The sequence below is a fragment of the Chiloscyllium plagiosum genome, unplaced genomic scaffold, assembly GCF_037043375.1.
Source record: "Chiloscyllium plagiosum isolate Xiang-an unplaced genomic scaffold, Cpla_swu_hap1 HiC_scaffold_33, whole genome shotgun sequence".
NCBI classification, from domain to species: Eukaryota; Metazoa; Chordata; class Chondrichthyes; order Orectolobiformes; family Hemiscylliidae; genus Chiloscyllium; species Chiloscyllium plagiosum.
This window is the reverse complement of record NW_028270171.1, coordinates 51,681,932-51,754,020: the sequence shown is the minus strand read 5'-3', so window position 1 is coordinate 51,754,020 and position 72,089 is coordinate 51,681,932.

Genomic DNA, 72,089 nt, shown 5'->3' with positions numbered 1-72,089 from the left:
GTAAAGCTGTTTCTGCACTTCAGCTTTTCTAACTCCCAGACCATGTTCACCGTGGAATTAGATAATGATGAAGTCAACCCCTATCCCGACACTGTCCCTTGCAAATGCACTTAGCATAGTTATATCACTGGCTTATACGCAGAGTACATTTCCCTGTACACTTTCTCCAATTAAACCTCCTTGGGTCCGGGAAAAATAGGGTTACATACAATGAACAGATATGTCTACAAACACTCCCGTGTCAGGAAAGCTCTGTGTTAGATTACAGAGTGAAGCTGCCTCTACAGTGTCTATCACAAACTTGCACATAGCTCATACGCACAGACACACTGTCTTGCATTCACACATGTTCAGTCACACGCACAGTAGAGCAATGCAAACTCCCGATCTCAGAAACTTACACTCGAACACAACGTCTCACTCAACCAATTCAGCCACCAACTTTCAGTCAATCAGTCACAGACACCGCAAAGCCACACTCGCTCATTCACATACACAGTTACTCTTTCACAAATGTATACTAATGATGCACAATCCGAGAGGCTTGCTTAATGGTAAATCAATTTCTTTATTTATAGAGAACACAACATTTGAATGCAAATTACGTCAGGCTGGTCCTTGATAAATGCCTGTTATCTGGATAAAATACATCTTAATCCATGCTAAATCTCTGACAGATTCTGAACAAGACCACGCACCTACTATTCAGTAGCTGACTTGTCATATTACTATCGTAATTTCGTCTTGATGTTTGGAAAGTTAGACGGACTTTTAAAAATCTCAGGGCACTTACTTAAAATTTTGTAACAGAGTTCTCCATATCCTGCTTTTACAGTTTAATTTGTAAGTTAACATTTCTACAATGTAGGAATGTATGAATGGAAAAAAAGCTTTTCACACATTTGCCCCTCACCTGTGCTGACAGAATTCAGACTCAAACAGAAGCTTCTCTGCTCCTGCATCCAGTTTACCATTGTACCATTTAGTTTAGATTATCCCTTCTCTTACATCGAAATTGCATTGATTCACATCTCAGTTTATTTCATCTGCAGGAGGCCGAGAGATGAAAATGTATAAAGTGTACGATATGTTATAATCTGCCAAACCAGGACAAATGATTCCAAAAGTGTCAGTAGCCATTATAGTTTGTTTCAGGTCGCCATTTCATGTCAGCACAGCGCTGACAGCGACTTTATAAACAGGGAAAGGCAAGAACCGGTTGGGGACTTGGGAGTCCATGTGCAAATGAATGCAGCGTAGATTCACAGAACTATAGTTGGACGGCACGGGTTCAATGGCCAGGGAAATGACACATGCCCAGGACTGTATCCCTGGAATTTTGAATAGTCTAAAATGATGAAAGTTTGGGAGTCAATGACAGGAACTGCAGGATTAGATAGGGAGAAAATATCGTTGTTGCTTCTGGAATCTATAAATAGGTTCAGTGTCGAGTAATCTAACAATAGACTGGAACCCTTTGAAATCTCAGGCCACGTTCAGCATGAGGTTAGGTTTTGTTTTAACCACCCAACACTGTCCCCATGAATCTCTAACACAGGCATAGGGTTAAGTACAGATTAAAGCCCAATTACACTGTTCCCATCAACCACTCCCAGGACAGGAACAACACCGAATTAGATAAAGAATAAATCTCCCTTCACATTTTCCACATCAAACCCTCCCAGGACAGGGACAATACTATGCCAGATATTAAACAAAACATCGTCCATATAACCAGAAAATGACTGCATTCCATCTGTTGCTGCCTTGCCTATTGTGGGTCACAGAGTGAGCTCCGAAACACCTCCAGGGCAATCTTATCTTGTACCTGTGGCTGTGGCTCTCTATCTGTGTCTGTAACTCTCTCTCGGTTTCTGAAATTACCTCCCATTCCCTCGACAATGTTGAATAAATTTCAAAACCGTTCAGTTATGTTTAAAACATTTTCGGATACCCTTAAGATTTTTTTGCAGTGTTTATAAATATCCATCCTCACGTTACTTGCGGATATCCAGTGTAATTCCTCTACATTTATATGGTCCGTAATTCACAAAGCAAATTAACATCCAGGGTCCATGAACAATCTGTAAGTTCCATGAAGTGTCTCTCTTTATTGCATGCGATTGGTCATCAACAGTAAGGAAGCGTTCCTATGATTTTTTCACTGAGACCCCATCAGGAGTCCTGAGGACCACTTTGATTCTCAGACTGACTGTTCATCGTCACTGCAAAAAAAAACAAATTTTCAAGATGCAGGAATATCTCAACAAAACAACTGCTGATGTGCTTCCCCAATGTAATCATTGATACTTTTAGGATGAGATTTTGAGGAGGACATTTAGCTGAATGAAACCAGGAGCAGGTCGAAGCCATTCAGCCCCTACAGCCTGCTCTCCATTCAATGTGATCATGCCTGATTCCCAATCTCAACGCTGTATTCCCAATTGCTCTCCAGGGGTCGCGGTAGAGAATGCTACAATTCCAACAGTTGGTTCACGTTTGTTGGAGGAATCGAACAGAAACTGAATGATCACGTTGAAAATGGTGAGAAGTTCTTGAACATTATCGTTCAAGGGGATATATGGTATCAGAATTTTAACTGACAGTGGAGTCAATAATGTGGAGGACAATTGATACAGAAGAGTACAGTGCAGGCCCTTCAGCCCTCGATGATGTGCTGATCGGTTAATCTACTTTAAGATCAAACTAATCTGCATAACCTATCTTCCATATGCCTATCCAAGAGTCGCGTAAACATCCATAATGCATCTGATTGAACTACCACCCCCACAGAGTCTGGTCGGTGCATAGAAAGAACTTACCTCTCATCTCCCCGAAACCTTCCTCCAATCACTTTTAAATTATGCCCCCTAATGAAGACATTTCTGGACTGGGAAGAAGTCTCTGGCTATTCATTCTATCTGTGGCTCTAATCATCATATACACCCTTATCAATTCACCCCGCATCCTTCTTCACTCCAATGAGAAAAGCCCTCAGCCTCTCAATATTACTTCTTAAGAAATGCCCTCCAGTCCAGGAAGCATGGTGGTAAATCTTTTCTGCAGCGTCTCTAAAACTTCTGCCATCAGGATCAATCTAGTCAGATTGCAGATTTAAAAAAAATCTGTGACTGATTCTGAACAAGTTTTACGTGGAATATGCTTTACAAATCACCATCCCTCAGGTAGTTGGAGGGTTCGCCATGTCAGAGTGTGATTTTGATTAAATACAGGAAATGTCTCTCCCCCACGGTCATTGCGTGATAGTTTTACTCTTTATGACAAACAGAAAGCTTTCGCCTCTCTCGTGTCTGTTTCACAGGAATTCTGTGCTTCATATTAATTGGCCACGAACAATAAGGAGGTCTGGCTCTGATTAGTTCATTGTGAGGATATCAGTAATTCTGTGGACCACGTTCATCCTCAGACCGACTAGAAATAACTTCTGCATGTGTCCTCCTAAATTCTGCTACTCTCCTCTTCCCTGTTTCCTGCATTTTCAATTTGTGTCATTTGCAAATTCTGAAGACATGTCCTGTTGTCTGGAGGTTGAAAGTGAGTAAATCTCGATGTCCACAACAAAGACTCCCAAGCCAAGCGTCAGCATGCTGACATCTCTTGATGTTAGTGACCAAGTCCTCATTGACAAAGTGGGAGTTTGAGATTCAGAAACTAAATTACTGTGACACTGTGTTCTGTCCATTGACTCTCCATCCCTCAGTGAAATTCAAATAATCACCTAGTTCCCTGTTAAAAGCGTCAGTTGGAGCCGCCTCCATTAGAACTTCAGCAGGGCCCTCCACATAAACACCAAGCGTTGTGTGAAGAAAAAACATCTCTTACTACACATCTGTTACTTTTGCAGATAATTTCAGCCTGTGTTGTCTCATTCTTGAACCTTATATTCGGGGAACATTTTCTCCCAGAGGTGTCATGATTTTTGAAAATCCCATCAGATTCCCAATCTGAAAAGTTCCATTCTTTCCAATCCATCCCCATGATTGAAGGTGCGGACCCAGAAACAAATGCACACAATATTGCAGTAATCTGTAATGAGTAAGGAAGTGAGCTCACTCTCCACCACCTTCTCGGGAGGAATAAGTGACAGCACAGACAGTGAAGGCCACATTCTTTATGAGGGTCACCCCATCAGAGTTTTCAGGTCCCCAGTTGATTAGAACAGAGTCTATGTCCAGGTTTTTGCTGAGGCCTGACATGACACGTCAGCCTGTGCTTCTCCAACAAATACCTGACCAATGGAATGATTCCTTTATGAATGAGTTAATGCAGAGAAATATTTATACTTTTCAGTGTAATTCTCTGGTTGTACAAGCGACTAGAATCTGCTGTAAATGATATTCTCCATGAGGTGTTCGGAAGTATAACAGGTATTCGTACAGTATATATTCGATCCTTTTGAATCCACTGGATTTAACCTAGTGGAAGAATTCCTGTCCTCAACACACGCAGGTTCAATTCCCAAGCAAAGCCACAGGGCACAGGTGTCACATCGGTTTCCTTGGAACTGGCTGTCCAAGCTCCGTGTGTAATTGTTAGCGTCCCTCTGTGCAGCCTATAGTGAGGCCCGCAGTGACTCCTTCCTGGATGTGCCTTTCCCCTTGGGGAACACTGAGACATGGAGATTCTACAGAGGCTGCGCAGTGGGGCCTGACCCCTGAGTCCCATCAACCTGCGGCTGGGTCTCTGACCTCACAATGGGAGATAACCCTCTCTCAGCTCGAGCTGGAGATTCAACAACAGCCAATAGTATTTCCCCCTGGAGCACGGTCGCTTAAAAGTGAAGGAAAGGAAATCAGAGAAAGTTGCTCGGATAGAGAGAGAGCAGTAGGGAGAGAAACTGAAGTTCTCACGTGTCCAAAATCAGTTTGGAATGCAATGACTTCAGCGACTCGAGCTGTATTTTGCCATTTGAACTGAACTGATTCTGAAATATGAAAATTAAATCGAGGAGCATACTTCGTGTCAATAATACGTTACTTATTATATTGCAAATTAACAAATGCTCACAATCTGATATAGAAACTTACTTTGTCTGAGTTCCATCCGCTTTCGTCAAAAATTAAAAATGCAGCAATTAAAAGGATTTAGTGACAAAGAACAAAGCGGGGAACCGGAGGGAACGAAAGCAAAATGGAAGTGCAGGAATGATGAGATAACAAAATGATCAGGGTGCAAAACAGAACATCTGCATCCCAACTTTCTTGCCCAAAGTTGCTTGGAAGCACAAAGTAATAGGTCGGGAATGGGGTTTGTGGTGGAATTGAGCATAAGTGCCAAAATATTACTGGAAGCTATGAAATGCTGGGACGAGGATTGGAATCAGGAGGTGTGGCCACGTGGGTAGAGGAGGAAAAGTCGAGAATGCAACATTGTCAGAACTGGTCAATTAACGGTCGGTCAGCAGGGGGCGTCGTTCAATCAATGTGGGCAGAGAATGTTCCGGTTCAGAGAATGCAGCAATCATATTTAAAGGCTGTTACCTATACTTTCAAACAACAGCTCTGGAGAGACATTGGCTACTAACAAACATTTAACATCAATTAGATTCAGATTGCTCCCTGATTCATTAAAGTTCCTGCAGGGTGCTTGGGCACAGGAACAGTCCCTGTTCTATCAAGGCTGGAGAAGATCAATAAGTCAACGTGGGCAAGTTCAAGTAGAGATTGCTGAGGTGGTGAGTACGTGTGGGGAGCCTGGTTATGTTGACTAAAAGGGATCAGCGAGCGGACATTTTCTGGAAGGGTTACAAGGTTAAAGTGAATAAGTTACATGTGGCCAGAGATGAAAGTGAAATTGAAAGCAAAACACATCATATCCAGCCATTGCCAAATTCATGGCAGCAGACTGTCCTTCCAAAAGGTCAGGGTAAGGAGGATCCAGTGTGCCCTGACAGGGTAGATCAGCTGCTGACTGCAGTAACTGGATTATGGGGAGTTGTGAGGTTTCGGGGGAGTGGGGGTTGGCGGCCTCACTTCCCGTCACCAACAGCAGCTCCTCATCCCCTCTGAGAATTACACCAGAAACCAGGGAGCAAGCTCCTAGGTTGTCGGCACCTCTCGTCTTCAGGCAATTAGACGAGAACCAGAATGATCAAAACCAACGGAGAAAACAGATAGCAGCTTGACGTTACTTCAGCTGTCAGTGCAGAGGTATAACAACATCATCGCACCCGCATTTGCTAAGAAGGTCACCTTGAAGTCCTTAGATTTCACAAGTATTTACTTTGTTATTACATATCACCGTGGTGTGTCGCTATTTTCAATTAATTCTGGTGGGATGCATGACAAGTCAAAGCCGTCAGTTGCGCACCCCACTGGGAGCAGGGAGTCAGGGAACTGTCTACAGAAAGGGGCATTGACAACAGGGCAAGTAGGGGTCGAGAAGAGCGCAGATAGGTGAATTGGAGCATGACCAAGAGCATCCGGAGCTTACCTGGTCAGAGTGTTCAGGGCGGCCTGAAATTACTACCCGCAGCATGGAATAATGGGCGTCCAGGTTCTCTAATGTGAGATCCTCAGAGGAACAGTAGATACTGGCATTCAATTTACATAAGGTCTGCCGGCGACTGGGCAAACCTTTACAAAATGTCAGGAGGGCGACTGGGCAAGAGTCTGAAATAATAGCAGCATCAGTCGCAGTGGCAGCTTCAATACTGGAGTTAATGGGTTAGGAGAGTGGGTCTGTTATGGGTATTCTCAAAAACCGTCTAGAGCAGAGGGTCTTGCAACTCAGGAAAGTTTCCGAGTCGGAAGCTGCAGACGGTTAGACAGACCCAGTATCCAACACAAAAGAAATGAGCAGCTCCCCACCACCTCCACATCCATCATCGGAATTTCAGACGGGGCGTGTGAGAGACATATTGAGATCGCCTGTGAAAACCCACTCTCACGATAGCCCTAGTTAGTTTCTGGAGCACGGGGGAAGCGATCAGCCACAGTGTAGGCAGCCTGTTGAAGCTGCCTCTGTTGTGTAGTGGACTGCTGTCGTGCCTGAGGGGAGAGGGAGAGGTTAGATGTCCCTGGGTGACATTGCCTGGACCAGCACTGTGTCACTCAGTGTTCCAATTTCACACTGTTCCAGCACTGCCTTCTTTGAATTGCCCTAGTTTGCTGTACTGGCCTGGTGGTGACCCTGTGATTGTCAGGTTGTGCGAGCCAGTCGAATGCCTCGTCGGTTTTGGTGTAGTGAACAGCACATTCCCGTCCAAGTTATTAAGTACAATTAAATTGTCCGTCCTGCTCGTCGTTCGATTGTGCAACGTGAAAATGTGAGCATATGTGAGGTATTCACGGCAAGCTTTTCGTTCTCTACGAATGGAAGGCCCGACGAGGAGTCACAGACCTCTCTGAAGCGGACAATGACATCGAGCAAGTGCTTGGCTGCTCTGCAGACACTGGATAACAGCCCAAAATCCACGTGCCGTCTTGCACTGGCCTTTCTTGCATCCTTCACGGTGCTGTCCAGCCACTTTTTCCCAGTCTGAAGCGGTGCCGCAGGGGGATGTCAATAACAGGGCTAATGGTCACACAGTGGGTCATATGCACAAGCTGTAATACGGTTTGCACATCTTGGGACCGACAGTTGAAAATACAGGAAATTTCGAGTACCCAATTGTCGAACGGGAGCTGTCACTTCAACGGGTCTGGGGCATCTTGTAGCATGGCCCGGACCTCTGCGTGGATCCAGGTCTTATACAGGGGAGTGCACCCAATCATGATGCGGGGAAACTGACAGTTGGTGGCCTGGTAATTTCGGCATGCACTCAGTCTTCTTGTGAGTCTGGAGTTATCGTTTGTGTTGGGCAGCAGTGGTGATTCATACTGCCCGGCGGCTAATGTGTCCCATCGCGGGCTTGCTGTGTAATGCATGGTAAAAAAAATTGAGCCACTTCATTCAAGACCAACGGGTCTGGCTTTGAAGCCAGTATGGGAAATTTCGGGTACAGTGGGGCACAGAGCGATGTGGCTGTATCTGGAATTAATTTGATCACAGTGTCGCTTGTTATTGCAGCAGTCTTTCGCCTTCGCGGCCTGATACTGCAGGGCAACCTGCTGAAACTTTGCAAGAAACTGCAGCATGTATACAGTGTCCCAGGAGGGATCAACGTGCCCTCCCATAATGGCCGTGGTCCAATAATCAAGCTTATCGAATTTAAAGGACATCCCATATGGGCAATTTCCTTGTGGACATGTTTGAAAGTCTCCTGTAAAGTGGGTAAACTAACCGCCATCCCCGGTCTCTTTCGGCACAGTGTCTGCCAGTGAACCAGGTAGAACAAGAGAATCTCCTATCTTTATTGTGATTTTCACATATTTACAGGGCAGCGTGGTTAGCACTGCTACCTCACAGCGCCAGGGTCCTAGGTTCGATTTCAGCCTTGGGCGACTGTCTGTGTGCAGTTTGCACATTCTCTCCATATGTGCGTGGGACTCCTCCGTGTGCTCCGGTTTCCTCACACAATCACAAAGGTGTGCAAGTCAGGTGAAATCCCCGTGCTAAATTGCCCACAGTGTCAGGTGCATTGGTAGGAGGGAAATGGGTCTGCACTGCTTACTCTTCCGAGGGTCGGGGTGGACTGGTTGGGTCGACGGGCCTGTTTCTACACTGTAGGGAATCGAAACTTACATGCCTCCTCAATATCGTCTTGTACAACTTCGGTCCTGGGCCGTTCTCACCACACGGTTGAGGTTGCCCAGCTACCACATCCCAGCAGTGGGTGGAATTCCCTACCCCCATGGCGTACAGGAAGCCCTGCGCTCACTGCTAAGCATTGCACTTCAGTTTTCGAAGAAAGACAAAGGGCGTACTCACAGAACACACAAGCAGTGAGTGATTGACAGGTCAAGCAATAAAGGATTATCGCGTACCGCACTGTAAAGAAACACTTGTCTGATGGATAAACACACTTAGACGAGACACCTGAAACTGACAAGACATGCAGTCAGCAACCGCAAAACAAGCAGACACATCCAAAGCAAATGCTCAGAAACCATAAGACAGAAAAAAAAGTGAACTGGTGGAGCCCCGGTCAATTTCCTTCGAGCTGAGGAATCTCTTAGGATTGATGCGAAAAATTTAATCAGCAGTCTCTCATTCTATTTTGCAGGCTTCCCTTGCCCGTCCGGCTCTCCCCTGGCTGGATCCGGGTTACGGCACAAGCTCTGGACTTGATTGATACAATCTGGAGGAGAAAGTGAGGTCTGCATTCCTGAAGAAGGGCTTATGCCCGAAACGTCGATTCTCCTGTTCCCTGGATGCTGCCTGACCTGCTGCGCTTTTCCAGCAACACATTTCCAGCTCTGATCTCCAGCATCTGCAGACATTCCTGAAGAAGGGCTTATGCCCGAAACGTCGATTCACCTGTTCCCTCGATGCTGCCTGATCTGCTGCGCTTTTCCAGTGATACAATCTGGACTCAGTCAAGCATCCAGCAGCATTTATCAGTTCAAGAATGGGGTCAGGGGATTCCAGCTCTCTTCGTGGGTATGTGAGAATGTCCCTTTCCTTGGCAGTAAGGTGATACCATTGTTGCTCTCCAGAGATGAGCAAAGTATTCTGGTGCATCCTTGGTTGACCTGAGCTTAATGTGGCTTTGATATCACAGGGGTACTAGATTACCCATCGACCTTTGGTTCAGTTGTGTTTATCGTGTCGAGGAAGCTTATTGGTAGATTGTCTTGGGAAGTGTATTGCCTGGTATGTGAATAACTGTGATCATGTATGGTTTCCCTTGTCAGCCTGTTTGGTCAATGATGAGGCATTTTGGGTGTTCCTTGTATGGCTTGGACAGGCTTGATTTTCTGTGTTCTTATTGGCCATGCTGTGTGTAGGCAGATTTGCATGTCATTTTCCATACTGTTGAAAAATATACTTTCTGATCAGCAAAGGTTGTAAATTCAAATTCTTAATTCAACATCAACCTGTTCACATGGGGACAAGCCACACAGCTGTTCCATGAAGGGAAGGTATTCACTCGGGGATCAATCCTAATGGAACGCAAACGACTTCAACAAAGGGAGAGAAGATTTGTCTTCTCTCTTTGGTAAGCGATAATCTTCACAACACCGCCTAATGTCATCCGATCGACATGACACTGGAGAGACACTATTCGTCTGTTCTGTGTATGAGAAGGAATTTATGAAATCAGCAAAGGTTCAAATGAAGTTGAATGAGCACACTGTCGAGAGGCCTGCACTGAGTGTGGAAAGAGATTCGCCTGGTCATCTCTATTCAGTGAGCACGAGTAGATTCACACGAGCGAGAAACATTTACTTGCTCCTTGCCTGGGAAGTGATTAACTCGGGTCTCCAATCTCAGCAGATATGGACTTGTTCCCACAAATGAGAGAAAACTTTAATGGTCTGACTTTGAAAAGAGCTTAAGGAGTAGCAATGATGTGATGGAACATCAGAAAACACATGAGAATGCCTATAGTGCAGCAACAGGCCCTTCGGCCCAACAAGTCCACACAAACCCTCCAAAAAACACTCAAATCCATTGCCCTCCCTTATATTTACCCAAACTATTAACCTACGGTATCATGGCCAATTCACCTAACCGGCGCACCATTTTGTCTTGTGGGATGAAATTTGAGGACCTGGAGGAAACTCACGCAGACACGTGGAGAACGTGCAAACGCCACACAGACAGGCCTCCGAGTCTGGAATCGAAGCCAGCCCCTCATGGTAATAGTGCAAACAATCCAGTGAGGTCGCATGTGAATGCGATATCGAGTTATTGCATCGAGAATTGAACTGTGTTCATTCTGTCAGCCGGGGTTTACTTCATTGGATGTGTTTAATCTCTTCAATTGATCTGGCGTTTAATTGTTCAGTTTTCAATCACATCAAAGATTCTTTTCCCCGGATTTCTGTACAATTAGAGGAGACGACTAGATATCCATTGACTGCCCTGTTCTTGATCCTCTTCTTCATTGTTAAGTGTGGATTTGTACTAAAAAATATTTCGATGCATTCGGCATTTCTGAATGCTCTTCACATCGCAATGAAGACCTTGTGAAGGGTGTTCACTTATATCAGAGAAACAACAATCCTGCAGTGAGAGCATAAGATTGTGCTCTCATCAGCATGAACATGTTTATGGGACCTCAATTACTGGAAACGTATAAAGCAATTCCCACACTGCGTCATTAAAACAAATTATTGTCACAGTGAACCCGTTGGTATATCAGGGGGATGGATGGCTTAAGTGCATCCTTTCCCCAATTCAGTACATATGAATGACCTCTCGCCAATATGAATTCACTCGTCTTTCAGTAAGTTTGAGAAACGTCAGAGTAGGTGAATGGGCTCTTTCCAGTTGAACTCTCTCGTATTTCAGCAGATTGCCAGAATCAATTAATTACTTCAAATCGCAGAGGACGAATGGTCTCATACAAATGGTATGAACTCACTGGTGTGTCAGCAGACTGAATGTCTGACTTAATGCTTTCCCATTCTTAGAACAGGCGAACGGCCTCTGTCACAGGGATCGCAGATGTAAAGTGAGATCAAATGACGGCCTGAACCCACTCCTTCTGTGAGAACACTTGAATGGTTTCTCATCAACGGGAATACATTGATCGTACAGCAGTTCGTGAGAACTTTTAAAGCCTTTTCCATACTCTGGACAATTAAATGGTTTCTTCTCCGTGTGAACCTACTGGTGAGTCAGCAAGTTAGAAAACTGAGTAACTCCCTTTCCACACTCAGAACAGTTGAATGGCTTTTCCCCGGTGTGGTTGCACTGATGAATATTCAGTGCAGACAAGTAATTGAATCGTCACCACATTACCGCAGTTTCTCTCCAGCGCCCCTCCAATTATGTCTCGATAGTTCAGATAGTGGATGATTAGATTTAGATTAGATTACAGTGTGGAAACAGGCCCTTCGGCCCAACAAGTCCACACCGACCCGCCGAAGCGAAACCCACCCATACCCCTACATTTACCCCTTACCTAGCACTACGGGCAATTTAGTATGGCCAATTCACCTGACCCTGCACATCTTTGTGATGTGGGAGGAAACCGGAGCACCCGGAGGAAACCCACGCAGACACAGGGAGAACGTGCAAACTCCACCCAGTCAGTCGCCTGAGGCGGGAATTGAACCCGGGTCTCTGGCGCTGTGAGGCAGCAGTGCTAACCACTGTGCCACCGTGCCGCCCACAGTGGATGCTTTCACTCCACTGTGAATGTAACATTCTGCTTTCATTTTCAAAGGCTGTTAAGGTTCAGACTACATGGAACAAAGCAACTCCATCAAATTCTGATATGATGCTCCGTTTCAGTTTCCCAACAGCAAATCCCCAACTTTGATACCCCTCAAATAAAACCAGATATATCTCAGTAAGAGAGAACTCCTCAAAACACAAAAGCGTATGATTTTCATTCTTCGTTGGGTGTAGGTATTCCAGAACCGGTCAGCATTTATTGTTCATTCCTGATTTGACTGGACATGGTGGTGATGAGTTGCTTTCTTGAACCATCGTTTCCGTGTGCTGTCCATAGACCCAAATTATAGGGGAGTGAAATCCACAGTTTTGACCCGGTGATTCTGGGGGAACCGCAATATCTTTCCAGAGCAGGATGGCCAGTGGGTTGTAGGTATTTCCTACCTATCTACTACCCTTTTCCTTTTAGATAGAAGTAGTTGTGAGTTTGTACAGTACTGTTTAAGGACCCTTGGTGAATATCTGCAGTACATCTTGTGGATGGTGCAGACTGCATGTCTGAGTGTTTGGTTGTGGTGGGAATGTTTGCTTGTCGATGTTTTATTAGTTGTGCGTTGCTGCTCAATTCAGTTGCTCTGTTCTGGACGGTGTTGAGCTTTTCAGTATTGTTGCAACCGCACTAAGGAATCCTCAAGAAGGTTGTGATTTAAATGTCTCTTGCACTCAGATGCTGACTAATCTGCTGTGCTTCTCCTGTGCATTGTTTCTTTAACACTGCAATCATCCAGGCGAACAGGAACTATCCCATCATGTCTCATTCTGTATTGTAAAGGAGTAAACAGTTGGTCGGGAAAGAACAAAGGAAAGAGAAAAACATTTGGTCAATAAGGTGAAAAACGCTGTCGCTCTGAGAGTGAACAGCTGTTAGTGGAGACTGCCGGTGTCAAATCATAGGTGGCGTGTCGTCGCAGGCTATGTGTCAGACAGGCTGTCAGGAGTCACGAAAATTTCTGACTATGACCTGCTCTTGTGGACACAACGCTTTTGGCTGCTAAAGTTAGCTTCTCAAAGACATTGAACCAAAGAAGGACTTTGGACCCATCTTTCAAATGTCCGTCATGAAGCAACGTTCCATTCACATCCCATGTTTTGTCCGAACATGGTCTGGAACCTTAAGCGCTATGGTACTCCAAGTCATCAACGAAATATTTTCCTAATTCCACCACCTCCAACGAAATACTATTACCAAACATATATTCCCCTCCACGCCCTTGTCCGCCTTCCACAGGAACCATTCCCTCCGCGCGACCGTGGTGCACTGTGCCTTCTCTCTCCACACCTTCCCATTTAAGCTTTCCGTAAAATCGCGGAATATGTGACACATCCATTCATAGAACATGAGAACGAGGATCAAGACTATGCCATACGGACCTTAGCAACTGCTTCGCCATTCAATAAGATCATGCCTGATTCTTTCCATGGACATACATCCACTTAACCAAACTCTGAAGGTAATCATTACTTCCTTTTTGTTCAAACATAAATCAGCCCTAGCTTAAAAAAAAACATTTATTGATCTATCATCAATTACTTCGTTGGACAAGGAGTTCCACAGAGTACTGTTCGGGTTGAAGGAATTCCTTCTCAATTCAGTCCTAACTCGGCTCGTCCTAACCTTGAGGCTGTGCCCTCTTGTCCTTGTTTCATCCGCCAATGGAAGCATGCTCTCTACTTCTATCTCATACATGCTCTTCATAATTTTAGATGTTCCCATAAGATCCGGCCTCATGCTTCGGAATTTTTGATATAATCCTATTTCACATAGTCTCCTGTCATCAGCGAACACCTTCGAATCCGGAATTCCATCCGCCAGAATATTTCAATGTTCCTCTGCAAATTTTCACTGTCCTCCGCACACTTTGCTCAGCTACTCACCTTTGTGTCAACTGCAGACCTTGACACGATGTGCATGGCTCCAAAATCCAAATCATCCATATAAGTTGTAAGTAATTGCGGTCCCTGTGCCAATCCCTGAGGCACACCGTTGATGGACAATAGAATATCGCTGATTTATCCCCGCTCTGCGCTTCCTGTTGGACAAATAATCCTGAATACATGCTCATACTTTACCCTTAACAGCATGCATCCGTTTGCTGTCAGCCCTTGAACCGCAAAATTTCGATGGCATTTTGAAAATCTCGGTACACCAATTCACTGGGTCGCGTCATACACCATGCTCGTAATGCCATCATAGAACTCGAAAAGATTTTTCAGGTATGACCTGCCCTTCATTAACCCATACTGCATCTGTCCAATTTATGTCGCGATGCCCTGCTTTTTCTTCCTCGATAATAGACTCAAGAAATTTCTGCACTACAGAGCTTAAACAAAGTTCTATAATGTTGGGGAATGGGTCTGGGTGGCTTGCGCTTCGGCGGTCGATGTGGACTTGTTGGGCCGAAGGGCCTGTTTCGACATTGTAAGTAATCTGATCTAATTCCTCATATTCTGTCTGCCTCCCTTTTTAAACAGTGATGTCATATTTGTGTTTTCCAATCAGCTGGGACTGCCCCAGAGACCAACGAATTTTGGAAACATACCGTCAGCAAACGTCTTTTTAACACATCATCGCTAATAACACCCTGCGATGTTAATTAGCTCCAACAATCCAACACTCGCTCTTTTGTTATAATGACTGTTCCCAAGTCGTCACCAACCATCATCACTTTGTCAATTGCTGGCATGTTATTAATATCCTCCACTGTGAAGAGTGACGCAAATGCCTGTTCAATGTCCGCATATCCCATAAGTAAATGCCCCTTCTTATCCACGAAAGTGTCAACGTTTACTTTTGCCACTCTTTTTCATTTTGTATTTTAATAGAAACTTCTGCTATCGATCTTTATATTCTGTGCTAATTTTAATGCCATGCTCTTTCTCACATTTTCTCTGCATTAAGTTCCATATGCCAACTCTCAGCCCAGCTCTGGAGCATACCTGTGTCCCTATGTAACCTACAATATCTTTCAGCACTATGCACAACTGTACCGAACTTAGTGTCGTCCGCAAATTAACGAACCCTTCCTTCTACGCCCCCATCCAGGTCGTTTATAAATAAATGAGAAAAAGCAATGAACCCAAAACAGATCGTCGCAGTACACCAAAAGCAACTGAATTCCAGGATGACGTTTTCCCATCAAATAACACCCTCTGTCTTTTTTCATCTGGCTAATTTCTGGTCCAAAGCACAAAATCCTCCTCAAGCCCATACCTCAGTATTTTGTGCAGTCATCTACCATGGCGAAATTTATCAAACGGCTAACTGAAATCCAAACATGCATTACATAAAACGGCATTATCCTCATCTATCTGTTTAGTCACCTAGCGAGTTTTAACAAGTGTATAGCTCAGGATTAGCTTCCACATGAAGATTTGCTCGCTGAGCTGGAAGGCTCACTTCCATACATTTCTTTACCCTCCTGGGTAACATCTTCAGTGGGCCTTCGGGCGATGTACTGTTCAGGATTTCTGCTTTCTATTGACATGTTTGGGTTTCTTTGGGTTGGTCATGTAATTTCCTGTAGTGATATCATTTCCTGTTCTTTTTCTCAGGGGGTTGTAGATGGGGTCCACCTCGATGTGCTTTTTAATAGACTTCCGGTTGGAATGCTGTGCTTCTCGGAATTCTTGTGTCTGTCTCTGTTTCACATGTGCTCGGATGGATGTGTTGTCCAAGTCAAAGTGGTGCCTTTCCTTATCTGTATGTAAGGATACCAGTGAGAGAGGGTCACGTCGTTTTGTGGCTAGTTGATGTTCATGTATCCTGGTGGCTCGTCTTTTGCCTATTTGTCCATATGAAAAAACTGATGACATTTACAAAATACCGTGCAAGAACTGGAAACAAACATTACATTCGACAAACACTCCAGTCGACTGAGGCAACACATCCATACTTGGACAAGCCAAACAGATACATACATAAGAATTCCTCGAAGCATGGCATTCCGACCAGAACTCTTCCAACAAACACTTCGAGCTCGACGCCATCGACTACCCGCTGAGGAAAAATAACAGGAAATTACATCACCACCGGAAATTACATCACCAACCCAAAGAACCCCAAACATATAAATTTTAAACAGGAATCATGAACAGTGCTTCGCTTGGAGATCCACTGAAATTGTTACCTCGTCGTGTGATGAAATGTCTGGAAATGAACTTTCCAATTCAGTGAGCAAACCGACATCTAGTTTAATGACCTACTCAAAGAAATCAATAATGTTTGTGAGTCTCGACCTCCCATTCACAAAACCGGCTTGACCTTCCCTCATAAACTTATTCCAATCGAGATTATTACAAATGTTATCTCTTAGAACTTTTTCCAGCACTTTACCCACAACCGATGGAAGGGTCAATGGTCTATAATTTCCAGGGTGTTCTCTACTTCTTGAATGAGGGAACAACTTTTACTATCCTGCAGTGTTCTGGTACTATACCTTTGGACAATAGCAACATAAAGATCAAAGTCGAAGGCTGGGAAATCCGATTCTTGGTTTCCCAGAGTATCCTAGGATAAATCCCATCCGGCCGACGGAATTTATATATTTTTACATTTTCAGAGTTTGTAACACCTGGTCCTTGGGAACTTCAATCCGATCTCGTATAGTAGACTGTTTCTCAGTATTGTCCTCGACAACATTTTGTTTTTCAAGAGCGAATCCTGAGGAAAGATATTGCTTTTGCGCTTCCCCCATCACTTCTGACTCTACACACTACTTACCACGACTGTCCTTCATTGGCCATATTTTATTCCATTCATTCTTTTAGTGCTTACGTAACTATGGAAAGATATAGGATTTTCCCTTATCCTATCTGCCAACAAATTCTCAGCTACCATCCTGGCTCATCTTCAGCCTCTCTTCAGGTCTTTCCTGAACTTCATCAGTAATCATGACTCCTGCACTTGACAATTTCCTCCCTCTCTGACAGGTACATACTTATCAAAGACACACAGAACCTGCTCCTTGAATAAGCTCCTCACTTCTATTCTGCTCATTCCCTGCCGTTTCCTTGCCCAACCTGTGCATGCGTGATCTTATCTAATCGCATTACAATTTTCTTTCCCCCAGCAGTAGCGCTTGCCCTCCGGCGTACACCTATCCCTTCGAAAAGCTCAAGTAAACATAATTGAATTTTGGTAACTATCACCAAAGTGCTCATCTACCGCCAAATCTATCAGCTTGCCGTGTTCATTACCCGGTACCAAATCTAATTTGGCCTCTCCCCTTGTTGGCCTGTTCCATTACACATTAGTTAACGAATCTATCGCAGATACTCAATACTCTCCTGATCAAGGCTACCCTGACTGAGCTGCTTCGACCGATCGACATGTTGATTAAAATCCCGCATGATGATTGCCATACCATTTTTTCAGGTGTTATTTATGTCTTTGTTTCCTACCCTCCACAATGTGGTCTTAAAATTTGGAGCCGGTCGACTCCGACAATCAATGAAATTTTCTTCTTAGAACTTCTAATTTCCTCCCCAATTGATTCAAACTCATTCTCCATAGAACGTATGTCATCTGTCAGCATCGGTCTGAGGTTGTCCTTGAATATTTGAGTTACACCACCTTCCTTACCACCATTTCTGTCCTTCCAAATTGTCTCATGCCCGTGAACAATTCGCTCCCAGTCTTGACTATACGGTCTCCATGTCTCTGCAATGTCTACTAAATTGTATTCGTTCGTGATAATTTATGCCGTTATATTGCCAACCTTCTTCCGAAAAGTACGATCATTCAGGTATAGTGCCTTTATGGTCGCCTTCCTACCCATTTATTAACAACATCTCTAATATCTTCGAAGCTATCCTTTCTTCTTGCGTCTTGCTTCTCCTCACTTGTCCATTTCTGAACTCCCTGCTTAGCACACAAGTGCTCAAATACACCTTCCAGGTGAAGCAACACTTTCCCTACACTTCACACAATCCAGTCTAATAGATTCACTGCTCATATTGTGGTCGCCACTACCTTGGGAAATGAAGTCTGGATTGAATGACCGTTTTGCAGAATACAAAATTCTATCTCCAAAAATGTCCCTGAGCTTCCAGTTGACTGCTCCTTTAGCACAGAACCATGTTTCCTCGCCAACGTCTCTATCTCAGGCTTACTGCAGTGTTCCACCATAGCTCAGCGCATGCTGAAAAAGTAACAGACTATTTTCTGCTTGAGCATCCCGCGACCATCCATATCAATTTCAATTATTTTAGAGGCCTGAAGTCTCCCATGTCCTGGCCCCCGACACACCCACCAGGCCTAGTTATAGCATAGCAGCCATTACACAATACCTATGGTTAGTCATAAACAGTCTCCGTGAACAGTTGTTAATGCTCCAAACAAATTATTATCAATTCCTATGTCCAACTGTTAGTCTCTCTCTTTCGGCTCTATCCCGACATCTCGTTCACTCCTAATTACTGCGCGCCCACATATCTTCTGCATTTGGACCAAACGTTTCCTTGAAACAATCAATGCTAAGGATGGCGTCACTGGACCGAAAATGTTAACTCCGATTTCTCTTTCCAGCATCTTTTTGTCTTGCCCCTGAGGAAGCTTGATACTGTGCTTGTGTAATGACCCCCTGCACATAAGACACAACTGTGTTAATCCTGAAAAGTTCTTTTGTTGATGAATCCCATTACAATGTGAGGCATTGGCATCGACTTCGTAGGTCAATAAATAAAGAAATCATGTGCTTGGATTTGTCCCGCAGTTCTCTTCTGGATATGGTAATTAACAGAGAGCTAAATCTCCGTCATGTCAGATGGGAACAGATAGGAATCTCCACAAGAGGTGGAATTAAGTGAATGTTTTTCAGTTAGAGAAAATTCACACAATTTCTCACTGCAATAGACTGTGGCTGTCAAAGCAAAATATTTTATAACCACAAAGGCTTAATACAGCATTTTCGAGTTAAAATATCTGAATCATCTCCTTCCAGTGTGACAGTACAGTTGTGTCAGCAAATGGGATAACTGAGTGAATCACTTTACTTGTTCAGCAAGCGAACATTCCTCTTGTGCTAAGATATATGGACAGAATGCAGGACGTGTGATGGAAAGGTTCTGAAGAAGTTTGACATAGGGACTGATGAAGTGTTCGTGGTTCTGACCGCCTTGAAGTGGGCACATTCCCAATTCAGGACGGACTTGTTTCTTATGTTCCTCTCTGTCTCAATGGAGGAAATGTTTTACTTTCCTCTTTGGGTTTGTAGTGGACTGGACTAACGCAGTTCCACTTTTCAGCAAGATTGGGAGAGATAAACCAGAGAATCACACAGCAGTGAGTCTCACATCAGTTAAAGGGAACCTTTTCGAGCAAACCCTGTAGGAGAGAGTTAGCTGCCACTTGTCCAGTCAAGGTTTCATCAGGAATAGTCATCACGGCTTTGTTACAGAATGTCATGCCTAACAGATTGGATTAAATATATTTTATTGGCAAGTGATCGGGTTTTTTAACGAGGGTAGTGAAGTTGATGTTGTTTGTGTGGATTTCAACATAGCCTTGAACACGACACCACACTGGAGACTGGTAAGACGATAAAAGTGAAAAGGGATTTAAGGTCCCCTGGCAAGTTGGATCCCAACTTAATTTGGTGGTGGTAGGAGACACAGGATGGTGATAGAAGGCTGTTTGTGTGATTGGAACTGGTATTCAATGGTGTAACACAAGGATGAATGCTGGATCCCATGTCGTTTGTGAATGTGTGTAAAGAATATAGAACAAATTTTGGGGAAATGAGAAGCAGAGTTGTCGATGATGCGAATATTAGCAAAATGGTTAATAGTGACGAAAAAGGTCTTCGGATGGAGGAGGTCAGAGATGGATTTGTCAAATGTCAAATTCAGATAGGGGATATTGAAATTAACCATGAAAAAACATGAGGTGATGCACATTGGAAGTAACACATCAAAGGATGACTCAATGAATTGCAGGACACGAGGAAACCCAGAGTAACAGAGAGATTTTGCATGTTGGACCACATATCCGTGAAGGCAGCACAACATCGTGACATTCACAACTTTATCAGTCAAGGCAAAATTTATAAAAGCAGATAAACTGGTGTCACAAGTAGACAAGATGGTGAAGAAAGTACTTGGCACGCTTTTTGTCATTAGTCAGAAAGTCGATTATCCAAGTTCGAATGTCATGTTGTGGCGATATGGAGCATTGGTGAGATCACATTTAGAATACTGCTTGCAGTGATGGTCAACTTCTACAGGAAGGATTTTGTGAAAATTGAAACTGTGCACAAATGAGTTACAAGGATGTTGTGGGGACCTGAGGGCTTGTGTTAAGCGTGGAGATGGGGTAGGCAGGGGCTTTTTCGCTGGAATGTTCCAGGCAGCGCGTAATGTTCTCACGGTTTATAAAATCATGTGGGGCATGGATAGGTAACTGGACTAAATCGTTTGCGCAGGATGGTGAAGTTCAGAATTGGAGGGCACAGGTTTAAGGTGACAGGCACTGAGACACACTAAATAAGGTATAGAGAGTGAGAGAACGATGGTTGATTTCCAAGAGGCATTGCTTCAGCTCAGTCTTCGATTTTAAAAATCAGCATTTTTTTTCGTGAAAGTAGTTTGGCAGTTAAGTCGTGAATGGACGTTAGGGGTACTAAAATTGAGTGATGTACCAATGAATAAGTGAGTGGGTACAATATTGTCCAATTCACAATGAAATGGAGAATGCCATATTTATAAGGAACAATCAATAAATATCTTTTAAATAAAATGTGATGTTGCAGGACTCTGAAATACACACCGAACTGGCTGTGCTGGGGTTATGAGTCACATTGACTTTTCTGCTGAGCATCAACTGATTCGGAAGGCAAAATGATATTTTTCATCTGTTCAGCAGTGGCGAAGCAAATATATATTCCTCCATTCCTATCAGCACTTGACAAGGTGAGCATGCATTGCCTGATCGAAACATTCCAGTCCCTGAAACTCTTTTTTACTTTTGAGAAACAGAAGGTAGCAGTTATTGAACTGAAGCTTTCTCTTCCCCTTTACCAATTTTAATATCCAAACATTCAGTTGAACTGACAGAATGTGGAATTCTACAACAATTATTACCTTTCTCTCAGATATTTAGCCTCTGCATTTTTCATTTCTTTAGTGATCTGAATGACCTGCTATTTACAGGGAAAAGAATGTTGCAGTTTGTCTCGCATGCGACAGAAGAATCAACTGAGTGGTGACAGGTGCATCTTAATTTTCCTGTGCAGTTGAAATGAGGTGGTGTCGAGTTAAATGTGTGGATCCGGAAAAGTACACCTGGTAAGGCAGCATCTTTGGAGTACGAAAGTCGATGTTTCAAACATTAGTTCTTCGTCAGGAATGTTGGAAACGTTGACACTCCTGGTCCTCCGATGTTGCCTAACCACTTTTTTAACTAGTGGCATCCTTCCTGACTCTCATCTCTCGCATTTGCAATCCTCGCCTTCTCCTCTGGCGGGGTAGTGTTAGATACTTTTCCTAAGATGTAACAACATGTTCATAATGATAGTTTGGATATGCAATTAGAAGCTGATCACTGATGAAATTCATTCTCCCCCTCTCAATCTGCCAAGCACATGCAGGTCCTGCGCCTCCTTCACTGACATTCCCTGACCATCTGACGCCTGAAAGAAGAAGGCCTCATCTTCTCCTTGGGCCCTTGATGCCACATGGGATTACCAGTTTCCTCATTCGCCCTTCCCTCACATTATTCTAGTTTCATGATTCCAACTCAGCATTGCCTTCATGACCAGCACATCACCTTTCCAACCTACCCGCTCCATCTCCTGTCAGAACTTGTATCGGGTTCTCCACCTTTATCTGCTCCTCGCATTCACAGCTATCACGCCCCCAAACCCCCGAACCTCCCATTTATCTATCAGTCCCCACGGCCACAAACCTCATCCCTGATGAATGGTTTATGCCTGAATCATCAACTCTCCCGCTCCTCGTCTGCTGCCTGACCTACTGTGTTTTCAATCACCACTCTGTCGGCTCTGAGTTCTCGCACCTGCAGTTCTTACTGTCTCCAGTATTGTGTAAAAGTCACATTAGTGGAAATGTGCAGTTTCTGTGGCTTTCTAAGTTATTAATTTCATTTGCTCAATCGGCTCTAGCTGGAGTACTGTGTGTCTTTCTGCAATTATCATTATAGCAGGAATGTGATAGCATTGGAAACGGTGCAGAACAGATTTACCAGGATATTGTCTGTTCGAAGAGTTTCACTTATGAAGATAATTTGGACGGACTGGGCTCTCACAAAGATGTTCTCTTTTTTAAAAAGAAACGGAGCTGTACTTTTTCTCAAGGATAATGTCTCTTGATATGTTTTTTATCAAATGCATTTTAAAACAGTTCGGGCTCCGAATCGGATGAAGTGTTACAGAGATGAAAGTATTCACTGTGAGGACTTTCGTTTCTCCATAAAGAGCTGAGGCTCAAGGCCAAAGATTTAATGTTTTAGAAATGAACTGTACAATGGAAAAAGAGTGGTCATTCTGGAAAGTTGAATTCCGGTGTTTTGATACTGCAGCAGTGGTGCACGAACTAATAACCTCTCTCCTTCTGCCCTTCTAATTTTTAACTGTAAGCTTCTGTTTAATTTTTACTGTTTTTAAGGTGCTTTTTTTTAGGATTGTTGTGTATTTTCAGAACAGCATAAGTAAGTCGACTTTGGATCGACTAAGTTCTGTGGGTATTCTATATTCTGTTTTTTGTTTTTCAATCCGTCATTTTGTGAATAATCTTTGTAACGAACGTCCTCTGGTAATTTTCACTGCATGCTTCACGAAAAAAATATAATGTTACGGTCTGGGCTGTCTGCTTAATAAGGTTTCGAATGGTTTAGCCTCGTCCATAACAAATTGGGAGGTAGTTGATGGATTAATAGAGCAACTGATAGGTGCTTGCATCTTTATTTCGGGTGTTGATTTGGATTCTGGTAGGCAATGCTTGGGAAAGCAATGTCTCATTTAGGTACAAAGAATTGTCTTGCTATGGACGATGTCAAGTTGGTAGTTTTACAAAAGATAATTCAGGCCGGGCTTCTGGAATTAGCAGACACACTGGGATTGTATTTGCCTCTTTCTGTGAGGAAAGGAGAGATCATTCCCGCAGTAGCTCAGCATTTAACTGAGCTAAAAAATCCACGAGAATCTGTAGAGATAGTTAAACTTTATTTGAAAATGAAGCAGCTTCAGTTAGACTCGAGAGATAAGGAAAGGACACCAGATTTGAAGCAGTTTGAGATACGATTCGAAGTAGAAAGGGGGAAGAATAGAGAGAGCAGCAGAGCAGAGAGAAAGGGAGACAGGGTTTGAACTTCAGAAGTTGGCAATTATTAAAGGAATTCACCTTAAAAGGCTGGTGATAAAGGCTGAAGATAAGCTTACTCTGGAAGAGCATATTGTTAAAACGACAAGGTTAGTAGCTGAAATGGCTGATTGTTATGAAGTGGTCCATAAAACAAGGATGGGCTTCCAGAATCATTTTAAGTCTGAGGGATAGAAATTTGGGCAAAGAGAAATCTTCACGTGGAAAGGGAAAGTGAAATCTCTGTGAAAATCATTAGGATAACTTATCACAGGGTAAATAGGAAACTCTTGAAGGGAACAAGATCTGAGGTTTTCATTGCAATAAAGTAGGCCACATGAAATCAGTGTTGTAGATCAAGGATAACACTGGAAAGTCACTTGCAGGGAAACGAAACAAGCCTGGATGTTTTGTTGTCATGGCAATAGAAAGCACAGTGGAGGGTGGAAAGCTGCATCAGAGTGCACAGGCCGATCAGAGGTTGGTAAGGGGGAAGTGCCAGATCTTCTGTAATAATATACCTGCAAAGTTAAAGTTTATTTACCTTGGCCGGGGGTAGCAGATAGAGAGGTAACAATATTGAGGGACACACGATCGTGCCTGTCTGTGATTCAGAAGGAGGGAGAAACATGTACTCCTGAAGAACTATGTATACGGGAATTCATCGTGGGATGAAAAATTGCTCAGTTATGTACAATGAGGATAGAGTGGGCTGAAAAAGTGGAGAATTTGTGGTGGGAGGTCTGTTCAAACTCTCAGCTCCAATAATACAATTTGTGCTTGCAAATGATATGGCTCAATCACCGGTAAGCGTGCTGCCTTCTGCAGTTGAAAAGCCAGTCGAGATGCAGGCAAGTGCAGCAATGCAGGACGTTTATCAAGGAATTTTTCCCAGATTGTGTCTTAACGCGATCACAGAGTCACAAGCTGAAGCAGGACAAATCAAAAGGCACGGATAAGGAAGCTGAAATATGATTACAATTTTTTTTTGTCAGGTAAGTGGGACACAGCAGGGGACAAGCGTTAATAATGCAAGTATATTCAGCTCTGCTATGCTACTGAGTTACAGCAGAAAGATGAAAAATTAAAGCAGTTGGATCAGAAGACATGTACTTGGAAGGAGAGTGAAAGCATCCCCGTGTGATCTTTCTTAGCAAATGATATGTTAAGGAGGAAATGGAGAGCAACACATATTCAAGCAAGTGAGAAATGGGCAGAATTTATTTTTCCAATCGGGTACAGAAAAGTGGTGCTGCGAGTGCCGCATGTGCCACAAATTGGAGGGTACGTCGGCGTGATGAAAACGGAGGCTAAAATACAAAGACATTTTTACGGTCTGGATTGCAGGGGAATGCATTTGAATTTTGCCAGACGTGTCATACATTTCAACTAATAGGAAAACCATGGGAAATAATAAAGCCTGCACATTTGATATCTATCCCAGCGTTCGAGGAATCTTTCTTAAGTGTCTTCATTCATTGTGTAGGTTACCTACATCCAATAAAAGATGGGAATAAGTGTTAATTAACAGAAAAAGGATGTATTGACGAGATTTCGAAATGTTATTCAATCGTGCGATTTGACAGCTAAAAGGAGAGTGGACGAATTACGGTTTTTTTAAAAAGACTACCATCAGAGATACAATTAGCTCAAGGGTCAAACTTCACGTCCAAACTTTTCAAGGAGTGTATAGATAGCTTGGAAATAAAACGATTCAAATATACTGTGTACAATCCAGAATCACAGGGTGCACTGGAATGGTGACGTCAATTATTAAAGACTATATTGAGGTTTTATGGTTCGGAGTAGCCAGATTATTTCCAAAAGGGAGTTACGTCAGTGATGTTTGCGATCTGAGATACACCAAAAGAATCCACCAAACTCAGTCCATCTGAAACCAATTTTGGGCATAAAGTAAGAGGACCATTAAAATTTATGAAGGAAAACTTAATAAGTCAGATTACAGAGAGCACACATTTGGATGATATGTCAAATGTTAGAGTTGAACTAAACAATGTTGGGGAGTTGTCGAGACAGTATTTAAAAGTATCGCAGCAAATGGTGAAGGAGGAAGTGTATGAGAAATCAAAAAATCACAATTTTGCCGCTGGGAATAATGCAATTATTTAAAATTCATTAATCGGTGAAACTTTAAAGCAAGGTTTAAAAGACCTTCTCAAATTGAGAGGAAATTGAGTGAGGTTAGCTACTTGATAGGGACTCCAGTCATGAAGGAATCTCACAGAATGTGCGATGGGAATATGCTCTAACGGTATTTTGGCAGAGAACGAACGCAAGAGGAGAATGCGTTATTGACTACGACACACTGGGAAGAATCAATGTCAGGGAATTCTGCATTAGACGTTCCTGAAATAAAATTGGACAATGCAAAAGTTGTCCAAAATTGGTAACGTTATTCTGTTATCTTCCAGAAGAAAATCGAAAGAGTTATTACTCTTGCATGGGGAAATCTGCTGAAATATACTGGGTATTAATAATCTAATTGTAGATGATGTAAATATAGGAGATGCTGTTCTGACTCTGTAACATCCTTGCAGGCATAACCCTTTAAAGTTGTACAAGTTCATAAGGAGATATCACGTATGCACCAAAACGGCATAGCCGAAGTGAGTTTCAATGAATGGAGTTCACCCATCATCATGGTGCCAAAGCCAGATAAGACCCAACAGTTATATGTGGACTATCACAAACTCAATGTTGTTCGAAAGACTGATGCGTATACATATCTGCAGTTGGAGGACTGTGTGGAAAAGATTGGAGGAGCAACTTACATTTCTAAGTTGGACTTCCTCAAAGGTTACTGGTAGTGAACTTTGTCAGAAAGATCAAAGGTAATTTTGTAACGCCAACTGGCCTGCAGAAATTTAAAGTAATGCCGTTTGTACGAAAAACACTTCAGCCACATTTCAGAGTTTAACTGACAGGGTAATTGCCGAATACGCAACTGATTGGTGTATATTGTGGCTGGTGACTTTCAGTCTCTCGTGTATTGAATATTTACAGCATTTATCGGGCTTGTTTGATCGAATTCGGAAGTCAAACTGATTTGTAAACCTAGCTGAAAGTGAATCTGCCAAAGCCAAAGTCACCTTCCTGGGATATGTCATTGAACACGAACAAATAGCCCCACGGGATGCGAAATCGAAAGTTACAGGGGACTTTTACACATTGTTGACGAAAAGGGCAGTACTACGGTTCCCCGCATTGAGTGACTTTTACTGAAAGTTTCTGCTGAATGTTAGCAGTGGGACTACTCCACTCACCGAACTGTTAAAAACAGGCAAGAAATTTCAGTGAACACAATACTTTCAAAATATTGTTTTTCTCAGAGCAGAGCTGATTGTAAGGAGACATGATTGACGTGTACGAAATAATGAGAAGCAAGGAATCACAGTTTGAAGGAACCATTTGCTCTTGATCGATCACCAGGATTTGTAAATTTCAGATAAGATGCAGAAAGCTTTGAATAGACTGGTCGGAAAACTTTATCAGTCAGTGGGTGGTAGACTCTGGAACTCACACTCTATAAAGATCAGTTGGACAGTTAAACCTTCATTCTTCTCTGAATCCACTGGCTAAAGAGTTTCGAAAAATGCTCAAAGCAGAGCATCACCGCGAGCAACAGTTATTCGATCGGTGGCTTTATGAAATGGAAACGTGCCCATGAGCAACATGTACGACTATTCGGCTTCCCTCCTGTTGTGACGCTGGAACATTGACTCTTATGTTCTCGGGGACATTTAAAGAAGGCATTCTCTTTCCTGCAGATGAGGAGGTCATACCTTATTTCGGCTGTAGAAAAATCAGTTTTTAAGCGGGATTAAAGTCTGCGCTGCCTGCAAGCTAGGTAGGATTCGAACCTACAGTATTCTAATCCGTAGTCAGGCGCGTTATCCATTGCACCATTGGCCCAACACACTGGCACTGCCTTAAGAGCCGTGATGTTAATATGGACACGGTTAATAGGAGTCATGTTCACCAGTTGAACAAGAAATAAAGATAATCACTGTCACTGCTTCAGTCTCATCTTCATCACATAAAAAGCAGCGAATTTTCAAAAAAAATAAAACGCGTATGTCCTCATGAAGCTTCCATTCACACTCTGTCTGCTCAGTCATTCAATGGAATCACTGCTGATCTGATGAATTTCGAATCCACTTCTTCAGCATAACTGACGTGAACGTGAGCCTAATCACCACATTGTATATACCAGTTAACTCTCAGAGGTTTTGAGTACAGTAACGACTTTTGCAAGTATGCAGGAAAGTGAATACTGTGAACTGAGCAAAAAAATCCCTTCATGGAAATTAATCCAGTGCATTGTCAACCATATTAGAATGGCAGATGACGTAAACATTCCTCTGCATCACTCTGCACAGATGCTTCTCCAAGAATTGACTCTTTGCAGAATTCTTCTTTGTAATTTAGACTGTCCCAGTTGTAGATATACTTTCAATCCACAAACAAGTATCCTGCTGAAAACTACTGACTTAAGATTAAAATAGTTGACTATCTATTCGACCAGCTGATATCCAAAAGTTCCGTATTCCATGTCAATACAAGTTCTTGCAGTTGAAATTGGAGCTCCCAGCCTGATGTCCCACTGCTTCTTGATGCGTGGGAATTGAAGCCACTGTCGTTAAGGCGGGAGCTTTTAGCCTCGATATTTCACGGAGCTCTGTATCATCAGAGAATGACATTACGCTCACCGATTGCATTTTCGCAGCCACATGCTCGCGCTGAACGCCATTACCATTTCCAATTAGTTTTGGGTGCACTGCAAATCAATTTCTCTGATTCCACGCCCTTGAACTGGGATCATATGACATGCCATTATATGATTACGTGAATAAGTGAGGAAATTGGTGAAGTAACCGATGTTAAAATACAGTGTTATTGTGAAATACATTTCAGCAATACCTTGCAGTATCTCATGACCCCTTGAAGTTTTGTAGATATCTCGCAAACGTAACATCCTACAACCTCAGTGTTGCAAACTCTACAGTCTCTCCGGACATAGAAGCTACATATTCAACCGAATCTGTGTTCCCACATCGCAGACACTGTTTGACAAGTATTCCCTTGTGCGTGTGGTTCTGTTCTTGGCATAACCCCTGCCACGATCCTTATTGCTTTTTGCATCGTGCTTTTCCATGTGGCGCCAGTATCATGAAATGGTTCTTCCTTGGCATTGTCAAGACAGCAAGTTCTGCTCGAATCACTGTCACAGCCATCGGCATTTTTCCCGTTTTACTCCATGTCATGTGTTGTCAGCAAACGCTGGGAAAATCAATCTATGTTTTATATAAAAATACTCTACGTGTTGATAGGTTTCCATCTTCAAACACGCGCTATCTCACATCTTTGCGTTTCATATATCATAACCACCATTTATCGGAGAAATCTCTCCCTCCCACAAGAACTAACTCTCCTAAACGTCCACCCTCCCATTTCACTGAGGTATTGTGCAATATAATACTCACATTTACACTGTTCATTCTGTACTACTGCGGTCACTGTTTTGGGTGAAAGTGCTCAATCCTATGTTCGGCATCTTAAAGCAATTCAATCCATTTAGATGCAGCTGTTCTGTAATTAATCCTCGTGGAGTAGCTTTTACTGACACGGACAAGAGATTACTGGAGCATCGGGCTCAGGATAAGTGCACAGCGCAGGATTGAGCAAAAGATGTTTTTTTGGAAAAGACAAGTTTCTGTGGCTTTCTCCAGTCATTTATTTCATTTGTTCATTCGGTTCCCCCGAAATATTGCGTGCAGTTCTGCAATTCGCATTACTGTAGTCATGTGATCGCACTTGAAACCGTGCAGAAATTGACCAAGTTGAAAGGTTTAGGTTATGAAGACAGATTGTTTTGACTGGGGTTGTTTTCTTAAGGCAGAGGAAACTGTGAGGATACATGTTTCATATGCACTAAGTAATGAGCGACATGGACAATGCAGACTAAAAGAAACGTTTCCTCTTGACCGATCAACAGGGGCGTAGACTGATGTTAAGAGTTGGAAAGGATTGAGGAGATATGCGGAAAAATCTCATCAGCAAGCGGATGGTTGTATCTGGATTCACTGTCTGAAGAGATGCACAGACGCGAACCCAAAAAACCTTCAGAAATACACGGACCTGAACTTGAGTTGTTAATGCATACAAGGCCAAGTGATGAAAATGAATAAGGATAGTCAAGGATTGCATCTGACGAAAGCATGTACAATGACCTTGAGGGCTGTCATTCTACACATACGTGGTATTCGTATAGCCGTCCACGGTGGGCTAGCAGTTCCATTTTTTTCGCTTCCTTCGCTGTGACCCAGCTTTGATTCTCAGTCTGGGTGTTGGGGTTTGTTTCGATCCTGATCGTGACATCAGCAAAAGCAGACCCCCTGTAAGTGGAGTGGTTTTATTACCTCGGATCAATTAATGACGTCGAGAAATGAGAGACGATATCCCAGCCTCTGAAAGAAGTGGGACCGTCACTCGGCAGTCTCTGCTCATTCAGATAGTTCACTCTCCATTCTCCTCTGATTCCGCTTCCTAAAGGTTTTCCCAAAATTGTCAAAACTGAGAATTGGCTCTGTGTCTTTTTTCCTTGACAATCGCAGGTGCCACAGTGAATCTCGGAAAGTTGACAGTTGTAGAGGGCAGCGTGAGCGACGAATTCAGCTTCCCCCCCCCCCCCCCCCCCCCCCCCCCACCCCATGATGACTCTGGGATATTGACTCTGACGTTCGCAGGGGCATTTAGTGAAGGGACTCTTGTCCCTGCAGTTCAAGGTGCAAACCTCATTTCGGCTTCAGAACAGTCAGTTATAAGTGCAATAAAGTCAGCGCTGCCCGCAAGCCAGGTGGGAATCGAAACTCCACATAGCAGATCTGTCATTAGGCACGTTATCCATGTACCACTGGCCCGTTGTATGTGCTACATTGTGCGGGAGATTAGCTTGTATGTGGATTTGAAACCTGCCAGTCTTGCTCTTGAACCAAGTCGAAACCTGAACTAAAATCTCTGGACCGTAACCAAGTGCATGATCCATTGTGACACTGCGCTTGCGCATGCTTGAGGTTGGTACTCTGCAGAGTTGTGATCTAAACACGGACATGACCAATCGTACTCATGTTCACAAGTTGAATAACCAGGAAAGATAATCACCGTTACCGCTTCATTCCAATGATCCACTGTTTGTGCAGCAGGAGATTTTGTGACGAAAAGACATTCATTCTCATGAAGCTTCCATTCACTATGTGTCTACTCAGCCACTCAATGGGATCTCCTCTCATCTGATGAATTTCAAATTCACTTTACTGATTTTGCTCCATCACGTTTGATAAACTAATGTTTAATAATAGCATCGTATCCAAGCTAATTTTCGAAGTCTGTAAGTACTTTAACGACCTGTGCGAGTTTACAAGAAAATGAATAAAATGAAATGAGCAAAAAAAATCCCTTCCTGCCCAGAGCAGAGTTAGCCATATGAGAAAGCTCAGAGAGCGAAAACGTTACCTCCGTTTCTTTCAGTGCAGATGTCAATAGAAGCTGCTCCAGATACAGTTGGAACTTCCAGCTTGACATCCCAATGCTCCCTGCTTCGTGTCAATGGAAGTTGCTGCAGTTGAGCTTGGAGCTCCCAGCCTGAAGCGACGTATACCACGTCAATAGAAGTTGCTCCACGCGATGTTGGAACTCCCAGTCCCCGGCATTTCAATTCACTCTATACTTGCAGTGAAATACTTCACATTCAATGATTTCATTACTGAACCCATATCTGCTGGCTCATCCCCATCCGCATTTCCAGTTTGATCTTCGCTGCTGCACCACACAGTTTATCGTATCCAGCCTGAAACCTGGCAATATATGATATTCCACAGCAGTGGTCACTTGCCTGTATGACGGAATTGACAAAGTAACTGAAGTTAAACTATATTTCTTTTGCAGAAATGCATTCCAGCAATTCCCTGCGCTATTCCCTGACGCTTTCATGTTCTGGAGAACTATATCAATGTTCGCCTCCAACAAACTAAGTGATGAAATATCCATCGGCTCTGGAGATACCGAAGTTAACCATTCAGCCCACAAAGAGTTTGCATGTCTCAGTCACTGTTTGTTAAAGTATTCAGACTGTTCATGTGGTCCTGTTTCTAACATATCCTCTGCCACTATATTGACTGCTTTTTGCATCATGCTATTCCATGCGGTGCCGGTATCGTGTGGTGGTTAGCTCTTTGCGTTGTGGAAGCAGAACGATCATCTCCAATTTGACTTCCAGTATTGTCACTCGTTACCGTTTTATGCAGAGTAAGACATGCTTAACAAAACCAGGAGCGAATCAATCTTTTTTGACATGAAAATATTCGTCGAGGTGATGATTTTGCTCCTTCAAACACTCGCACTTTCACATCTCTGCTGTCTATGTATCAGGATTCAATCCCACCCATTCTCGGAGATTTCTCCCTATCCCACGATCAGTAACCCTGCTTTTGGTTCCTCCTCCAATTTCCCTGAGGCATTTGGCAATCAAGTACTCGCATTGACATTGTTCAGTCTGTGCAGCTGCAGTCAATGTTGTTGGGCGAAGGTGACCCAATCCAACAATTCGGACTTTAAAACCAGTCGATCCATTTACATGCTGCTGTTGTGAGATCAGTTCTCATGTTTCAATTTTTACTGACATGTACCGGAGATTACTGAAACATCAGGATCAGGAAAAGAACACAATGCAGTATTCAGCAAAGTGTGTTTTTTTTTGGAAACGATCAGTTTCTCTGTTCTAATTTCAATGGAGAAGAGTAGATTGTGAGGAAACATGATTGAAATGTGCAAAACATTGAGAGATAAAGGCATGTTCGGCTGAAAGAAATGGTTCCTGTCGGTCAAACGCCAAGTGTTGTAGACTAAATGTAAGAGGCAGAAAGTTTTCAGGAGATAAGCAGTAAAAACTTTATCCACCAGTGGTGGTGCATAAATCTACAACTCATTGTGATGAAATCAACACAACCTTCAGAGGTATTCAATCTGTATTTGTGATGCTAAGGCATACAAGGGAAAGAGATGGAAATTGGAATGAGGATAGTCAAGCTGTTTTTTTCTGCCAAGAACGCGTCCCACACATTTGAGGGCTGTCACTCTACGTGCGTCAAACCGCTGTACTTGTCCCTGGTCGTGTACTGGTCCTGAATTGGCACTTTTACCACTGCGGCCCGGGTTCAATTCACAGTAAGGGCTGTTTTGTTCAGCATCAACAGCATGGGCTTCTGTGATAGGATTCCTTTCAATGCTTCAAATCAATCAATGTCTCCACGAACATCAGAGTCAATGTCCCAGCCTCTCAAAGAAGGAGAAGGTGCCTCGGCACTCCATGAACCAACATGAGACAAAGATATTTATTTAGTTTCCTTGCCATTTCGAGGAGCTGCAGCGATTTGGTCGTTGGCTCTGTGAAATTGAAATGTGCCGATTGGCAGTTGTTGGACGATTTGGTCTTCCTCACTTGTGATGACACTGCGACATTTACTGTGATGTTCTCTGGGACGTGTACTGAAAGAGATTGTCGTGTCTGCATATCAGGAGCTCAAACTTCATCTCGGCTTCAGAACAATGAGGAAAATTAGGTTGTAAGTGTAATATGTACGTGCGTTAATCTCAAGCTAGAGAGGAGTGAAACCTGCAATGTTCTGATCTGGAGTCAGGGACGTTAGACTTTGCGCCACTTGCCCCACATGTTCTTCATACTTTCATGCTTCAGAGTTGTGATGTTTCCATGGACAGGAGAAATAGCAGTCATGTTCAAAATTTTAGCCAGGAAAGAAAATCACCACCACTGCTTCAGTCCAATCCTCCCCACTTTGCGTTTCAGCGCGATTCATAATGAAACATAACTGTCATGATGAAGCTTCCATTCAGCATCTTGTATGTTCAGACATTGAATGGGATCATAGTTGATCCTGTAAATTTCAACATCAGTTTCCTGCTTTTCCTCCATAAATCAAGAAAAACTCGAGCATAATGTCAACATCAAATAGAGTCAGAGAGATGCACGGCATGGAAACAGACACTTTGGTCCTACTTGATCATGCTGACCAGATATCCCAACCCAATCTCGTCCCACCTGCCATCACCCCGTCCATATCCCTCCAAACCCTTTCTATTCGTATATCCATCCAAATTCCTCTTAAATATGGCAATTGTACCAGCCTCCACCACTTTCTCTTGCAGCACATTCCATACACTTATCACTCTCTGTGTGAAAATGTTGCCCAGTCGGTCTCATGTATATCTTTCCCCTTTCACCCTAAAACTATGCCCTCTAATTTTGGACTCACAGACCGCAGGGAAAATACTTTCTCGATTTACCATATCTTTGACCCTCATAATTTTGAAAACCTCTAACAAGTCACGCCTCAGCCTCCGACGCTCCAAGGAAAACAGCCCCAGCCTGTTAAGCCTCTCCCGATATCACAAATCCTCCAACCCTGGGAAAATCCTCATTTTTTTCTGAACCCTTTAAAATTTCATAACTTCTTTCCGATACGAAGGGGACCAGATATGCACGCAATATTCCAACAGTGGCCTAACCATTGTCTTGTACAGCCGCAACATGACCTCCCAACTCATGTACTCAATACTCTGAACAATAAAGGAAAGCATACCAAACGCATTCTTCACTATCCTATCTACCTGCGACTCCACTTTCAAGTTAAATTTCAAATATCAGAATTCTATGAACCTGCACTCCAAGGTCTCTTTGTTCAGCAACACTCCCTCGGACATTACCATTAAGTGTGGAAGTACTATTATGATTTGCTTTCCCAAAATGCAGCACCTCACATTTATCTAAATTAAACTCCATCTGCCACTTGTCAGCCAATTAGTCGAACTGGTCAAGATCCTGTTCTAATCTGTGGTAACTCTCTTCGCTGTCCACTACACCTCCAATTAAATGACAAAAGGTAGAAGACCCAGCACCGATCCTTGGAGCACCCAACTGGTCACGGGACTCCAGTCTGAAAAACAACTGTCCAGCACCACCCTCTGTCATCTCCCTTTGATCTAGTAATATACCGTTAATTTTTGGAAGTTTAGTTTGCTAGAATGACTTGCGTGGGTTTTCAGGAAATTTAATAACATGACACGAGCTGTAAATCGCTTGCTGCAATTTAACCAAATACGCAGTCAGTCTTATGATAAAAGGCAGAAAAAGAAAATATTACCTGCACTTCTTTCTGCACAGATTCTCCTCCACGAGCTGGATTTTGCCACATTTTCCCTTATTTTTGCGAGATTTCCCTGGGACAGATATTCACTCAATCTACAAACATGGGTGCTGCTAAATACTACTTTAATTCAGATTAAAGTAACTGAGTATCATTTCTCCAACCTGATGTCTCATTGCTCCGTGCTCCTTATCAATACAATCTGCTCCAGGTGAGGTTGGAACTTCCAGTCTGCTGCCACAATGCCCCCTGCTTTATGCCAACAGAAGCTGCTCTATTTAAGTTGGAGGTCCCAAACTGATATCACAATGCTCCTTGCTCCATGTCAACAGAATGTACTACGGGTAATTGTGGAGTCCCAGCCCCGGCATTTCATGCACCTTTATACCGTCATAGCGGGCTCATCCTCATGCCCATTTCCAGTTTGATCTTCGCTGCTGCGCCACTCAGTCTCGCTTAGTTCAGCCCTGGGAACACGAGATTATATGATATTCCGCAACACTGGTTACTTATGCGGAATATCACACTTCTCCATTTCATAAATCAGAATTCAAACCCAGGCACTTTCAGAGATTTCCCTCCCTTGCATGGTCACTAACCCTCCTTTACATCGCTCCTGCCATTTCACTGAGGCATTTCATAATCTAACGCACACATCGGCACCATTCTGTCTGTGCTGCTGCTGTCACTCTTGTAGGGTAAACGTGTCCCATCCCATCATCGGGAACTTGAAACCAGTCGATCCATTTCAATCCCGGTGGTTGTGAAATCAATCATCATATCGGAGCCTTTACTGGCATGGACCAGAGATTACCTGTTAACAATTCGTCTTGATTTCCTGCCACGAAGCCAGTATGGCACCTCACTTGCTACGTTTCCATTAATGCCACAGACGTTTATCTTGTAACCAGTGTGCCATTGTAAAATAAACACACACTTTGTCAACCATACTAGCCTAATTCCTGCGCTGGGTGGCTTTCAGTCTGACGTTAAGCTGACTGGTTTGTGATCTCTACTACCAAGATGCTCTCCCGACGCCATTCCTCCTATTATGCTGCTCTTGTTTGTCTTACCATGACTGATCAAATCAGTGATCTTGAAATCACTTCAAAAATCATTTCGCATTACAATGACACACTACATTGTAATTGTGAAAAAACCCAATTATTCCCACCCTTTTATTTGATCATTATGGAGAGATTAACTTCCGTTCGCTCCACTGTAGCACGAGGTTGTTCGGGGCTCTGTGGCACTCTTCCAGCAGTGTCACTGCATTTTTTGTTCCTTCGCTGAATTTTTACAGCCGCGTTTGATGTTCATTTTAAAGCATCATTCCTCAAGAACTACAATTTGTCATTCGACCAAAATCGCCAGACTTTTCATTTACAATCTCCTCCATTGATATAAAAGGGGGGAAAATGAGAGTTTCAGCAGCAGATGAACTGAGATTCGGCCGAGTTATCATTTGTCAGCGTGTGGGGCAGATGTGATCGAGGAAATGATAAGATTCAACAGCGCAACCCAGCAGCTTTCATGCTAACATTTATTTGGTGTTAGCTGCACAAAATTCCAGCGTCATTCCACTTCATTTCACAATCTGTCTTTTTTGTTTTTGGCTTGTCTTTTTCTCCTATCGTTCTCCCTGGATGACAGTAACTTTGTCTGCAGTTCAAAATGCCTGCCTTTCTTATACCCCAAAAACCGGATTATCTCATTGGTTCGATGTTGGTAGAATAATCAATTCGAAATCGATTGGCTTTGAGTTTACTGAAACGTAATTGAAACTCGTTGGTTAAATTTGAATAGTTGTCAAAATAGCAACCATTTCAGGTACCGATTACACAGCCAAATGTAATATATTTTCAATATTCCAGTAAACTCTGACACTGCTCTCAGACGTTCTCAGTGCAGAACAACATTCTACCTCTCTTAAAGGTACAGTATACACTTTCAACTTCATAACAATCTGGAATTCCATATCAGGCTGTCACTGGCCCACCACACACAAAACTAGAAATACAGACGTCAAATAAAGGTCAGTTATAAGTGAATGAGGGAGCAGTTAAATGTTGAGAAAGTGAGGACTGCAGATGCTGGAGATCAGAGATGAAAATGTGTTGCTGGAAAAGCGCAGCAGGTCAGGCAGCATCCAAGGAGCAGGAGAATCGACGGTTCGGGCAGGAGCCATTCCTGAAGAAGGGCCCATGCTCGAAACGTCGATTCTCCTGCTCGTTGGATGCTGCCTGACCTGCTACGCTTTTCCAGCAACACATTTTCAGAGGTAAAATGTGCCTTGTCACAGTTAAAATGAAACAGGGGATAGAGAAAGATACTGTACTAGCCAGCACACAGAAAGTAGTCAAGTATTTTGCAGGAATCTTCATCATAGGCATGTGAATGATTTTTTTTTTCATGACATGGTGATGTGGTAGACCTACATGTTAACGCCAAGAGCAGTAGCCTGTAGTGTTTAGTGAACTACAACCCTGCTTCAGACACTTTCATTCAGTGTAAAATCCATACCTGGCAGTAGCGGATTAAGGAACGTTCGAATACAGAGAGCAGAAGTAGAGGAGTGGGAAGAGCACAGAGGAATGTTGGGCTGGTAGCAGTGGTGGATTAATGGGGTGTAAGACCATGGATGGATTTGACAGCAAATCTGAGAATTACAAAATCAGTGGAGAGGCATCCTGGGATCCAAGGTAGATCAGTGAGTTTTATTTAGCCAGAACAGAAGGAAGTCAAGAAGGAAATGACAGGCAGTTAATGAACATCTGTCACAGGAAAGCTTCTCAATATTCTTTTATTAAAGTTGTTGAGCAAGGCAATTAGAGAAATAAAATCTAGGGTATGATGCAAATTCAAGATACTTTACGAAAGCGTAGTCAGATTTAAACAGATTATTGAAGTTCTTTGTGGAGCTATCGTGTACTATGGATAAACCGCCATGTCCTAATCCATTCGTGAGCCTGTCAAACTTCTCTTGAAGGCTCCCTAAATCCTTAAACAATGCTTAATGAATGCTAGCACGTTTTCAACAATCAAATTGTATTTCGTGATGTTGTGTGGGACCTGATAAAACTCCTCCTGAACAAGCAAAACAGTGGGGTTCCAAGGTGAATTCCACTTCACAGGAGACTTTGCAGAGATCACATAACTTGAAAGATGACTCCCAGCGCATCCACATTCTCTCATTGTCTTCCTCTTTCTTCAAAATTCTGGGACGAAGCCTGTCTGGTCTATTTGACTCAAAGTTTAGTCCAGGTAACTTTTCAAGTAAGACCTCTTTCCTGTTCTTTTTGTGCCCCTTGTTTCATAATTTGGGAAATTTAATATCCTAATGAAGGGCTCATGATTGGATGTTTACTGACGGGCTGTGTTTTTCCCGTACCACATTCTTCGACACTGATTGCAAGCATTTGCAATCCTCACTTTCTCCTTTTCGACAATCCTGACATTTGTAAAGTTTCTCACTGTGCTGATTCGCTTTGCGGTTTGCCAGGCCAGATGATCTTCTGAAGCTTCGCCCACTCACACGTGCTCTGTTTATCCTGACTTTGAACGAAGTTTGTACCTTTCTGTTCAGAATTCCATAATATTCAGGTTAGGATAAATGATGTGACTCTGTCAGACTCTGCTGTGATTTTTGATCCAAATTTGCTGATTGCAAATCAATCCTTCTAATTCCGTGTAAAATTGATTTGAAGCATATAATTGTGAGAGAACCCATTCAAACATGCTCGGTCAAGTGCCGAAACAACTCTTTATTTGGCTCAGTGTCAGGTGTTGCCTTTTCATATTCCTGTGAATCATCTTGTATATTTTGATAGATTGAAGACGGGATAGAATTACAATCAGATGTTGTTGATTTGGATATCCATTGCAATTCCTTCATCATTTCCAGGTGTTTAACCTGTAACTCCTCACCTGCCAATGATCAGGAACCACGTGCACTACTGCACTGCAGAAGCTCAAGAAGATCATTCATCGACTTCTACACTGGCAATTGGAGATTGACAATATCTGCCAGTCTTGCTCAAGAAAGCGCTGGAAAGTGGGGTGAACTAATCTGCTCAGGGAACCAGCATGGGCACGATGCGCCAAATTACATTCTGTTGTAATCATTCGGTAATTGTGACTAAAATTAAAGAAACAAATACTCACACTTTAGTTCATGGATCTGTTTCTGTATCCACCACTCAGTGAGAAAGCAGCTAATCGTTGGTGCATCTGTACTTTCAGACTCAGTGTTGCGAGAAACACCTGCAAGAAAATAATAGCAAAATACTGCAGCAGCTGAACTATTTTTTGAAATAAAAAACAGGATATGCTGGATTACATTAGTTGGGCTGTTTGTATGTGCAGGGAAAGAAGGTAGATGAATGTTTTAACGTGTGCAGACAGACATCAGGAAATAAAAATGAAGCAGACTTTCTGGATCCTTCTGATCTGAGAAGCAGAAGTAAAATGGAGTTGTGTTGTGACAGTCACAGGCTCCAGGGATGGTAATTGGTGGAAAACTCATAAAGACACAGTCGACAAGACTTATGGTAAAATAACAAAAAGGGGTGTATAAAATTCATCACTGTCAATCCAGTTGAGAAATTCAGAAGACTCAAATATACCTTGCTGAAAATGTGTTGCTGGAAAAGCGCAGCAGGTCAGGCAGCATCCAAGGAGCAGGAGAATCGACGTTTCGGAAACGTCGATTCTCCTTCTCCATGGATGCTGCCTGACCTGCTGCGCGTTTCCAGCAACACATTTTCAGCTCTGATCTCCAGCATCTGCAGTCCTCACTTTCTTAACAAATATACCTTGGTTTGAGTTTGGTGTGTGTAAATGCTCTCCTCTGAACTCACTCTAAATGCAGTTTCGTAAACCCATCTCTACCAGTCCAGGAGAGAAACCCACAATCACTGTGTCCTGGTCAAAGTCTTGTTCCATGTACTCTGCTATCCTGTAAAGTTGGCAGACGTTATCCGAAGTCCAAATGGCACTCCGTCAGCGCCTAATAACACCGGATCCAATCCTCACGCCACCGAAACATGCTTAAGAGAGGATAAAGCAAACATGACTGATAAGAGAAGTCAAGGGGAGCACAGAAACAAAAGCAAAAAAAAACCCATCTGATGTAGATTAGTGAAACCTAAAGCATTGGGAAGACTTTATTAACGAGCAAGAACAGCTGAAATGGCAAGATGAGTTATTAAGATTTAGCACATAAGTGAGTGAACTTGAAATATAAAGAATGTTGCAAGAGTTTGTTCACATATTTAAAAGTTTACAGAGAGAATAGTAAGGTAAAAACAATGACTGCAGATGCTGGAAACCAGATACTGGAGTAGTGTGGTGCTGGAAAAGGACAGCAGTTCAGGCAGCATCCAAGAAGTAGGAAAATGCGACGTTTCGGGCAAAAGCCCTTCATCAGGAATACAGGCAGAGCACCTGAAGGGTGGAGAGATAATAGAGAGAAGGGTGCAAATTGGAGCACTGGAGAAGACGTAACGGGGAACAACGAAATGGTGCAGGTGAGCACGTACATTGCATCAGTTTTCACAGTGGAAGACAACAACAAAATACATGAATTAAGAGGCGCGTAGAGAAGAAGTGAATGAAATGCCAACACTAATGAGAAGATGCCGGGAAAGTTGCAAGGTCTGAAGGAATTAAATAACTGAGACCACATGTACTGCATACCCGATTTCTGAAGGAGATTGCTGAGGAGATTGTCGAGGCAATGTTGGTGATCAGTCAGGAGTCACTAGCGTCAGAGTGGGACCCAGATGACTGGAAATTTTTAAATGCAACACCCCTGCTGAAAGAAAGGGGAGAGGCAGACACAGACTACTGTCGGCCATGCGAACGACAGTGTTGCACAGTACTTGGAAATGGATGGTAAAATCGAGCAAAGTCTGCATGTCTTCATCAATTGGACGTCATGTCTGACAGCTATGCCAGATCTCTTTGAGGAAGTACAAAGCAAGTAAGACAAAGCAGAGCCAGTGGACGTGATCTAATTCAATACTCATAAGTCATATGATAAGGTGCCATACAGCATACTGCTAAATAAGAAAAGAGCGTGCTATTAGTGACAAGGAGGGGATTAGCTGATAGGCTGAGTGAGAACAGAGGGGTCCTTTACAGGATGGCAGCCACTGACTTCTAAGACGTGCACAGCGAACGGTGTTGAGAGCATAACTGTTCACGTTATACATTAAACATCTGGACAAAGGAGCAGAGTGCATTGTCGCTGCATTTGCAGTTGACACAAACGAAGTTGGAGAGACAGGTCGTGTCAAGAAAGCTGGGAGACTTCATAAGGATCTGGGCAGACGCAGAGAGTGGTCAAAGAATTGGCAAATGGAATACAATATGGGATGTGTCAGGTTTTGCAATATGAGAGGAAGAAGGCAGGCTTCGACTAATTTCTGTTCATGAAAGCCTTTTGAAATCCCAAGCGCAAAGTGATTTGGGAGCCCGAGATCAGGCAGGTTCAGTTGGAATTAAGGAAGGAAAATTCAATTTTGTAATTTATGTCAAGGGGCCTCGAATGCAAGAACAGAGATGCCCAGTTGGGGATTTATATAGTTGTGGCAGACCGCATTTGGAATATTGCAAGAAGTTAGGCCCGATATCGAAGGGTAGAGTCAGAGTCATACAGCAGTTTAACAGACCATTCACTCCATATATACCATGCTGAACACATTGCCAAATTAAAATAGATCCGCCTGCCTGCATTTGGCCCATATACCTCCAATACATTCCTAATCAGTTACTTATCCAAATGACTTTTAAATAATTTAACTGTACCTGCATCCATCACTTCCTCTAGAGGTTTATTGCACACAGTCACCAAAGTGCGGAAAACATAAGCTGCCCATCATGTCCTTTATAAATCTTCCTTCTCGTACTTTTAAAATATGCCCCTTGATTCGAACTCCCTCACCTTTGATAGTAATCTTACTTATGCTCCTCATGATTTTACAAATCTCTATAAGGCCATACGTCGAAATCCTCTGCTCCAGTGAAAAAAAACGCAGCCTATTTTAATAACAGAAGACTTCCATTCATGACATCATCCTGTTAAATACTTTCTGAACCCTTACCAATTTAATAAAATCCTTCTCATAACGAGGAAACCAGAACTATACACAATACTCCAGAAGATGTGTTGACATTGGAAAGGGTCCGAAGAAGATTTAAAAGAATGATCCTGAGGGGAGGAAATGCTTGTCATAAAATGTTGAAAACTCGGGGGCTGTACTTGATGTAGTTTAGAAGTTTGAGGAGGATCTAATTGAAACTTATACAATACGGAGAAGTGTAATTAAAGTGGCTGTGAAGAAGTTTTTCAACTAGCACGAGAGACCAGGAGCCGACTGCACAGTCTCAGAGAGAAAGGATGACCATTTGAAGTGAGATGCGGAGGAGTATATTCAGCAAGAGGGTAGTCATTCTTTGGAACTCTTTGCCAAGTCATTGCGAATATTCAAGATAGACATAGATAGGCCCCTGATTGATGAGGGGATCAACAGTTACAGGAGATGGTTTAAAGCAGAAGAATGAGGTTGAGAAACATATCAAACATGACCAAATAATGGAGAGGTCTCGATGGGTTGAATGGCCTAATTCTGCTCCTTTATCTGGTGGCCTTCTCGCTTTTGCGTGTGACTTCAATCTGCCCATAGACTGAGCAAGTCAGATGAGTAACAATCCTATGGAGGAGACGTATCTGGTATATATATGAGATGGTTTTCTGAGTCGCTATATTAAGGGCACAAATGGAGAACAGAACACCCTCGGTGGATTAATTTATTTGGCTGGTCGACGAGATTACGATGAAGAATGACAGCAACAGCATGTGCACAGTTCTCGTACTGGCCTCATGAAGTACCCACTTTCTCAATCCTGTGCCTTCCCTGAGACACAACGACTCTCAAGTTAAAGCACCATCAGTCAACTCGTGCGATCTCTCTCTCTCTCTGTCTCTCTGTCTCTAATGAGACAGCAGGCCTGAGAATATGTCAACTTTGATTTCAAAGCTTTATTTGCATATATGACAAGGAATAATTGACAATCTATCTCTATGCTGTCCCTAATGGAAGAGTGAAGTCAGTGAGAGAACTCTTCATGAAGGTGGAGAGCGATAGAGCTGACTGAGATTATGAGCCGAAATCTAAATAGAAGAAATGACACTGATATGAAGCGTGAGCAGGGTTCAACGAATTGGGGAACAGAAATTAAAGGGAGGACAAGCAATTAAAAAGCATTTGCAGGAATTGCAACTGCTACTCATTCCTGCCTGACACAAAGAAAACGGGAAACATGCGATATTAGAGCATTGCACTGCACTCAAGGAAGAGGCTTACAAATCGGCTGAAAATATCAGCAGACATGAAGACTGGGAGTTGTTCAGATATCAGCACAAGATGAAGAAGAATTACTGCAGAGGGAAAATTTCGTTTAACAGTAAGCTTGAGAGAAGCAGATAATGAATTGTTAAAACTCCTGAAGGTATTTGAAGGGAGAAAAAAAACGATTATTGAAAACAAGTCCCTTCCAATGAGAAACAGAGGATGTTATAATGTGGGATAAATATATGGCATACCAAATAAATATGTATATTGATTATGTCAACACAAATGATGACACATGTAATATTCCTAAAATGTTGGGAAGAAAAGGAGAGGGAGGAAATGAAGGAAAACAGTATTATCAGGGAGTTGGTTTGTGGAAATTGATGAGATTAAAAGACAATAAATTCCACCAACTGCGAATCAAACACCAGTGTACTTAAAGCCACCCTAAATGCAGTGAATGCTTTCTGTAACTTGAGTGCAGAGTCTAACTAGAGTAAATTAATTGTCATATTTCAATATTCTATCGAATCTGAAACGATATCTATGGAGTGGAGGTCAGTTAATGTGACCCCAATATTTATAAGAGGAAGTAGCGAGAAAACATGGAATGACAGAAAAGTTAGCCTAACACTAGAAAACAGTAACTGGATTGGGCAGAACCAATATAAATTTACGAAAGTAAACTAGGAAAGGAGATCTCGTCTTCTTGTACACAAATCCCTGAACATAAGCATGCAGGCGCAGCAGCAGGTGAGGAAGGCAAACGGTGTGTTAGCCTTTATACTGAGAGGATTTGAACAAAGGAGCATTCAAGACTTGCTGAAATTGTGCAGGGTCTTGTTGACACCACAACCTAGAGTGTTGTGTGCACTTATCTGAGAAAGAATATTCTCCATGCAGAGAATGCACAACAAAGGTTTACCAGACTGATTCATGGGGTGGCAGGACTGATGTGTGAGGATTCGTTTGGATGAAAATCACTCAAGTTTAGAATGATGAAGTAGGATGTCACGGAAACGAATAAAATTCTAAATGGTACGAATAAGGTAAATGCAGGAAGGATGCTTTCAATGACCAGGGCGTCCAAACCATAAAGGGTGGGGAGGTGGCTTCACTCCTAATAATATGGGGTAGTCCATTTAAGACTGAGATGAGGGTTTTATTTTTTTAATCAAATACTGGTTACTCAGTGAAATTTGCTGCCACAGAAAGTAATTAAAGCCAGAATGTGGAATGTTGACAAGATGAAGATATCTGTAGTTTTGAGTGCAAGAGGGATCAAAAAGTGTAGGCCTAAAGAGTTTGCAGGTTACTGCGCGGAATGATCAGCCAAGATCAGACTGAATTAGGGAGAAGGATCAAACATCACAACAAGCCAGTCGTGTTTAAATTTTTCATCCCTCCATTCTGTTAAAGGTTAGATATAAAAACCAATTGTTTTTAACTGACACAAATATCAGTAACACATTATCTAGATTTTAAAAATAATCCTGTAAATACTTACCAAACAGCAATCGGGGCGTAATTTTAGAATACGAACTTCAGCAGTTCGAGGAGGTGCAAAGTAATTGTTGAGGTTCGTACACTGGCTGTTCTGTATCTCAATTTCATTCCAGTTCTCAAATTACTGAATGTTCTGACAAAAGCGACATAGTATGTATAAAATAAGTAAACGTCTTTAAAATGTTGCTGATACTGGGTGGAAGGAGTCGGAGGAAAGGGTGGGGAAGGGGATCCGTGAGAAAAACAATGGGTCGGGTTTTTGTTGAGCGATTGGCAACGAATGATTCCACATTCCAAAACTCCCGCGAGCCGCTATGGTGCCCAGGAGTCCTGTCCCTCCACTTGCTGCTCCATTCTTTCCGTCTCTGACAAATTTACAGTAAGGTAAGGGACAGAGGTGTTCATGGGGTACACTTTCCCATCAATCCCAGTCACGAAACACACCCAAGCGTCTCCCAACAACACCACATCCTCATGGACCACAGCAATAATTTCAAACAGTATCATTTATTTTCAGCTCTATTAACACTATAGATAGATAAACCAGCAGTGGCCTGATAAATTAAAAAAAAACTGAAACAGGAATAGCGATCGCTGACTGGGGCCTGTTTCTGGGAAGAAGACTCAGGCTCTCTGTGGCTTAATTCGCGGCCCCAGATACACTACGTTTGGGTCTTGAATCGTATAATGACCAAACATGAAACCTCTAACTGGGCTATAGAACCTGGCGCTTTGCTCCCCTTTAGACCTCACTCACCGACTGTCGATTGGAGACGACAAAATTTCGTTCCAATGATCGCTCGCCACAAGCATGCTCACAGTTCATGTTAACCCTACGCATGCTGCAGGACCCATCCCAACTGATGACATATAATGTCCAACAGCGAAGAGGCGGACCTATAGGACCAAACTGGAGACACTGGTCCTCCACCCAATCAGAGAAACCCATGGGCGCGCTGGGGGATCTGATAAATCAGAGAATGTTGTTGGGTTAAACTAATCTATCCAGAACGTCCACACCCCAACACTCAAAATATGCTTGAAAAATTCTTCCAGTTCAAAACACAATTGTTAATGATAACCCTGTTCCCTTTCCCCCAGGCGAAAGTGAGGACTGCACATGCAGGAGATCAGAGTCAGCATGAGAGTGGTTCTCAAAAAGCACAGCAGGTCACGCAGCATCCGAGGAGCATGAAAATCGAAGTTTCAGGCAGGCACCCTTCATCAGTAAACTTTCACGCAGCAAATTTATGATCAATATTGCTACTATCCCTTATATTCCTTCATGCCTAGTTTTCATGCACAGCGGTCTCACAGAACTTTGGTCTTTTGTTTCGCCAATCCACATTTATCTGATCGTTTTGGATTAGCATCATCAAGACTTCTTCTTAACTCAACAAAAACATAGGCAGACAGTTCCCCACAATTTTCTATGAACAGTTCTATTTTAGCTTTCCTGAATAAAACACATATTTCTTCACGTGACACCTCATTTTGTCTGATATGACCGTTTGCAACATGTTGCATACAACTTTAAACGGTTATCCTGTCAGTACTGAATTAATTGACAAAACGTTTATCATGGTAAACTGAAAGCGTGCATACCTTTTAAAGATGAGAAAATGTGTCTGAATGAGTCGTGACTTGGACATTAGTTATCGTGAATTTGAGGGGGTAGGTATAGGACAGATGTTAGGGGTAGGTTCTTTACTCAGCGAGTCGTGAGTTCATGGAATGCCCTGCCAGTCGCAGTGGTGGACTCTCCCTCATTATGGGCATTTAAGCGGGCATTGGATAGGCATATGGACGATAGTGGGCTAGTGTAGGTTAGGTGGGCTTGGATCGGCGCAACATCGAGGGCCGAAGGGCCTGTACTGCGCTGTATTCTTCTATGTTCTATAATACAAAGTAAAGACAATCAGTTTGTGATGGTGTTGATATCTACCACACTTTCAGAAGCTGCCAGACAAGCTGAATACTTCCAGCGTTTTCTTATTTTTAATATATATCAGATTGCCAGTATTTGGCTTCTGCACTTGTTCTTGGGACGAAAGGGATGAAACGTTCTGGGTCGAAAGCAGGAGCAGTCACCTCCTTCAGTCATGCAACTCCCAGCTTTCCGCTGTTTTTTGTTTTGTGAAAACACTATCTGGCTTTAAAATTGGATTTTAATGATAATCTAACTGTTTACATGTCACTCTTACTGCTCAAATATGAAAATAACAAATTACATCAATATATATCACTTTCACAATTTATGTGTGCATGTCCCGGTCAGAATTCTGCTTCGAAGGAGAAGGCAGAATTCCATATTGGTAACAGTAAATGCTAACGATTTGCAGGTCATAGCTGTGAGAGCACGGAATCCAAATTACTCGACTTACAGGGATAGTTTCTGTTTCTTTCACCCTGGACACTGTCTGATGCGGCATGACAGTCTCCCATCCTTCTGCACATGATGCCTTCAGTTCTGTCTTGGTTTTGTTAAGACTGGTTTCTAATACACAGGCTATCCAATCATCTATTATGTTGCAGTTTCTCAAGAGTGAGAATCCTTCTCTCAGAGCACACTGCCTCCGGAGCTCAAAGCTTAGATACGGGAGGAACATGGACAGGGGAATGGCTGAATGCTTTCTTTCTTTGCTGTAACCTGAATCTGGTGTTGAAATCTGAAATGAGACAAAATAAGCCAATTGAGTGAAATCCTACTTTCTGGCTGATCTCTCCTGAGGCCTCAGTCACTTCGCCAGAACATGTCTGTGTGTTTGCCTCTCTAAATGAAATGGGGTTCAGATCACCGAGGGGGTGTGAACACAGGTTGTCCATCTTAAACCTCAGTCGCATACATTGTAAAACGTGACTGGATAATAGCATTGCGACGAGTGCTTGAAACATTTGAAAATACACGGGGCAGGCCAAGTGCTGAAAACTTGGATGATGGGTCTCTTTCCATTCTGCAAACAGTCGATGACTTGCTCAAACTTATGTCCTGATAAATAAAACGCCATATGCTTTGGAATTAAGAAGCAGTCCAACAGCTTGGGAAGCTGCGCTGGGGGTGTAATGGTTAAGAGTCAGTGTTTTCTTCACCGCGGCCAGAGTTGGGTGCCTGGTCAGTGAGGGTGACAACAGCGAGAGTGACAACAGCGAGAGTGGAGCAGCTCTGATGGGAATGCTTTCAACATCTCAGATCAGCTCGTGCCAAGAGAACATCAGAGTTCATGTCCCTGCTCCTTCAAGAAGGGGAAGGTACCTTGACAGTCTCTGCTCAGTCGGTCAGTTCACCCTTCATTCCCCTCCCACAGAGTTTCTAAAGATTCACAGATTTGAAGCGGGGCTCTGTTTAATTGTTTCCTTTGCACTCCCACGGGTTGCAGGTATTGGTTTGGTTTGAAATTGATCATGTGCACAAGAGCAGCGTGCGAGACGATTCTATCTTCCCCTCCTCTGACAGCGCTGTGAGGTTGACTCTGAAGTTCTCGGTTGCATTCATCGATCGGATACATTAATCGGTATATGAAGAAGTGCCACAAATAATTCCAAACAGAATGAAATTCTTTCAAATGTTCTGGCGACAAAGTAGTCAGAAACTGCTCATTTTTGAGAGGTATTTTGGAAAACCAAGGTTAAGAAGATAAACAACTTGCGTTGCAAGATGCTTCTAATGAAGTCTTCAATTCTTTTGTAGGATTTGGTGGAATTGGGTTGATCATTTTTGTACTTTCTATTACCCCACCGAGCTACTCTTTAAAAACGAAACTGATAAACAAAGAATTGTGGTGTAATCGACGATACTTACAAGTGGACAATAGATTGAACGTGGGCATGCTCTCATTTCAATAGTTCATACATCCCAGCATTTCCAAGATTCTTCTTCCTGCAGATAAGGAATTCAAAGCACATCTCGGCTTTGGGACAATGAGTTTGTAAGTGTAATAAAAATCGGCAGCGTTTTTGAGACAGTGAAGAGTCGAACGAACAACCCCTGAATTGCAAACAACCAAATCATTAAGCCACTGATTCAAGTGAGCTTGCTGCAGATCTGTGATGATATCAGCGACAGGAGAAACAATTGTAACCGTTCACAGGGTGAATAACTAGTAAAGATAATCAACTTCACCACTTCACTCCAATAGACCCCACATTGTCAAGTGGACAATTTCGAAAAGAAAACACACTTGTTCTAATGAAGCTTTCATTCCCCATGTGTCTGCGCAGCCATTCAATGGGATTACCACTAATCTGGTAACATTTATCTCTACTTTCGTGCTTTTCCTCGATAGCTCGAGGTAAACTTGAGCTGAATAAAAAAGTCGTGTATTCTCATTAATTAAGGATTTTCGCGGCCGTACCACTCAGTTTCTCTGAATGTTAACTGAGAACATGTGATCGTTGTCAGCAGTGGTTACTTCCACATGTGAGGTAACTGGTGAAGTAAATGATGTTAAACTACATGACTATTGAAACATGCATTTCAACAATATCCCAGACTATCCTCTCACCCGATGATATTCTGTGGAAAACAGTTCACCTCAGTCGTCAACATACTCAATGATGGAAACTACACAGCATCTAGAAATATCGAAGTTAAAGCTTCAGCCCATTCTGAGTTCCTACATCTCGATCCAGACTTCGCCAAGTGGTCTTCTTCTGTTTGTGTTGCTGTTTCTGACTTATCCTCTGCCACTGTAGGTATTTTTAAGTGCATTGGTTTGCGTGATGCCGCGTTAGTATTCAGTGGTCAATACTTTGCTTTATGGCTGCATCAGTACGTTTCGAATTCGAGTCATGGTGCGTAATATATTCCCCATTTTACGCTGGGTGACATGTACTCAATCCACACAGCATGGAATCAGTTGTTTTCACATGCAAACATTCTCCAAGGTGATGATTTTCTTCCTTCAAAACCTGCTCTCTCACATTTCAGCGTGTTTTATATATAAGGATTCGAAACCACCCATTGTCGAATATTTTTGTTTTTTCTCCCGCACTTACTGACCCTCCTATCGATCTCCTCTCCAAGTTGCCTCAGGCACTGCGCAATCTAACACTTACTTTCACATTGACCCCATTCAATCTGTGACTCTGCAGTCATTGTGGCTGAGTGCACGTGCTCCAATTTCAGCATTGGCAACTTCAAACTAATCGATCGTGTTCGATGACGTGGTTGCGTGATCAAAGCTCACGGAGCAACTTTAACTGACACGAACCAGAGATTCTTGGAGCACCCGTATCAGGAATCGAGAAGAGTTCGGTGAATTGGCCATGCTAAATTTCGCGTCGTGTTCAGGGATGTGTAAGTTAGGCGCTTGAGTTAGGGGTAAATACAAAATAAAATGTCAGGAGAATAGGTCGAAGTTGAGTTATTCTTCGTAGGGTCAGTGTGGACTTGTTGAACTGAAAGGCCTATTTCTACACTGGAGGAGTTCCATGGTTCTATGAAAAGAACACAGGATAGCACTTAGCAAAATAGAGTTTGTTGGCAAAGTGTTGTGACTTTTGATCATTTATTTAATTTGCTCATTCGGCTCCAATTAGACTATTGTGCGCAGTCTGCAAATCACTTTACAAAGGAGATGTGATCGCTCTGGAAACGGTTTAGAAGAGATTTTTCAGGATATTGTCTGGGCTGAGGAGTTTCAGTTATAAAGAGAGTTTGGTCTGATATTTTTCTGAAAGCAGAGGGAATTGAAAGGAGACACGATTGAGATGTAAAAGTAACGGGGGATATGGAAAGGGTAAACTATAAGAAACGTTTCTGCTTGCTGAAGAGATCAATCATCATGGAGGCAGAGATTGAAGAGGCAGAAAGGTTTGAGTATGGGTTTTGGAAAAAAAAATACCTTCTCAGCAATCGGTTGTACGGAATATTGAACTCACAGTAAGGGTCAGAAACACTCATCAGATCAGATTATTTACAGTGTGGAAACAGGCCCTTCGGCCCAACAAGTCCACACCGACCCGCCGAAGCGCAACCCACCCGTACCCCCTTTTACCTAACACGACGGACAATTTACCATGGCCAATTCACCTGACCTGCACATCGTTGGACTGTGGGAGGAAACCGGAGCACCCGGAGAAAACCCACGCAGACACGGGGAGAATAGGCAAACTCCACACAGTCAGTTGCCTGAGGCGGGAATTGAACCGAGGTCTCTGGCGCTGTGAGGCAGCAATGCTAACCACTGTGCCACCGTGTCGCCCATCACTTGACGAACTATTCAGATGTGATTTTTGATGCCATCACATAGCTATAGGGTCAGTGGTTTTAAATGAATTAGGATAGTGAAATAGTTGTTATTGTCCAGTCCCGGCATAGAGGCTGAGGGGCTTCTTTTTTTTCCACAGTTGCCCTGGGTAGTACGTCTGCTGTCATTGCGTCAATCAGAGGCTCAGTTACACATTGAGAAAAGTGCTTGCCTTTTCAGGCAACTCTGTGGTTAACACTGTTGTCTCTCTGCGCCAGGAAACGAGTTTTTATTTCAACCTGCAGTGATTGATAATGTGGAGTTTGCACGTTCTCCCGCATAGGTTTCCTTTGGCTGATGAGGTTACTTCAAAGTGTCCAGTGATGAGCATGTTTGGGAGATGTAAAATCATTGCTCACCTTCTCAAAGGGCTTAATAAGGTTTGTGAAGCACAAACTACTCTTCACAAAATCGAATTGACTATCCCGAATCAACTTTTTCCTTATTAGATGATCATAAATCCTATCTCTCGTAACTTTTTCCAAAGACTTTAGCTACATCGAAACTAAGGCTCATTGTTCCACAATTATCAAAGTTTTCTCTGCTCCTCTTCTTGGAGAAGTGTTCAATATTTGCTAAGTTTGAGTCTTCTCGCACTAATCACATAAACACAGACGGCACAAAGTTCAGAGTTAAAAGTTCAGCAATCTCCACCCACGATTCCCAGAGAATCCTTGGATACATCCCATCAAGCCCAAAGGACAGATCTATTTTCACACTTTCAAGAATTGCCAACACAAATTCCTTCCGAACATCAATTTCGTGTACTCTAATAGATTGTATCTGAGTATTCTCCTCGACAGAATTGTCTTTTTTCATTTCTGACACAGATGAAAAATATTCATTCAGCGCCTTTCCTTTCCTCGGACTCCAGGGACAACGTCCCACGACGGTTCTTGACAGTTTTAATCGTATCCTAGTCATTTATTTCTTCCTGAACTACCAATAAAAGCTTCAGGGTTTTCCTTCATCCTGCCAGCCATAGACATCGCATGTCCACTTTTCGCTCGACGTAGCTCTCTATTTCGGCCCTTCCTGGCTAGTTTTTAATTCTCAAGCACCCGCCCTGAGAATGAGCATCTCATCTTTACATAAGCCTCCTTCTTCCTCTTGACAATAGATTCAAGTTCGTCAGTAGACACGGCTCCCTGGCTCGACCACATATTCCTTGCATGAGGCAAACATACTTTTCAAGGACACGCAGTAGCTCCTCCCTGAAAACGCTCCAGATTTCAGTTGTACCGAACCGCTGCAGATAATTTCTCCATCCTATGCATCCTAACTGACGCCTAATCACCTTTTTCCCAGCAATACCTCTTGCCCTGCAAAATATACATATTCCTATCACCAAAGTGCTCACTTCTCTCCAAATCGAACAGATGGCTTGGTTCATTACCCAGTAGCAATTCCAATGTGGCTTTGCTTCTTGTAGGCCTGTCTATATGCTGTGTGAGGAAACCCTCCTGCACACATTGGACAAAAACTCACCGATCAGATTTACTCAAAGTATAACCTTTCCAATCAATATTTGGAAAGTTAAAGTTCCCCATGACAGCTACCCCGTTATTTTCGCTCCTATCCAGAATCATCTTTGCAATCTTTTCCTCTATATCTCTGGAACGTTTCACTGAGCTATTGAAAACTCCATTCACAGTGACTCTCCTTTCCTGAGTCTAATATCAGACCATTCTAGTTCAGTCGACTCCGCAGAGTGATCATCAAATAACCTTTTCGCTCCCGTAATTCTGTTCCTGGCTAATCATGCCATACCTCGCCCTCCTTAACCACCTTCTTTGTTCTTACTGAAAAATCGAAACTGCGGCACCAGGAACACCCAGTCCTTTCACTGATCCATTCATGTCTCTGTAATGGCCACAACTTCGAAGTCCAAGTTAATAGCGCATTTTATAAGTAAACCGACCTTATTCCAGATGCTCCTGGCGATGAAGTAAACGCACTTCAAACGATCTTCATCCTTGCCAGTACACTCTTGCAAACCTGAAAACCTATTTATGTCCTCACTACTCAAAACCTCCTGTTAGCTTGAGCTGCTGAATTCGTTTCAACCCTCCTGAAGTGCATTAGCAAATTATCCCTCCCACCACAGTATGTTGGTTCTCCTGTAGTTCAGGTGAAAACCATCCTATTTGTAGAAGTACCTCCTACTCCAGAATAAGACCCAATTTTCTATGTATCCGAATCCTCCCCCCCCCCCCCCCCCCCCCGTACCATCCCGGTAGCCACATGTTCAAAAGCTCTCTCCCTATTCTTCATCTCTCTACGACGTGTCATGGGTAACAAATCAGAGTGAACATCTCTGTTTGATCGAGATCGAAGATGTCAGTTTAGCTCACTGAATTTCTGCCTTATATCTACATGCTTTTTCTTGACTATGTTGTTGTTGCATGTGTGGACCATGACTTGGGAGTACTCCCCCTCCGCCTTAAGAATCGAAAAACCACGATGTGAGACATCACAAACCCTGGGAGCTGGGAGGCAACACAACAGTCATAAGTGTGTCCCCGATCCACTGAATCTGCAATCTGTTTCCCTCACTATGAAGTCTCCAAAAATAATGCTCTCTTCCTCTGAGCAACAGGAACAAACTCTGTGCTAGAGACCTGTACCTCATGTTTTACCCCTCCTAAGTCATTCCCCCTCAAAAGTATCAACCACGGTATGCTGTGCTTGTAACCGAAGAGCACGGCCACAGTGGATGCATGCACTGTCTGCCAGTTCCCTCTTCGTTTACCGATTGAAACCCATTGATCATTTTCTTGTACCTGAGGTGTTACAGCCTGCCTATAACTACTCTCAATTATCTCCTCAGTCTCTTGAATGATCCAACGTCCAGTTCCAGTTTCGTTCGACACTTCCCAAGAAACTAGAGTTGGGTGCACTTCCCACTGATGCAGATATCTGGGACATTATTCGTGGCTCTTACCTCCCACATTCCACGGGAAAAACATTCATTTGGCCGACCATCAATTCCCAACGTTCTGAATACTTACACACATCCACACACACACACACACTCATTTACACAAACACACACACACATATATATATCTATATATATATACATATATAAATAAAAATGCGTCTGTGCATGCATGCATGTACGTGTGTGCATATATATTTAAAAGTTGCAAAAGAACGTTGAATAAAACAGAATTTACTTTAAAGATCTAAGTTCTGATTTTGTGGAGTGCTCTGTCCTTGGGAAATGCCTCCGTTACTTATGACCACCCAGAAATACTCCCGGGAGAATATCGAACTCTCAATAGAGTTACAGAGGTGACGTTTGAGATGGATTCGCTTTCTCATAACGCTGATCCTACACTGTGTTAAATTGTGAAAAGGACTCTTATCTCGTTTCATGTTATTGCAATTGCTGCAAACTCATGCAGGTTATTAAAACAATACATAAAGAAAGATATTTATCTCGTTGGACATTTTCAATGTTGTTAGAAAAACTCGAATCGAAATGATAAAGTTTTTTTTCAATAACTGCTGTGAAGCTTCGTGAATTGATTCACGAATATGTTTCGAGACATGTCACTGGATATTTTGGGAGGAGCTAGTGAGCAGCAAATTCACTCAATCCCTTAACTGTGATTGCAGCCAACTGTCCAATGCAACAGATGGAAAAAAAGGTGCGTTTCTCAGCAGGTCAGTTCCAACTCACTATGGTATAATTTCCCTTTGATTCTCCCCATCGTCTAATAGATTAGGTGAGTAGGGATGTCAGGATCCTAATAGAAAACTGAGACGCTGTTAGAATTAATTCCACACTTTTGGTATCACTTTGTATCGTAAAACAATTATGCAGTGGTCTGAGCAAGGCAGCTTCCCTTAAATGCTGAGCTAACACAAACAGCTCAGTTCTTCTAAAATTTATAGAAGTTCACTTAGATCGAGCTGCTAAACCGTGCATAATATTTTTCCACACTTAGCCGTATTAAATTGTAGGTGTTATACAATTTCTTTCCAATTAACGTTAACCAATTAGACAGTGTGCACTTAACACACTGCGCAGACTCTCTGTCCCGGTTAAATTCATTCCTTGTGTGTCTGTACGCGCCTTTACAAATATTTTAGAGTTAGCTTCTGAAATTACTTTTCTCTGAAAAATATAATTCCCGATTTCAATAACTGCAGAATGAAAAACAATCATGCCGTGCTCCAAACCTTTCCTTGTCATTCATCACTGGTTTCGAAGTTCTAAACTCCAGTTACAGATCTATCTGTCTGAGGGAAATTCCTTCCTGTTTCCTCTCACCAAATTCAGATCATCTGGCAAACGTCCATTTGGACGCCACTCAGTTTTACCTGGTTTCACGTCACGTGATCTATTGGTCTGTTCCACCTCTCCATGAACGCCCACCTTGTCTTTACTAATGGATTTATCCCCCAGGATCTCAGTGGCTTCCTTTGCATTGTTTTTGTTTCCAAGTAAACGCTGTTTCTTCTTCCAGACGTCATCTGATTCCAGGCATATCACTCCATGTCTTTTGTCAGGTCTTCATATCCCAGTAAAGTCCATCTTCAGAAAGGATGCTGTGTCCAATTCAACACTGACAAACCAACTCTAATACTGTATAATACCATTACCAGCGTAGGGAGGATGGGAGCTATTTCAGTCACAGGTGATTCGGTTGGTTGTTGCATAGTACATCAATCCCTGACGGCGAAATGACTGTTATTCCTCACTTTTCTCTCTTCTCTGAAAATTATGAGGGGCATGGATAGGGTAAATAAGCAAAGTCTTTTCCCAGAGATGGGGGAGTCCAGAACTAGAGGGCATAGGTTTAGGGTGAGAGGGGAAGGATATAAAAGAGGTTTAAGGGGCACCTTTTTCACACAGATGGCGGTAGTGTATGTAATGAGCAGCCAGAGGAAGTGGTGGAAGCTGGTACAATTGCAACATTAACATTTAAGTCACCTGACCTGCAGTCGACGCAGTTGGACTCAAAGTAGGTCTCTGGCGCTGTAAGGCAGCAGCACTAACCAGTGAGCTATCATGCGGCCCTGCAGTAAAATTGCAAGTCACATGCAAACGCGTGTGAAATGCGATTCCTATCAGAGATGCTCTGCTTCTGTTGTTTTCCCTGTCAGGAACAATAAATCCTGATTTCCTGCCCAGGAAATGAACCCAAACCACAACGGTGGAAGTGCTGAATCATAACCTCTAATCGACCAGGTTGCACGGCTTGTGCAATTGCATTTTCTGTTTACATAAAAGCTTTGTTTTCCTGTCATGAGAAGTTTCTTCCAAAAAAAAATGTTCGTGACACACGTGGTTTTACAGCATAAAATAATGCACGATGTCAGTTCCAGTCATCAAACATCCATACGTTCTCACTTCCAGTTTGCAGTGCTTGGCCTGCAGTCCAGCGTCTGAAGTATACATCTCAATGAGACTTTCCCTGCAAACCATTAACCTCAAATGAAACGATGTATGGGAGTGAAGTCAGATTCTGTTAAATTTATTCGTGACCCGAAAAAGAACTGAACTTCATTTTTACCCAGAGAGGGAAATATACAGACACATCGCGCGAGAGTGACAAAGGCTTCAGGAGAGACTGAATTATGAGGAATTTCACCATTTGGCTTCTTCTTCCTTCACTTTAGACTTTAAAACCCGAGCCTGCTTACGTAATCAAAGGGGTAGACAGGCAGCAGGCCGCCTTTCGAGGACAGGCCTTGCCATGAACAATTGATACACGCTGACAGTATGCCGCCGGAGGCAACCTCCTGTTTTTTTAATCTGGATTCCCGAAGTCGTTTTCCGAAACAGAAACACTAAGCCGCTTCCCTGTACGTTTCCTCCCCAACTGTTTTCCCCGTTTCTGTATGGCATCTGCAGTTTCACGGTGTTCTTCCTGCCAAACTGGAGCATTCTTCGCGTCAGCTGCTTGTTATTCTCATGTTCATCGAAGTGGAACACAGAAGTGGAATTGCAAGTGTGCAAGTGTGCAGACTTGGTGAAGTATCTCACCATGGTTATGACGTGACTGGTTCAGACTCAGACAACTGTCAAAGAGAATGGCTTCACGATATTTCATCAGAAAGAATTCCGAACAACAGTGAGAAAGCACGTTCGGATGTTTGTTGCAGGAAATGTGAGAAACGCAGCAAAGACCCAGTGGGACTCGAGCTCATGGCCACTGGCAAACAAGACGAGACCTCTAATCACTGAGCTGCAGAGCCACGAGCGAAAGTGGTGCTTTTATGCTGACATAACAATGACGACCTCTAGCAGAATAAATTTCCATCAACCGAGGTTTGTGATGCAACCGAAGTTTTGTGGTGTAAAATATACTTTAAACCGACTTGTTTGATCACTTATTTGATATAGCACTTTGTCAGCTTCCCAATATCTCGTGATGCGACTGCAATCAAAATTTGCTTAAACTCCCTTCAGAGGAAAAGTGTTGAAATTTCCATATATGAAAGGCACGATGCAGTATTGACACACATTACTGGCGTTGATTTGAACACGTATCACAGGTTTTGTTCATCACTTGGTGAGTAACACCTTTCGTAACGGCATTATGAGATCTCTTTAATGAAGGGATCTCATGCTTTATGGCCTTGATGCGTGAAATTTCGGACGCCAGACATAAAACAGTTAAAATCGAGCATGAGCAGAAGTATGGAATTCGAGGGAATGCAGATATCTGAGACAGCTGTATTTATAAAAGAAATCTTGAAAATCGGATTCGCTGGCTGGGTTGGCATTTAGTGACCATTTCTAATTGTTCTTGAGTGGGCTTTACGACATTACAACGATAGATGTAGCAGAGACAGTGAAAAGATTTGAATAAAATGACGAAAACATTTAAGAATTTGCTGAGCTGTGATGGGTGAACAACCACTGTTGTCAATACTCCCACGTGCATCATATTTGTTCGAAGGCCTCAGGATTGCATCATTGGGTGAACAACACGCAACTCCTTCCCTTCCACCATGTGGGAGCTCGTGTGGGAAGTTAAAGCTGCGAAGGCAGCAGCACACGGTTGGGAAAAAAGGCGGTGCTAATAACGTCATTCAAATAAGTCACAATAAAACACTGTACAGAGATCAAGTACACGCATGCATAGAGGCAGAGGACATTTGACCAGAGTAGAGAGGAATATGAGAAGACGGATGGAAGTGCATTCGGATAGTTTAGTCGAAAGGAATGGAAGGGAGGTTGAGCTGCTGAAGAGCAGAGACGTCGAAGAGACGAATGATGTTAATGCGGTGCAAGTGTGCAGACTTGGTGAAGTATCTCACCATGGTTATGACGTGACTGGTTCAGACTCAGACAACTGTCAAAGAGAAATTGAGCCAGTGGTGAGGCAGTTTCTCCACCAACGTGGTCAATGTTGGCTTCCTGCGCATCCCATCCAATTCCAGCAACTCCGCACTCAAGACACACCCCTCCAACTAGGACAAAGCAGAATTCCCGTGGTCATCACCTTCCAAACCACCAACCTCCGTTGACATCATATCATCCTCCGCCATTTCTGCCACGTGCAAACGGACGCCAACAACAGACATGTATTTCCCTCCCCACCACCAGCCGCTTTCTGTTAAGATCATTCCCTCCGTGATTCCGCTGTAACCCACACCACCCACCAAACCAGCCTCCCCTCCAGGCACCTTGCCATTCCATCACAGGATTTGCAAAATCCACAACACACTTTCCCCTTCAACTCCGTCCAAAGACTGAAAGGATTCTTCCACATCCATAAGAGTTTTACCTGCATTTCCACACATGACATTTATTCTATCCGTTGCTCCCAATGCAGTCTACTTTACATTGGAGAGACAGGATGTCTAATTGCAGTGCCCTTCAGAGAACATCGCCGGGACACCCACACGAAAAGACATCACTGCACTGTGGACGAGCACGTCAACTCTCGTTCCCACTCAGCCAAGTACATGCAGTTCCCAGGCATCCACCATCGCAATACTTTTACCACCAGACGCCAGGAGGAAGAGGGCCTCATCTTTCTCATTCGGGACCCTCCAACCACACGGCATCAATGTAGACTTCAATATATTTCTCATTTCCTCTCCGCCATTTTATCCCAGTTCGATTTTTCCAAGTTGGCACTGCTCTTATGAACTTTCCTATCTGTCGATCTTCCTTCTCGCCGATCCGCTCCACCCTGCATTCCGACCTATCACCGTTTCCCCCACCTCACCCTACCTATCACACTCACAGATATCTTACCTCCACCTATTTGTCTCTTTACCGCCGCAACTCTCAAGCCTCATTCCAAATGAAGGGCTCTTGCCTGAAACGTCGATTCTCCTGCTCCTCGGAAGCTGGCAGCCCTGCTGTGCTTTTCCAAGACAACACTGTCTACTCAGTGGCGAGGCAGTAGACTTGTGTTTCGAACTGAAGGCAGAGGCCTGAGTTTTGCATCATTCAATTGTAGGACATGTCTGCTCCAACAGGACAGGATGTCGGACAAGTTCGGACAGTGTTTGAGCTCAAGCGAACAGGGAGTTGATGGGATTAACATCCAACTGTTGACCTGCTCCTTCTCAGTAGTGGAGGCTGCCTGTATGAAAGATTCTTGCAAACGTCCGGTCAAATTGTTGTTGACGACATCTCTTAACTTCAATCCCTATCTTCAGGGACAATCCAGAATCTGTAATAGACTCTTTCTCATTCTCTTGATTCTTAAAAATATACATAATCAATTTCGCAGCATATTAGAAGGGAAAGATTTTTTTTTAAAAAATCACTCCACCATGATCAGATGAAGTTGTGCATTTTCTCCCAAATTGAACTTTGATCAGAGTTTGAACATGGAAGGAAAAGGTTCCGTTTATATGGGAGAGAATCGTTCACTTGTTGTGTGTGTGGACATGGCTTCTGCTATCATCAGAACTTACAAACAACAATTGCAGTCATATTTAGGTGAGACTGTAGACATGTGTGCATTCATTTCTCCATCAGAGCTGGAACCCCATGAAAGCAATGACACCTTGAACAAGCTCAGTGTGTGGGAAGGGATACACTCCTTCTCGGACCTTCTGTGAAACTTGCTCGATCACAATGAGGAGAAATCATTTCAATGTCGAGAATGCGGAAAATGCTTTAAAACGTCCAATGATTGGATTATCCAACACTGTGCTCATAGTAATGAGAAACCTTTTATCTGTCCAGACTTTGGAAAATATTATCATTCCACTGTGTAGTTGATGCATGGGAAATGTGCTCACAAGAATCAGAGTCCTTGAAAACTTCTGGGGACCTGACGTCCGATCCACGTGCTCACCCGGAGGACAGACATCTTCAATTCCATAACTAACGGATGTGCTGCAAATGTCCGAGCGATATAAAGTCCCAACAACATTAGGAACACATCTTTTCAACGCCCAGACCGATGGAAGTGCTGTAAATGTTCTTGTCGACTGACATGGCATCAACGTGTTCACAAAGAAGACACCTTTTTAATGCTCAGATTGTGGGCATCACTACACAAGTTCCTTGTAATCGTTTTATCATGAACGCCTTCACATTGAAGAAAGACCTGTCAAGTATCTAATGTGTGGGATGTACTCTCCAGTCTTTGCAGGACTGATGTTCCATCGACATTTTCACAGGATGAGAGACATTTCAATTGTTTTCATTGTGGGACGAGGTTCAGGCGATCATCTCAACTCTCAGTTGAACGTATTTACCTGGTTCATTTGAAAAAATAACAGTTAGCTCACTCATCGACCCTGCTGAGACGGCAGAGAGATCCACTGGGGGAAATAATTCACTCACACATCAAGCCTGCTGAGACAGCGCAGATTTTACATTTCTCAACTGCGATTGTACTTTGTTGTTCACGACATTCAGGACTGAAAGCAAAGTTTTAATATTTTAAATAAATGTCAAACAAATCAATTTCGTATTAAGTACCATATGAGAGATTAGTGTAAGGGTGGGATTACATATTACTTGAAGCATCAGCACAGTTTCTCAAGGACAAATGTGTTAGAATTCTATGAGGAGGTAATGAGGAAATGAGAAAAGGTCTATTCTGTGAATGTGGTCAGCATGAATTTCCAGCAGGCATTTGTCAAGGTTCTATATCAGAAGCTACAAAATGATAGGCTATGGTGTTAGGGACAACGTACTGGCATGGCTTGAGTTCTGGCTGACTGGCGGAAGGCAGACAGTTGGGTGAAAGGGTCTTTTCCAGGATGGCAGCGCGTGATGTGAGGAGTTCAGCAGGGGTCAGTTTTGGCACCACAACTATTCCCGTTATGCATGAATGATCAGGTCAAAGGAACTGAGAGTGTTATTGCTCCATTTGCAGAACACACAATGACAGGTGGAAGGACAGACCGTATTGAGGAAGCGGGCAGGCTGCAGATTGACGTGGACGGGCTGAGAGCTTGGATAAAAAAGGTTGCAGTTAGAACACTGTGTGGATAACTGTGAGGTCATCGAGTGATGGAATGATTAGGGGCATAGACTACTTTGTGACGGGAAAAGGCTTCAGAGATCTATAGTTGAAAGGCACTTGAGAGATCTAGTTAAGGTTTCTCTTATGTTTAATATGCAGGTTTTGTTGTCTGTTCGGAAGGTAAATGTCATGCCGGCATTCGTTCAAGCGAATTCAAAACCAACCGCAATGGTTTGCAACTGACGCGATAAGAGGGTGTCATCACACGCATTTGTATAATCGGGAATAGCTTTTAGCCACATGTCTAAGGGAAGATATGTTATGAGTGGTTGATAGGAGGTTTAAAATAGCTGACTCATTGGAGAGCACTGCTGTCTTCCAGCCTCAGCGACGCTGGTTTAATTTCTTCTCAGGCTACCGTCTGCAGTTTGCACATTCTTTCCGTGTCTGCCTGGGTTTCCTCCACAGAGGAAAGATGTGTAGTTGACGTCATTTGGCTGTGGGAAATGCAGAGTTCCAGGAATCGAGTCGAGGTGTGAGTTTGAGTGCAATGATCTTTGCATGTTTCATGGGTTCTTCTTGGGCTGAATTGCCTGTTCCCACTTTGTCGGGATTCTACTAGAACTCGTTGATCGCAGGGGTGAAGGACTCGTCGTCTGAGAATTTACTTTTTAAAAAATCACATTTTCTATGTAAACATGCGGTCTCAAGTCAATCTCTTGATCACTATCTTGCTTGAAGGGGCATTCTTCAAAGAAAATCATGAAGGCAAAGCGAGCATATTGGATAGACTTAGCACATAAAGTTAAGGATAATCTAAAGAGCTTTTATAAGTACATTCAGAGCTTGACACCAAGTAGGATCCCTGAAAGACTTAAGAGCTCACATTTGTCTTGAATCTCAGAGGATGGGAGAGATATTGAATGTTCATTTCCCATTAGTTTATACCGTGGAAAACGAAATGGTGGCTTCAAACATTGATGTTCTGAAAGTAGTTCATATTGAATACTACAGGTTCCAGATGAATTGGATAATATAATGTTGGATATTTCTCTGGGATCTGATCTCGTGCACCCAGGGCTTCGTGGGAAATTCGGGAAGTAGTGGGCGGCACGATGGCACAGTGGTGAGCACTGCTGCCTCACCGCGCCAGAGACCCAGGTTCAATTCTCGCCTCAGGCGACTGACTGTGTGGAGTTTGCACGTTCTCCCCGTGTCGGCGTGGGTTTCCTCCGGGTGCTCCGGTTTTCTCCCACAGTCCAAAGGTGTGAAGGTCAGGTGAATTAGCCATGCTAAATTGCCCGTAGTGTTAGGTAAGGGGTAAATGTATGGGTGGGTTGTGCTTCGGTGGGTCGGTGTGGACTTGTTGGGCCGAAGGGCCTGTTTACACACTGAAATGTAATCTAACCTAAACTGTTGCGCCCTTGGTGGAAATATTTGCATCATCTATTACTTCGAGTGATGTGTCGAATAAATGGGGAGTGGTTTTGTTGAGGAAGGAATGAATGAAGAAAACCATATGCCTGTGAGGCTGGCTCAAGTCGTGGGTAAGTTGTTGGAAGTCATACTGAACGATAGGATTTATAAGCATTTTGAGACAGGTTTAATGAATAGGGATTATCGGTATGGTTTTGTGCGACGTCATTTGTGTCTCACAAACATGGTTGGGTATTTTGAGGATGTAACCAAGAATATTGATGTGGACTCAGTGGTCGGCATTGTTCACTGGGACTTTAATTAATCCTTTCAAAAGTTTCCACTTGGTCGATTATTTTTTAAAGTTAGATCACATAGAATTCAAGGTGAACTTTCCAATTAGATATAAAATTAGTTTAATAGTAGGAGGCTGGAAACGGTGGTGGAGGGTAGTTTCCAGACTGGAGGATTGTTACCAGCTGTGTTCCACAGGGATCAATGCTGAGCCCATTTCGTTTTTCATTCATACAAATGATTTAGATTGAAACATGGAAAGCATGGTCAGTGAGTTTGCAGATTACATCAAGATTGGTAGTAGAGTGGACAGTACAAAAGCTTATGTCAGATTGTAAATAGGTTTTCTCGTCAGATCAGTTTCTCTCTGTCCCCGACATTTAATAGCGTGGGAGAAAAGCATCATTCGTCCACCGTGCAGCGCAGGTCATCAGACGTCCACGTCTTCTAGTCCGAGTTTGCCGCATTTGGCCATTAAGCTGACGCGTTTTGATGTTTCCAGGGCAAATGTCAATGATAATCTCTCCATAATTTTAAATGGCACATCAATGGGACTGAAATGTAACATGGTCATACTATGTTGTAACCCCGTTGAGGAAATGTATTCTCAAGTTCACTCACAAAGGCAGACACACCAGCACATCCCCGGCAGTGACTGAGGCCTCAGTGTTATGTGCTTCACATCTGCAAGTTTCTCTGGAAAAAGGGAGCTTCACGCGGAACACGAGCCAATTATCCAGAAAATGTGAACCATTGCGGTGAGCTGGGGTATGAAATGGAAACTGAGTTGAAATAGTCCAACACGCTGCTCGTGTGTAACTTTAAATTTACAAATTCCACGCAAATAATCTCTGCGACTCCGGAGATCTGACAGGATAGCGGTCAGCTGTCATTCAATACTAAAAACAACCGACACACGCAAACTCGAAGCACTTTCAAGTCTCGTCTCTTTCTGTTTCTGTCCTTGTCATAATTCCAGCTTCCTCAGAACATCCAACTCCATGCTCAATGAGCTGCTTGATACAAACAGGCGACAGATAATGCAGGCGATCTTTATTTCGAAAGCAGAGTCAGGAAATGTTACATACAAGGGCTTACACACGGCTGGGTAATGTGACAGCACGATATTATCTTCCTAATTATCCTGTAGATTGATAACAGGAATATGCACCATACTAGTTATTAACTATTGAAATTTCCCAATGGATGCAGGTCAGGAGAGAGTAGTTCAAACCCTTCATCGCTCTGGGACATTTAGCAAACAAATTCCTGTTCCTTCACAAACTGAGCTCCCTACTGCTGGTCATGAGGATCACTAGCACAGAAAATGCGCTTTGGCCCACCAGGTCTGCACCAGTTTCAGGTAATCCCCGAACTGTTCTTATCTCATTTTGCAGCACTTGGCTCAGGGGTGCAAATGAAGTCAGTAATGGATGTGTAAATTAAATGGGTCTCACCTCTTATGGAGGTTTCTGCTTGTTCAACCCTGACCTGCGACCTAACAAAATGTGGGGTTATTGAGACGGACTTTCTGTAGTTTGAGGGAGACCTCATCCACGAAAGTCTTTTAAAAGCAACAGTGAAGGAAACGTAGTAGTTTGATTGAAACCTGCGCGGGGAACCACTAATGGATATCTAATACATCGCCTTAACCACTCAGCCACAACTATAACCCTGAGACACTGCTTAATATTTCTTGTGAAACTGGGGCTTCCAACAGAAAACGTGAGGACACGATTCGCTTTGTTCTGTCTGCGCAATGATTCCAAAATGTTGGGTCCCCTGTAATTGATTAGAATGGAGGAGGCTGATAGGAAATTGGTTTGAATGACACATATTGATGAGAGACAGAGTGCTTGGGAAGGATGCATTTTCATGAGCAGAGAGATTAGTAATAATGTAATGGATCGAGAAATGAAGTTGTCATCGTATTTTTATAGCGCCTTTCAGCACTACCTGCGTCAGAGGCACCCGAGGAAATTTGAAGCAGATGTGGCGTTGTCAAATCTAATGTGCAAATCAGTGCAGTTTGTTTAACCAGAGGTCAAAAAGAAAATGCCACAAATACTCAGAACTGACGCGGGAGACGCCAGTGAGTTTATGCCTTTTGGCGTTTGTTCAGCTCTGATTGCTCTCCGGGATAGTATCGGACTGGTGGTCCAAATATCAGGAGAAGGCTTTAACCAATTAAGACAGAGATGAGGAGGCTGTTCTCACATCCTGAGAGTAGCAAATGTGTGTACTTATTTATAACAGAGAGATCTGCCAAGACGGGGTATAGTCAAGTCTTCAGTTCTTTATCTCTCTGCTCATAGCATGCAGAAAGTGGCATTGTGAATATGTCCAATTTTGCTGACAATAAACAATAATGTGAGAGCATGTTGTGATGAGGACGTGGGAATTTGCGAAGGCATATATATAGTTTGAGTGAATGGGGGGGAAACTTTGCAGATTAAGTTTCATGTCGGAAGTGTCAGGTTGGAAGAGTCAAAAAGCAGAGCATATGAAAATAGAGGGAAAGTAGATAAAACGTGTAGGACAGAGGAATCTGGGAGTTCTTGTGCCTCACACAAACAAAGTTTTGTGTCTTTTTTTTCTGACCAACCGTATGGCCTCCTTTCCGAAAGCTTGCAATTAAAGAAATGGTTTCCCGAAAAAGGAACTATAAGTCGAAATTATAAAACTAAGACCAAGAAAAGACTGTGCCGTTCTATTGGACAACCTTGATGAGCATTGTTCTGTAAAATTTGTTTGCAATCGACCCGGGAGTTGGAATGGTGGGAGCTCGGGAGTGGAAGTCAGGAGATCCATGTTTACTGCCAACATTTATCTGTCTTCCTCACTTTTAATATGTTTTATTTCGCATTGTGGTCCCTGTGAGTAAAATCAGGTGACGTATTTCCCTCACTGTTCCTCGTCACTCCCCAAAAGAATTCAACGTTCTTATCTACTGCTTCGAGGTAATCGCTAAACTTTGTACAAATGTCATTAAAACCTCGACATTTCCCACGTCTGTCTGCCTTCTTACAATGTAAATTGATTGATTACTGTGTTAGTAATGCACACATGAAGAGCAACGCAAAACAGCAGCAATCGACACTGGGTTGCGAACGCAGAGGACTACAGCCACATTTCAGAGTAGCGATAACTGTACGCACATACCGAACTGCCAGAAAACTGCATATAAGTACACTGCCAGAAGCCGTGCAAGGCATAGAACCTGAAAAACAACAGAAATGCTCTTTTTGGCAATGGACCTGGCTGTAGTTCTCAATCAGCAATCGAAGTTTACACTGGTGACATCAGCAGTTCCATCAAACAAAGAACTAACTACTGCTGCAGACGGAGGAGAAAGTGAGGACTCTATGTGCTGGAGATCAGAGAAGAGAGTGTGATGCTGGAAAGAATAGCCGGTCAGGCAGTATCCGAGGAGCAGGCGAACCGAGGTTTTGGGTATAAGCCTGATGAAGTATTCATGCCGAAACGTCGATTCTCCTGCTTCTTGTATCCTGCCTTACATGCTGTCCTTTTCCAGCAACAAACTCCACTGCCACAGACTGCCATATAATCCGAGCTCCCAGGCGCGGAATCAGAGAAACTCAGTGCCCTGAGTACACCTACTGGGGACACCTCGCGTTGGCGTTTCGGGGCAAGTTGTTCTTCATGAATGCGGCTCTCGATTTGCCTGCCTGTTGGTCCTTTACAATGTTTTCTGCACTCCTTGCTTGGAGCATTGTTTGTCTACATGTGCACTGCACATGCAGGGTAGTGGTCATTTGTTCTGGAGAGTTGTTGGCTGAACCTGGCTTTGGGTTTATGCTCTCTCATAAATCTGAATGGGCAGAAGAGAGTGGCTGTCAGTTCTGAGATTTTTTTCTTATATAAGGTGAGTGCTTAGTGTGTCGGTTCATGGCATGTTACCCGAGCGTTATTTGTCTGCAAGGATTCTGCGGGAATATCTTTTGTTGGCAAGGCATTTCTGGAGGAGCCAGTGAACAACACAGCTAGATTCCCTTGTTGCAATACGCACAGTCGACGAGAAAAACAAGTTCGACTGGGGCAACACAAAAATTATAGGACAAGCCAAATAGAGGGCGGCCAGAAAATTTCTAGAAGGAAAACACCCATCCATGGACTCCATCAACAAGCTCGTTGAGCTACACCCAACATACCGGGACCTGCAACGAACTACCAGTACTGACAAATGGAAGCAGTAGGAATGAACCCAAATCAATTCCAAACGCCACAGGACAGCCACGCTTCACAGGACTTTCAGCAGCCCTGAAGATGTCGCCGATAATGCGGAGGAAACGGCTGCTAACCAACTGCCCAAACCCACCAAAAATCCCCAAAACCGCATCCTGCACTTGAATTATAAATCTTTAAACAAAACATGAAACTCCAAAATCAGGCCGGGCTGCGCCAGCAAGGAAATGAACTCTGGAATCCGATGTAACATGTGAAGATTAGAAGTAACACACGACAGAGGAGGTCAGAGCTCCCAAGCGCCCACGTCTTTGTACGCGTTCTTGTTAAAAATAACTGCTTGACTCTCCTCATCCCATTTTCCATCCTTTGGGCTTGTATGCTGTAAGCATTACAAATTCACACATGAACATCTCAGACGGTTATTAGGGTTTCTGCTACTTCGACACTGGGAGGCAGTGAGTTCCAGATTCCAAACACTCGCTGTCTAATGAAGTTTTCATTTGCATCCACTCAAACATTCTTGCCTCTTAACATAAATCTACGGTTCCCTGGTGATTGACGCCTCCATCAAAGGGAAATGTTTCCTTCAATCTGCCAAATTCTAACCCCTCATTATTTTCGACTTCTCAATCATGTTTCCGCTCAATCTTCCCTGCTCTCAAGAAAACAACTCCAGTCTGTCGAAACTCTTTAATAGCTGCACTTCTTCAATCCAGACAACATCTCGACAAATTTCTTCCACACCGTTTTGATTACTGTCATATTGTTTCTATAATGTGAATTGCAGAATTGTATACAAGACCCTCGCGAGAGCCGAATGATGATATGAAACAAATGTGAAGAAACCACCGAAATTGGTCTTTTCCAATAAATCTCTTCCCTTCGATACTGTTCAGTGCCTTTTTCGTGAACCTGATGCTCCAATAATCTCTGGTCCATGCAAATACAAAACCGTGCAGGAGGATTGGTCATGCGGCCAACTTATCTGATTGCATTGAGTGTTCGAAGAACCTGATGGTGATATTGGGGCACGTTCACCGAGCAACAGTGAGAGCTGCAGCACAGACTTAATGGGGTCAACGTGAAAGAGAGTGTTAAACAGTGCAATGCATCTGTGACATGGGAGGAGTGACGGAAATGGGGTATAGTGATTATGAAAGGAGAGAAATATCCGATATTGGATGAATATCGGACATATGGCACGCAATGATGTCAGAGAGCAGACTGAAAAGTACTTTCCCGTTAAAAATGGGATGATTCTTTTCAGTTTTTGTTTCGCACAGGTGATGTGGCATAAAGTGGAACAAATGTGCATTGCCATGACTCGGAAATGAGCGGAATTTGTTGCGGCCACAACGCAGAGTACGAACCACGATATGATCTCGTGAAATAGCACGATGTAAAAAGCAAAAAATGCAATGGCATAGATAGGTGAGGAAAAGCAGCACATGCACAACAAGAAAAGTTGCCATATACTGGATTGAGATTGGGTTGAATCTTCTTCTTCGATGTCCTCATAGACTGTGGAGTTTCCATCATTGAGAATGTTGAAGTCTGAATCCGATGACTTCCTACAAAAGATTAAATGTACAGGCGATAGTGCATGGTATTGTCGAAATGCAGTGTTCAGTAACACCGCAGTTTCACATTGTTACTTTACCAGAACCAGGAGACAAGGAAGTAAATATTGTTGCACGCTCACATCACACCAGTTCCCAGGTCTGGAATCAGAGAAACTGATTCATTTGTAAATAAACATTTTGGTAAGATTGAGCTAGTGCAGGAGTGAGAAAATCAGTGAGAAAATGATTTAATTGTATCGCTCTCTGACATTTCTCGTATGTCTGACTCAACAGTCGGTTAACTTTCTGGAAGGGTTTTTAAAAATCTTTGTTTCATACTATTCAATTTGCGGCAAGCTTGTTCGGTCCATTAAATTAATCTAAAAGTCTGAACATTAAAGGAGATAAATGATGCTGGGATTCGGCTTGAGTTTCCCTCGAATTATGGAGGAAGAACAGGAGAGAGGAGGTGAAAATTATCTAGACAGACCGAGGGTGAAAGGAACCTTCATGAGGACAAATGTGTTTTCTTTGCCAATGAAGCTGAGCGCGTCACAGTGTGGTGATGGCATCTAGATTAGATTAGATTACAGTGTGGAAACAGGCCCTTCGACCCAACAAGTCCACACCGACCCGGTGAAGCGAAACCCACCCATACCCCTACATTTACCCCTTATCTAACACTACGGGCAATTTAGTATGGCCAATTCACCTGACCCTGCACATCTTTGGACTGTGGGAGGAAACCGGAGCACTCGGAGGAAACCCACGCAGACACGGGGAGAACGTGCAAACTCCACACAGTCAGTCGCCTGAGGCGGGACTTGAACCCGGGTCTCTGGCGCTGTGAGGCAGCAGTGCTAACCACTGTGCCACCGTGCCGCCCACGCATCTGTGGCAGGATTCCTTTCAAAGCCTCGGATCAATTAATCACCCCGAGAACATCAGTGTCAATGTGTCGGATTCTGACAGAAGGGGAAGATGCCTGGATAGTCCCTGATCTGTCCGTCATTTCAGCCTTTATTCTCCTCTAATTCCGCTTCCCAAGGAGTTTCTGAGGATTTTGAAAATTGAGATTGAGTATTTGTGTCGTGTCCTTGCCAGTCCCTGGAGCCGCAGCAATTGAGCAGCTGGGTTTGGTAAATAGAAAGTAGTAAGAACAAACCATTTCAGCTTCCACTTCTGTGGCAACCATGGTCTCCTCAAGGCATTTATAGAAGGGATTCTTGCACTTGCATATCCGGAATTAAACCCACATTTTAGCCTCACAGCAAATCGTCATCAGTTTGTTAAAGCAGTCAGGCCTTGCTGTCGAGCCAAAGAAAATTCCAACCTTCAATCTCCTGATCCATTGACAGCTGCGTTATCCTTTGCACCACTGGCCAGGATATTACAGCATGCATTCATGCTGCAAAGCAGTGCTGTTAACAGGAATATGAACAACAACGTTCATGTTCACAAGTTGAATAACCAGCAAAGATAATCACTGTCACTGCTTCACGCCAATGGCCCCCACTTTTTGAAGCAACAGACGCAAAGAAAACACATCTGTCCCCATGAAACTAACATTCACCCTATATCTGCGCGACCATTCAATGTGATTAATGCTAAACTGATAAATTTCAATTCCAGTTCCCTACTTTTCGTAAATAAATTGAGGTAAACTCGAGTGTAATCACGACAGTAGATGTTCCTGTTGATTTTCGGATCTTTAGATTACTTTAACGACCTGTGCGAGTTCGCAAGACAATCAATAATATGAAACCATCTAAAACTCGCTTCTCTAAATTTAAGTCAGTGCAGAGTCAGCCTTTGAGAAAGGTCACAGAGCGTACAAATTGCTTCTGTTTCTCTCTGCACAGATTAGGTTGCCTACAAACGGGAAACAGGCCATTTGGCCAAACAACTGCACACTGACCGTTCAAAGAGTAACCCATAAGATCCATTCCCATATGAGTCATGCACCTACCAGTATTGGCAATTTTGCATGGTCAATGCAACTGACCATTTTTATATTGTGAGAGGTGAACAGAGAACCCGGAAAAAGCACGCACATATTCATGGAGAATGTTCAAACTCCACAGAGACAGTCGTCCAATGCTGGAATCGAACCCGATCAATGGCGCTTCGAGGTTGCAGAGATAACCAGTGAACTCCTCCACGAGTTGAACCTTTGCAGGATTTCTCTTTATAATTGAGACATTTACCTTGGGAAACATATTCCCTCAATCCTCAAATACGTGTCCTGCTAAAAACTATTTCACTTCAGATTAAAATTGCTGAGCATCCTTTCCCTCAGATGTCCCAATGCTCCCTTCTAAATGTCAATAGAAGCTGCTTAAGGTGTGTTTCAATCTCCAAGCCTGATGTTCAAATGGTCCTTGCTCCATGCCAATAAGAACTGCAGCTGGTGAGGTTGGACCTTACAGCCTGACGTCCCAGTGTTTCCTTCTCAATGTCAGTAAAAACGGCAGCAACTGAGATTGGAGCTCCCGCCTGATATTCCCATACGTCCTGCTGCTCCATGTCAAAACAAGTTGGTCCAAGTGAGGCTCAAACCCCCACCCTAATGTCAACTTGTTCCCTGCTCCACAACAATAGAAGGTGTTCCGGGTGAGTTTGGAGATCCCAGTCTCGGCATTTCACGCATCTCTGTCCCGCCAGAGAAGGATATCACTGTTGGCTTCCTCCATCCCCATTTCCACCTGGACCTTCGGGGTTGCACGACTCACTATAGCCTCACCACCCCCACTATTTATCTGGACGTAGGCTTGCTCGCTGATTTGGAATGTTCATTTCCATTCGTTTCGTCAATCTATTAACATCTTCAGTGGGCCTTCGGGAGAAGCACTGCTGCTGATTCCTGCTTTGTATTTATACGTTTCTTTGTTCGAGGTGACATAACGTGTTTTTTTATTGTTATTGGCTCTCTCTCTTCCGAGTCGTTTTAACGCCACTTGTTGATGACTTAATCAAAGAGGTGTTTCACCGGAACTGCATGTCCTCCGTTTCCTATTCCTCCCTGTTTCGACGTTTCTGAGATGAACGAAACGAAATTGATACGGAGTCATTCGTAAGAAAGACTAGCATTTCCTCAGTTTCAGTTCCATTATGGCTTAGATTTCAGAGCGACCACATGAGAGCGTGAGTCAAACAGTTCATCTGTGGAAGTAAATCTTTTCATTCCTGTTGCTGACCGAATAAACGGTAAATGTGCCCTGTGCTTAAAATCGCGAAAATGTGGATTGCTGCCAATCATGACTGAGGATTTCTGGTTTTGTTTCAC